Source organism: the organism of the source record quoted next, unplaced genomic scaffold (assembly GCF_019419815.1).
Source record: "Pyrus x bretschneideri cultivar Hongxiangsu unplaced genomic scaffold, Pyrus_bretschneideri_v1 Contig75, whole genome shotgun sequence".
NCBI classification, from domain to species: domain Eukaryota; kingdom Viridiplantae; phylum Streptophyta; class Magnoliopsida; order Rosales; family Rosaceae; genus Pyrus; species Pyrus x bretschneideri.
Genome location: NW_025999815.1, coordinates 463,838 through 535,926, shown reverse-complemented (window position 1 = coordinate 535,926; position 72,089 = coordinate 463,838). Strand labels below are relative to the sequence as shown.

General features: G+C 38.3%; 2 protein-coding genes, 2 long non-coding RNA genes and 1 pseudogene across 5 annotated transcripts; 3 read left to right on the top strand and 2 right to left on the bottom strand.

The window, feature by feature from the left end:
* The first annotated feature begins 10,100 nt into the window (after positions 1 to 10,100).
* Positions 10,101 to 17,396, top strand: LOC103938985 (GTPase Der-like). The gene is made up of 12 exons (XM_009349039.3): positions 10,101 to 10,557; positions 10,875 to 10,939; positions 11,453 to 11,536; positions 11,704 to 11,997; positions 12,790 to 12,929; positions 13,588 to 13,675; positions 13,967 to 14,149; positions 14,945 to 15,106; positions 15,271 to 15,464; positions 16,257 to 16,407; positions 16,776 to 16,941; positions 17,024 to 17,396. Exons 1-12 carry the CDS (start codon positions 10,119 to 10,121, stop codon positions 17,089 to 17,091), a joined length of 2,034 nt encoding a protein of 677 aa, XP_009347314.2. The 5' UTR covers positions 10,101 to 10,118; the 3' UTR covers positions 17,092 to 17,396.
* Positions 17,397 to 17,540: 144 nt separating this feature from the next.
* Positions 17,541 to 18,725, bottom strand: LOC103938990. Its single transcript, XR_007254788.1, has 3 exons — positions 18,693 to 18,725; positions 18,105 to 18,188; positions 17,541 to 17,846 (listed from the first exon to the last, which is right to left on the bottom strand). It is a non-coding gene; the product is annotated as an uncharacterized LOC103938990 (long non-coding RNA).
* A 376-nt stretch (positions 18,726 to 19,101) lies between these two features.
* Positions 19,102 to 20,650, top strand: LOC125472849. The gene is made up of 3 exons (XR_007254780.1): positions 19,102 to 19,332; positions 19,840 to 19,928; positions 20,573 to 20,650. It is a non-coding gene; the product is annotated as an uncharacterized LOC125472849 (long non-coding RNA).
* Positions 20,651 to 41,660: 21,010 nt separating this feature from the next.
* Positions 41,661 to 51,766, bottom strand: LOC125472848 (annotated as a pseudogene).
* Positions 51,767 to 62,663: 10,897 nt separating this feature from the next.
* Positions 62,664 to 68,391, top strand: LOC103938984 (polyadenylate-binding protein RBP47B'-like). 2 transcript variants are annotated; one of them, XM_048574849.1, is made up of 8 exons: positions 62,664 to 63,089; positions 65,565 to 66,048; positions 66,232 to 66,308; positions 66,399 to 66,529; positions 66,835 to 66,931; positions 67,089 to 67,247; positions 67,458 to 67,561; positions 67,995 to 68,391. In XM_048574849.1, the coding sequence occupies exons 1-8, from the start codon at positions 62,904 to 62,906 to the stop codon at positions 68,083 to 68,085; spliced, it is 1,329 nt and encodes a 442-aa protein (XP_048430806.1). In that variant the 5' UTR covers positions 62,664 to 62,903; the 3' UTR covers positions 68,086 to 68,391. The 2 variants fall into 2 exon arrangements, with proteins under 2 accessions (XP_048430806.1, XP_009347313.2); XM_009349038.3 differs by having other exon boundaries at positions 62,665 to 63,089; positions 66,229 to 66,308.
* The last annotated feature ends 3,698 nt before the right edge of the window (positions 68,392 to 72,089 follow it).

Here is a 72,089-nt window from a genome sequence, read left to right as displayed (position 1 = left end):
TAGACAACAACCCCCGGGGTTCTACACCAAGCCATTCGGCCCCAATCCAAACCAAGCACAACCTGCCCAAAACAATCAAGGTACGTCGTTGGACAATGAAACACTTCTTAAGTTACTTACCAATTTGTCTCAGGGGCAAGAGAATCAAACCAAAGCCATGCAAAACCAAGACAAAAGGGTGGATCACTTGGAGAAACAAATTGGGCAGATTGCGGAGTTTGTAGGACAATTCCGAGACCAAGGCAAGCTCCCTAGCTCAACCATTGTCAATCCAAAGTGTGATGGTGTTTGGATTATGCACGGGTTGGATGGATTGTGCTGTTTTGCACGGCAAAGGATGTTGTTTTCTCCTCCTCTTGCAGCAACACGTCCTCTTCTTGACTTGTTTTGGACGGGCTTGGGGTGGTTCCGACCTCCTTACCACTTCTCAACATGATTGCCTTGGCAGATTCGAATCCTCCTTTTGGATTGACAATGGTTGAGCTAGGGAGCTTGCCTTGGTCTCGGAATTGTCCTACAAACTCCGCAATCTGCCCAATTTGTTTCTCCAAGTGATCCACCCTTTTGTCTTGGTTTTGCATGGCTTTGGTTTGATTCTCTTGCCCCTGAGACAAATTGGTAAGTAACTTAAGAAGTGTTTCATTGTCCAACGACGTACCTTGATTGTTTTGGGCAGGTTGTGCTTGGTTTGGATTGGGGCCGAATGGCTTAGTGTAGAACCCCGGGGGTTGTTGTCTAAAGCCTCCTTGTTGTTGAGGTTGTTGAGGATCTCTCCATTTGAAGTTTGGATGGTCTTTCCAACCCGGATTGTATGTGTTGGAATATGGATCATTCCTTGGTTGATTGTGGCTTGGAAATCCAATGGCATTTGCACTCTCCCATCCCCCATTCTCAATCAATTGAGGGCACCTTTCCGAAAGGTGTCCTTGGATAGAACATACACCACATACAATCGGTCCTTGTATCTTCATTCCTTCGGCCATCTGAGACACAATAGAAGTAAGATTAGCTAACTGAGATTGAATATCGGATTGAGAACTTACCTCATTCAAGTGTTGCCGTGGGGGGTCCCTTTGCCCAAGTCCTTCATATTGTTGTGCATTTAGAGCACGGTTTGCAATTAGGGTCTTGGCTGCCATAGGAGTTTTGTCCACCAATGCACCTCCCGCCGAAGCATCGAGCATTTGCCTTTCAATGGGAAGAAGGCCCTCATAGAAGTATTGAAGGAGAAGCTCCTCCTTCATTTGATGTTGAGGACATGATGCAACAAGGGCTTTAAAACGCTCGTAGTATGCCGGAAAAGATTCTCCTTGACTTTGTTGGATTCCGCTAATTTTCTTCCTCAAGAGAATGACTCTTGAAGTAGGGAAGAACTTCTCCAAGAACGCTCTCTTCATGCTCTCCCAAGAAGTAACGGTCCCGGGTGCCAATTCATAAAGCCAATCCTTAGCCTTTTCCACAAGAGAGAATGGAAAAGCTTTCATCTTCAAAATATTCCCATCAACGTTAATGGGTGTCATGCTTGAGCATACAACTTCAAACTCCTTCAAATGCTTGTTTGGATCTTCCATGGACAGCCCATGGTACTTGGGAATATGATGCAGCAATCTTGACTTCAATTCGAACTCATCGGTCTTGCCTTGGGCCGCCCTAGGATATTGAATGCATAATGGCATGGCATTATCTAATCCCGAGGCAGAAAGCTCCTTAATTGTTCGATTCTCTATCGCCATGACCTGTTCTTCTTCCTCCACTTCTTCTTCTTCAGATTCGGCCTCAGAACTAGAACTAGGTGGATTAGGTTCTGGTTGCTTCCTCTTTCTTCTCAAAGTTCGTTCAAAATCGTCGTCAAACTCCAAGATATTCTCACGAACGGGATGAGAACTACGAGTCATACACTTGTACCTAGAACAATGAAGCAAAATAATTTAGCAACTCTCTTAGAAGCACGGCAAACACACCCAAAACAAGGAATACGTCACGGTACACAAACAAAAGCAAACAGATTATGCACGGCAAACACAAAAAAAAATAAAAAGAAAGAACAAATACACACACTCGACTCTTGACCTTAAGACACACTTTGACCCGACACAAACACAAGGGATTAGCAAGTTTGCTAATCCCCGGCAACGGCGCCAAAATTTGATGCGTGATTTATACGCACACAAATTAAACCCTCTTTTTATCAATTGTAGTAAGTATGTAAGTAGGGATCGTTCTGGACCGGGGATTAGGAGGGATCGTTCTGGACCGGGGATCGTCCTTCACCAAAATTTGATGCATGATTTGCAGTGAAGCTCTTGAGTGCATCAGACCTATGAGAGGTTGAGGTAGTTGCATTGTTGCCTCTATGTGGTGCACGGTTCAGTCTTTGTGAGCCCTTGTTTTCCTTCATGAACTCTGGCTTTAATTTTGGATGTAAAATCCAGCATGTCTCCTTAACGTGACCAGTATAGTTGCAGTGTTGGCACTTTAAGTGTGGATTCTTCACTTTGTATTTTCTTTCGTTGGCTAGATAAGCCCTTGCTTCAGTTACACTGGTCTTTGTGCCAGTGTTCATGACTTTCCTTCGTACTTCTTCACGTTGGATTGTTGCACATACGCTGGTGAAGGAAGGTAGTTCGGGGTTCATGAGTATGTGGCTTCGTAGGTCTTCGTATCTTGAATCAAGACTTGACAAGAGTTGGAATATCTTGTCTTCTTCTGCCCTTTTCAGTAGTAAAGACGCCTCAGTTGTGTGAGGCCGATACATTTCCAGCTCATTCCACATGCTCTTCATGCTGCCTAGAAGTTGAACAAAGGGCTTTCCTTCTTGTTGTATGTTGGAAATGTTCTTCTTCAATTGAAACACACGTGCAGCATTGTTCTGGCTGCCATACATCTCCTTGACTGTCTCCCATAGTTTGAATGATGATTCAGAATAACTGAATATTTCAGCTAGTTTACGTTCCATGGAATTTAGGAGCCATGACATAACTAGTTGATCCTTGCAAAGCCAGATTTCATAAGTTGGTGAAGAAACATCAGGAACTTCGATGCTTCCATTTATGAACCCTAGCTTGGACCTTCCACCTAGGGCAAGACTCACTGCTCTCGACCAAGGTAAGTAATTAAACTCATTTAACAAGACCGAGCTTAATCTTTGATTTGGATTGACATCCACCTCAGACACGGTTGAGGAGGAAGGTATCTGGGAATTTTCATCTCCAAACGAATAAGAATTCTCTTCCGCCATGTCGGAGATGGAATACGATCAGCTGGAAGAAATGCAGAAGCAGGTTATTTTTCCTGCTCTGATACCATGTTGACGTTTTGATGTATATTTCATGAATAAAACAGTTACAAGATGCAGCATATATGGAAGAAGAAACAAGAAGAAGAGAGGAGGGAAGATGGCAGCTAATGCCAACATCATGATGACCTGCAATCCCTCTAAACTTAATCTATTATCCAGCTTTGGCTTTTACAGCAAGAAGAGCTGAAAGCAATGGATGAAAACAGTAGGTGAGAGGGAGGACCGAAGATAACAGCTAGGCAATGACACAAGCTGAGCTGTTTCTCCATCACCACTTGACACCACTTGTTATTCTTCTAATATTTAACCCTACTTTTAATAATGACATCCAATAGTAACATCCAAGCATATCACTGTCGTGATGTTGTTGATGAACATGTTGAAGTTGAATAGCCTGAAATATGCATTTGACAACTTCACAGTCGATTTCAACTTCAATGCACTAAAACTTGAGATAAAAACTCACACCTCACCGAAATTTGTAAAAAGAAATCGTAGAGAGTATTGTATTTTTTTATTTAATTGTTTTTGAAAATCATCCCTCAAGTTTTGATTGGATTTGGTAGACCCATCAAGCCTTCACACCATAAAAAAAAATCATCGTAAGAAGAAAAGAGAAATCATGCACTCCCAATTCATAAAAAAAAAAAAAAAAATACAATCCCCCATTTATCCAAAAACTAAATAAAATAAAAATACATGGATGCACAAATACACAAAGACCACAAACAATTCATTAGAAGCATGGATGAATTTACATCAATGAAGCACTGATAATTTTGCATTTATTCTCTCAGCCACAAACATTACAGAGATTACATGACAAAGTCAAAAGTGAATCCAAAGCTACAGCACTGACAAAAGAAGGAAGGGATGAAGTTTTTCTGTTTACCTTATCATTCATGAATTTGCAAACCTCGAGATCATCGTTGTTTGTTTGTTCATCCAATTTGAAGCCATGGCCTAAAATCAAGGTCCTACACAGCAACAACATGCATGAGTAATATATTGAGCTTTTCATTCCAATTCTTTGAACAAAGATGAAGGATGGCAAATGCTTACCTTTGCCATATCGGAGAAAGGGATGGAGATGGTCCAGCTTAAGTTTTGGGGTTTGTTGAAGGATGATTGAGGTATGATTGAGGTAGGATGATTGAGCATCTTGAGGTGGCTCTGGTTGGTTGAAGGATGATTGAGGTAGGATTTGGTATTTGGACGGAGAAGAAGACAATTTTCCGCCAATTTCAGAGTTTGACGGAGAAGAAGATATAAAGGAAATAGACCAAATAAACGGGTCAAGACTTGACGTTAGGGGTAAATTCAGAAGCTCAATAAATTTTTTTTGCTTGGGCCAATTTTATTGGGCTGGTTTGGTATTGGGTTTTGTTCTAATCATTAAATAAAGTTAGTACATAGTTTTTGGCTTCAAAGTTTTGAAGCCATTTTCATTAGTTTTCCTTAAGATGATAAAAGCAAATATCAAAGGTGAAAGAAAACAATAAAAATAATATTTTACCTATTTGGTTTTTTTATTCCATCAGGGAAATTTTTTCATAAGATAATTGAGTAGGTAATTTGTCACGTCAACTATTATTGTACAAGGTTGTCGATATTACACCATTGAAGATGTTTTATTGTTACTTTACCCGCTCTGGAACTATATTTGTAAAAGCGTCGGATTCCATCGGGTCATCCTTGATCTATATCTGAATTCATTTATAATCAATTTAATGGATTCAGTACCTATTCAGATCATTGAATCTAGCTTGTCAAAATACCATTAGAAATCTCACTTTTTATTATATTTTTCAATTTTAAATTAAAAGTTTCACATGTTAAATAATAAGAAAATAAACTTAAATTACCATTAAACAAAAGTATAAATAATATTTTATATTACATCGGATTAGATTATTATCTGAACGAATTAGCCTCAATCCATATTCGGATCTATTTACAATTGATTATCGAATTCAGATCCCTTTCGGAAAATTGTATTAGAAGTCACGATCCATATCCTATTAATTTGAATTAGATCTAGGTCAAAATATGATCCATTAACAAGTCTTTTTCCATGTAAAATCATTATACATTGTATATTAGATGATTAGTACAAGGAGTATCAGATTCCTCGTACAGTCGTACTACATGCAAATTGATCACAAGTCAGCAAGGTCGTTCTCATTCAAGGAGAGGTTTTTGTGTGAGGCACCAAATGTGGTGGATCATGAGTATGGTATGAGAGGGAGTGGGACACAAAATAGGGTCGAATGAACCTAGCAAAATCAGTGAGGGTAGGTTAGAGGGTGGTTTTTGTCTCTTGACCCGTAGGGATACATGATCCAGTCAGAATACTGAAGAATTTCTCCCATTCATATCAAATTCCTCAACAGCCTCAATGAGAGGGATGTTAGTGACGTGCGGGTTCGTGCGGGGTAAATGGTGTTGGCTGCTAGGGTTTTTGCTTTGTGCTTTTTTGTTTTGAGCTCCAAACCTTGTGTTAGGCTGTTTGTTTGTGCTGCCTTGGAGATCCATATTTTTGTTGTGTGTTTCACCTGTAATTAGGGCTCTGTTTATGTTTTTTTTTTTTTTGTGCTAGCAATAAATTTCAGAGTAATTCCCAATTTAACTATCCTTAAGTTTTGTCAAAATTGCACTTTATTACATTTTATTTTTTTCTTCTCACTTTCATACCTAGAGTTTAATTTTCTTGTCACTTTCATACTTCTGTTAGGTCATTTATAATGAATCGGGTCATAGAGCCATAGCGCGATAGGGTCACCGGGGCGTAGACCATGTTTTGGCCCAAAATGAGACAAAATCCAACTCCAATAGAGGGATGGGCCACAAAAAAAGGGACCACTAGGCCATTTCTCAGCCCTTTGGCCATCAGGTTGGGCAAAAGCCATAGGCCATGTTTTGGCCTGAAATGGTGGTCACCCACGTTTGATCTTAATCCAATGACGGTTGGTTATTCAACTTTTGTTGTTGTATTTTTACCTTCATTGTTAGACCACCAACTGTAGGAGAAGGGGATGTGATTTGTAAGTATGATGGAAGAGAACAAGAGGACGAAAACGAGGCAATGAGCCATTTGTATATAATTAGATTGCTCACAGGTATCCGTTCATAAATTATAATGGAGCAAAGTTACTTGAGTATGTTGAATGACAAAGAAGACCGAACATCTTCTACAAGACCTGAGGAATTGGAACACGAACCACACGACACAAATTTTCCGAGGTCCGTTCGACATGAGGAAGAGAGATTTCGATGGGTTACGTTACGAACGGATAAAACATGTACATAGACCCTGCAAACTATTCATTTTGTTACTAAAAGAAATGCTAATAGAAGGTGGGAACTTCAACCTAACAAGAAAGTTAGCCGAGAGAAAACAGTGGTGCTCACCTAAGGTCCTCTTTTTTTTACACCCTTCGATTAATCTGAAGGTGAATTAATCAATTCTATCACTCTAACAAACATTGGGGACGTGAATCAGCCATAGTTTAGTACTAAGTGATTCTAAAAAAAATGGTTATAAAAAAAAACTAAGAGTTTTTTTATATTTGGTAAACATTCAGCTTCAGCTTTTGTTTCACAATTTTGGATGAAAAAAATACAAAAAACACAAAGCTGCAAAACCCAACTTTGAAAATCCAGCTTTTTTCACATCTGTTTTACATAAAAGTTTATCGAACACTATAATACTGCTTTTTTTTTTTTTCAAAAGCACTTTTACAAAAAAGTTTACCAAACACTCTATTACTTTATTTCACAGCTGCTTATTCTCATAGCATAGCAGAAACAATTTTTTTTCAATGGGAGTTTTAATGAAAAGCCCACTGTACTATTCATTTTAACGAAAAACCATATTTTTATACTAAAAAATCAATCATGTACTATTCATTTTAACGATAAATCATTTTTTTACACTAAAAAATCAATCCTAGTACTATTCACTTTACGTTTTATTTTTTTCCTTATCGTTAAAACTCCAAAATCCAAGTTTTCAAACCCAACAAACCAGCCCTCAGCCTCTTTCAATTCTATCACCAGCATTCCCATATTGAATCCCAATCAAAAGTCCCAACATCGTCGCCGCCAAATCTTCGTCCTCAGACAGTACATACCAAAAAACCCAACTTTTAAACCCATTACCCTCCATTGATTTCTTTGTGATGCTGTAATCAACCATCTCGTTTGCCCTTGAAGACCCATCTCGGTTTGTTCCTTCCCAATCACTCTCATAAGGCATATGGGCTGCTCTGCGAGGTTGGGCTTGAGCACGTCGACAGTGTTTAAATCGACGGAGATGGTTTGTGTCTTCTTCTTGGGCACGGTGGCGGCAGTTGCAGAGAGTTGGGAACTCAACGAAGGGCGGCGTCGTCGGCTTGTTGTTTGAATTTGGCTTCTTGTTTCTCAGGGGCGAGCGCCCAGGTGCTGGGCTTGGCTGAAGGAGACACTCGCTGCCCCTGAGGTAGGAGATAGAGGGGATGAAGGGGATAGAGGCATTCACTCCCTTTTTTAAAAAAAATTTATTATTTTGTTACGATGTAACAAGGATAATATCATATTATTGATTATTTCATTAATTTAAGTGTTTAAATGAAATAGGACCTCACAAGGTGAGCATTCCTGAGGAGAGCAATTTGGCAAAATTTGGAGAAAGGAATACATGAATAGTGTGGAGAAACATAATAAGATAAAAGCAAATAGCGAAGGTGAAAGAAAATTCTAAAATAGAATTATACCTACTTAGTTGGTCTATTCCATCGGTGTGACTTTTTCACAAGAAAATGAAAAGGTAATTTGTCACGTTAATTATTATAGTATAATTTTTTTTTTTTTTATTTGCTTACATCTTTGAAGATGTTTTATTGGTACTTTATCAGCTTTGGAACTAGACCTCTAAACGAGTTTGGATTCGGACTGGATCATCCTTAATCTATCCAGATCCATTTATAATCAGATTAACAAGTTTGATACCTGTTCCCGATTATCGAATCTGATTTGTCGAAATATCATTAGTAGTCTCATTTTTAATTATATTTTTCTACTTTGAATTAAAAGTTTCACATGTTAAATAATAAGAAAACAAACTTAAATTATCATTAAACAAAAGTATAAATAATATGTTATACAAATTCGGGTCAAATAATTATTGGATCAAATTATCCTCAATCCATATTTAGATCCATTTACAATTGGACTATTGAATTCAGATCTTTTTCGGATAATCGGATTGGAAGTCACGATCCACATCCTATTAATTTTTTTGGATCAGATATGAGTCAAAATTTGATCCATTAACAGGTTTTTTTTTCATATCAAATCACTGTACAATGTATATTAGATTATCAGTGCAAGGAGTATCAGATTTGTCATATTGAGTGCAAATTGATCACAAATCAGCAAGGTCATCCCCATTCAAGAAGAGTTTTTTGTGTGAGACCACCATATATGATGGACCATAGGTGCGGTGTGAGAGGGAGACACAAAATAAGGTTGGGTGAACTTGGAAAATCAATTGTGGTGGGGGGGGGGGGGATCAGGATCCTCTCCTGATCTAAGAATGAGGATCCTCATGATCAAGAATTGTGGACCGTTAGATGTAAACGTGGTTTTATCTCTCTCTTGACACATAGACACGTGGTCCAGCCTGGATACGGAAGAATTTTTCCCATTCATATCAAATCCCTCAACAGCCTCAATAAGAGGAATGCTAGCGAAGTGTGGGTTTAGCAAGGTAGATGGTGCTCCGACGGCCGCAAAAACAGTTAGATGCTAGGGGCTTTTTGCTTTGTGTTTTATTGTTTTGGGCTCCAAAACTCGTGTTGGGCTCTTTGTTTGTACTACTTTGGAGGTCCTTAGTTTTGTTATGTGGTTCACTTGTAATTGGGCTTCTGTTTATATATATATATATATTTTGTGTTCGTATTTAATTTTAAGATAATTCTCATATTACTATCCTCAAATTTCGTCAAAATCGCACTTTTATTACGTTACATTTTTTTCATCTTACTTTCATACCTATAATTTGATTTTCTTGCCACTTTCATACTTTTGTTAGTCTTTTAGTTAACTCCTTCGTTAACTGATGACGTGTCATAGTTTTCACGTTACCCAATATGTTATGTGTAGTGATAAAATAAATAAATATTACAAATCAATTATTTACTTTCAAGTAGTCTAACCACCATTCTTCTCTCTTTTCTTTTTGAATTTTCTTGACACTTACTCACCTTCCAAGCACCTTTTCTTCTTTTAATTTTCTTCAATTCTCATCAACTTTTTTTGTTTTCCTTGAATATCTTCAATTCCTTAGTTTTCTACACTAATTACTTAATTTTCTTCCATTATCCGCACATCTACGGTTTCCTTTCCTCCTCCACCTACAATCTCACCTTCTCCATCTGCAAAATAAAAAAATAATGCAAATTGAATACAAAAATATCCATCAAAAGTCCCAAAGTCCTCCCAGTTGGTTTGTGGTATTGTTATTAATGAAGATAACGGTTTATAGAAACCTTTTTTTTATTAGTTTTCTTTTATTAAATTTGTGGTCTTATGTGGCATGAATTAGTGAGTTAAGATTTTACCACATCATCAGTTAATAGAAAATATAACGGTTAGACTAACGAAAATGTCAAAGTGACAAAAAATTAAATACAAATTTAGGTGTGAAAGTGAACGAAAAACAATAAGCGTAGTAAAGTCTGATTTATGGGAAATTTGAGGGCAGTAAAGTGTATATTACTCTTAGTTCAAATGATTTTGATTAACCATTTTTTAAAAGACGCATAAACCCCCGAACAAGATGGAACTGGATAAACCCCTCACCCGCCAAACCCCGCAAACTCACACACAAAAAATGGCAGCTCCACTGGAGCTCTTGTGCTACAGAGGAACCACCAGTTCTTCTCCCTCTCTCTCTAAAACTCTCTCCCGCCTCTCTTCCCCTTTCGCAATCCCCAAATCTCTCTCTCCGATTCTCCGCACTCATTGCCTTTCCCTCCACGCTTCTCTTCACTCCCTTCCTCGCTTCGTTTCCCGCCACTCCGCCAATGAATTCAATATATCCTCCGTAGCAGATGACCAACTACAAGAAGAAGACGACGGAGAAGAAGAGGGGGAGCTCGTGGATGAGTCCGACGGCGGCGGCGATTTATTGACGGTCGACGTCGATGACCTCGAAGAAGACGCTCGTTATGTAGTTGAAGAGTTCTCTTCCTCTTTGTCCACCCAACTCAGAATCGGTGTGTTCCTTCTTGTCAATGGGAAACCCAGTTCATAATTTGATTGTAATTGCAAAACCCAATTCGTAATTTGATCAAATTAATCTAAAAGCTGCTGAATTTTCCGAAAGGTAAAAAAATTCAGGGAAAAATGAGGCTGCATTAACTTTCTCTTTCTTTTCAATGGGTGTCAAAAAATTTATTGAAAAGATTTTCCTTCAGGTTTTTACTCCTTTAAATGCTTGCTAAAACAATTAACTTTGTGTTTGGTGGAATTTTCCCATTTTGTTTTGGGATTATTGATGGCTAAGTTTCTATTGTGTCTTGCATCAACGAAGATGACAATGATGACCAAGAAAAAGTTAGTCGAAAGCAAAGGAGGCTGACAAGTACCGTTAAAACTGTGAGTATCTTATCATGGCATATTATCTATTTATATGAAACTACTGAAAGTTCATGTTTGGTCCCAAGGTCTCCGGTGCATATCCAAGCTAATGTAAACGAGTTCAACGTCTTCTCATTACAGTGGTTATCGTTATCTTTTCCACTTAGGACCTTAGGCTATCTTAGGAATTGAAAATGGATACGCTGTAGTTAAAAGATTATAACTAGGACCGTGGATTGGTGGGTCTTCTCAAAATTACTGCAGCCATAGTTTTGATTAAATCGGTTTCCGCAACTAGGTGTCATGAACAGTTTTTTGGAGTGTGTCGACTTTGCATTTGCATATGCCCCCATTTTTGTGTATTTATGCTTCTGGAAAACTTTTATTATATTTTCTTTCCTTTTTATTTTCTAAGTGCACGTTGATTTCTATGATGCAATCAGACTATTATGTCCAATGATGTAAGTTGGGGATTCTTTGTGTTGGAATGAAGAAAATTCAGTCTCTAAACCATTCAAATTTCAATTGCAGATCCCTGACCATCTTCTACCAAGGGTTGCAATTGTTGGAAGGCCGAATGTTGGTAAATCAGCGTTATTTAATCGTCTTGTCTCGGTATGTAACAAGAATGTGGCCTTTTGTTTTCTATTTACCATCAATACTTCTAATACTGAGGAGTACAATTTCAAGCTTCCAGATGTAAAATGTATGAGTTTTTACTTCGTAAATTAACTTCCTTTTTGCTTTCCTTTTCCTGTTTCTATATATGTTATGTATTTCAGGGGAACAAGGCAATTGTAGTGGATGAGCCTGGGGTTACTAGGGATCGCCTGTATGGTAGATCCTTTTGGGGTGACCATGAGTTTATGGTGGTGGATACCGGTGGTGTTCTTACAGTTTCAAAGTCCCAGGCAAATGTCATGGAAGAATTAGCTATTTCAACGACCATTGGTATGGATGGAATCCCACTTGCCTCTAGGGAGGCAGCTGTTGCTAGGATGCCCTCAATGATAGAGAAACAAGCTACTGCAGCTGTTGAAGAATCATCTGTCATTATATTCCTCGTTGATGGCCAGGTACAGCTTTTGGTAAATGGATGCAGGACCACTGCAATGTGCCTTTGTTTTCCAGCTTTCGGCTTCATTGTGTTATAGAAGAGTATGAGGTTAAACTCTTTTATTCTTCTAACGATAGTCATATTCAAGCATTGGGATATGATGCTGGTATTCAGGAAACTTTCGAAGTCAACAACTATGATTTATATTGGAAATACTAAACAAAATTGATCATAGAAATTGTAAAATAGTATAAATATACACATACAGGTTTACAATAATAAGGTGGAGGAAGTGAATTTGCTTTTGGAAATCATTAAATTTACAGCTTGGTTTTAGGGATCTTTGTCAAAGACTTTCAAAAATATTCTTTTAAAGCAATTTTGATTGGTGGGACTTTTGATTTGAATGCAATGTGTTTTTGCTAGAGTTATGTCAATCTGATTGTGATAGATTTTCCCGTACATGCTACTTATACTGTTATTCAAATTTTTGATGAAAAAAAAAAAAAAAAAATTAAAGTTTGTGTTTCTTACAAAATAAATATTGAATATTCCCAGTAATACTTGAACTTGTCAAAAAAAGTCCATGAGGTTGAGTAATATGATTCCAAAAGTTATAAAAACTCTGTTTTCAATTGATAACCGATTTTTTACAAATGATTGAGTTTGTACAATTATGTATTTGAATTGAACTTTTGAAGGTTTTTAAACTAAAACATAGTTTGGCGAAGACTGTGAACTTGAATAGAGCCTGGGTTTATAACTTTACATAGTAATGATATTAGTATATAGTATTGACAGTGCTAAACAGGCAGGTCTAACTGCAGCAGATGAGGAAATTTCAGATTGGCTACGTAAAAACTTCTCAGATAAGTACATCATTCTTGCAGTTAACAAGTGTGAATCTCCACGTAAAGGGATCATGCAAGCATCAGAATTTTGGTCATTGGGGTGAGCTAAACTCTTGTCCATTTTGTTCACGTATGTTACCTTACTAAATTTTGAGAAAAGGGTTCTGGTAAATGTTTTTATTTTCTTGTAAAAACTGATAAATAGTAATTTATATCTGTTAGCCTAATGAATTTATACATTCAGGGTACCTTGGTTTTTTCAGATACATAATATTCCTAGTATTGGATAGTAAATATCTCTATTTCTCTCTTATAGTCTTGTTACACCTGTTGTGAGGATTATAGGTGTAGGGTTGTGCTAAGGTGATGCATGATAGCATTATCCTAGGGGTAAATACACTCTTTTTGTTATGTTGATACACTTTTCACCATTATAGTCTGGTAAATATTTCAATTTAGCTCTGCTTTATTACCAACTTGGACAAGACACTAAAGACTCAAGCAATAGGGTAAATAATCTGATAATCAAAATGAAATTTCAACATATGTCACAAATTTCAAGCTGTGCTAGTATGTTTATTTTTCTAATTAGGCTTGCGAATATTGAACTGTCTTGATAAGAAAAAACAAGAACTAGTGCTAGGTAAATTTTATTGTTCTGATAAAGAAAACTCAGATGCATTTCAAGTTTCTGGTGGATACAGAATGGTATACTAATATTAATTTCTGAAAGGTACGATTTTTGTTTGGTTGACCAGGTTTTCACCACTTCCTTTATCTGCTATATCTGGAACTGGAACCGGAGAGCTTCTTGATCTTTTGTGTTCAGGGCTGAAAAAGAATGAGGTTTGTAATCACAGAAATTTTATTGTTGGTATATCAGTATTCAAGTTTGACTGTCTTTTGTTGAATATTGAATTTCAATTGGCAATGGCAATTGGCTTTAGCTTAACTTTACCTTATATTACTCAATTTTCAAAGCTGCTTATTTTGAGCTTGTTAGTGAACTTTTCAGTTTCAATAGTAGAATTTTTTTGGTGCTTTTTGTCATTTACTAAGCCCAAAAAGTCATGTTCTTGCCATGTTTTATGAATATTTTCATTTCTTTATGATTTGGTTTATTATGCTTTTATATAGGACCCGGAGGAATTTGCTGAACAGGAAGACTATGTTCCTGCAATTGCAATTGTGGGCCGACCAAATGTTGGTAAGAGTAGCATTTTGAATGCATTGGTTGGAGAGGACAGGACAATTGTTAGCCCAGTCAGTGGAACGACCCGTGATGCTATTGATATGGAGTTTACTGGACCAGATGGACAGGTTTGATTGGTTCACGGTTATACATCCTACTATACCGCCTATTGTTGACAGTTATTACACAAATCTATTAAGTGTAACATGATTAGTCCAAAACTGAAATCAATGATGTCTAGCCTCGTTTGTGGATTTCTAAGTTTGAATGTAAATAACACTTTAGATTAGGTGTTTTTAATAACATTATTTATCCACTCATTCGTGGAATTCTGCGTAGGAATGTCTGAAAAACTTTGACTGCACGCTTGTCTGTTGAGACTGAACTATGATTTCTAGCCTCAGCTGTTCATTTACTTCAAGCTATTCTTACCTTCCCTTATTCATCTTTTACTGAATTCAAAGGTGGTCTAGAATTGAACTCTTTGCCGATACACTTAGATATGTCCAAATCCTATTCGCCTCCTTTTTTTCTTTTCTTCTTATTTTTCTTTCTATCCATCTTCTCCTTCTTTCTTTTGCTTCTGCATCTTGATCATAGGAGTTGCCTCAAGGCCAATTTTGACCCTGTTTAGGCAAGCTCGAGTATAGGTAGAGCACTGTTATCTACTACCAAGCCGAGCTCAAACAAGCAATAGCTTGGTTCGGGTCAACTTATATGCAGTCCTAAGTAGGATTCTAAAGCTATTTCTGGTTCACTTGCTTGAAATATTAGTGGAAAACTGTCTGATCAGTTATCTTTTATATTATTCCATTTTTCTTTCTTTTTGATTCCCTCTTGATGTGAAGATAACTTGTTGATATTCAAAATTACTTGGATACATATAATTGCAACATTTGTTTTTGGTTTGTTTTATCTTGCAGAAGTTCCGGCTAATTGATACTGCTGGAATCAGAAGAAGAGCAGTTGTCGCTTCATCAGGTAGCATGACGGAGGCTTTATCAGTAAATCGAGCATTTCGTGCCATTCGTCGTTCCGATGTTGTGGCACTTGTCATTGAGGCCCTGGCTTGTATCACAGAACAGGTACTTTGTCCATTCTTTTTGAGTTATCATTTAAAGATTCGAAGAACATGCCGACAGTTTTATGTCTTTATATGTAAGACATTTATGTTTCCCATACATTGATCACATTTACTTTTCACAAGTAGATTTCTCTTAACTATGTTTCCTTCTATATTGTCTTCTAGGATTGCAAGATTGCTGAAAGGATAGAAAGAGAAGGCAAAGGTTGCCTGATTGTTGTAAACAAATGGGATACCATACCGAATAAAAACCAGCAAACTGCAACATATTATGAGGAGGATGTTAGGGAGAAGCTTCGTATTCTTGGTTGGGCACCTATTGTATATTCAACTGCAATAGCTGGTCAGAGTGTCGATAAGTATGTTCTGTGTTTAACATCATCTCTTTTATAACTTAACTTGCATCATAGTTGCATTCTTTAGCTAACTTCATGTATGTCAAGAAACCCATATTCTCCATTGACACCATAATATATACATGCATATATATATATATATATATATATTTATTTATTTATTTATAAAATGCACACCTCTAACTGGAAGAAGTTTTAATTGTTTGTCGTTATATTGATTGAGACGTGGGTCTATTTTTAAGTAGCTTGATGTGCTGCATCTTCTAATAAATGTGTCTCGAGCTTTAGATTCTTGTTAAGATAGGTCAGCCTTGATGATGTATGCTGTACAGTTGTGTATATAAGCTATTCTTGCCCCTATAGAAAGAAGTTGCATGATGCAAAATGCAGATGGTTCTTATAAGGTTTCAGCGTATTTTAGGCTTAAACCATTTTGTAATATGGGTTTTAGTTTATGAGTTATATGCGTTTGACTTTTTATATAGGTACCGATGAAAACTATGCAGGTTATGGATGGAGTTTCCCAATAATCCTATGCATAATTTTCTACATTCACTATCAGAATAGTTCGAAGTGTTCTAGGAACTTCATAATGCACCCTTGACAACTACTTTGCTTTTTAGGAAGCCGAAGGTCCATTACAACTTAAAAAATGTGCCAGAGGATTCCAATTATATCGATATGATTATATATATGACAAAATGCATTACTTTGATGTGCAAGCAATTTGAAATGACAAGTCATGGTCTAAAACCTCTTGTACATTAAGGGAAATACTGTCTTGTTTGGTTTTAGGATTATCGATGCTGCTAGCACAGTTGAGAAAGAAAGATCAAGAAGGCTTAGTACTTCTGTAGTAAACCAAGTGGTCCAGGAAGCACTAGCTTTTAAATCACCACCGAGGACACGAGGTGGCAAAAGGGGCCGCATTTATTACTGCACTCAGGTACTTGTTTTATGCAAGACTCATTTTTCTCCCTTTTTGGTGATTATGTCTCTTTAATTCCTTTTGATTATAAATCTTTGCAAGTGACATCCTTGTCTATGCGAAATTTGGATGCTAGCGTCCACAAAATTACGAGAAATTCTTGTAATAAACATAAATTATTATCTGTTAATGCCTGAAAGCATACAGCCGTAACTACTATAAGATTTTAGATGATTCAGTGCTACATACCCACTCGACGGACTATTTTCCATGCATGCCTATCTGTAGGGTAGTATCTGTTCTTTTGAACTTGCATGTAAACTGCGCATCCAGTATTTTCTTATGAACATGGCAAATCATTGGTATTTACTTTGGATAATTTACAGGCAGCTATAAGGCCACCAACATTTGTCTTCTTTGTCAATGATGCAAAACTTTTCCCTGAGACATACCGGCGTTATATGGAGAAGCAACTGCGTTCAGATGCTGGGTTTTTGGGCACTCCAATTCGGCTTCTATGGTCTAACAGGAGGAAAACAGAAAAAGAGGAAGGTCAGTTTACTCTAGCCTGTTATAATGCTCACACATACATTTTTCATGCATGCATGCCTACATAAATTTCACACGTTTGCAGGCAGAGCTGCAACGAGAGCACAAGCAAATCTTGTGCCACGTGAGAGAAAATTGGAGTTGGCTACATAAGGCATATGGAATATATACAGTATCATCACATAACCGGCAAGGCATTTGTTTTCGGAAAGCTTTGTGCACGGGTGAAACTAGTTAATATCAGATGCTGAAGGTAAACTTGCAATGTGGTTCATTTAAAACTTTCTCCAATTCGTGCTTGAGACTTGGGGAGTAGGAAGAATTTTCGATGCAATGAGCCTGTCTTACGGAGAAGGACTGTAATTTCATGTATGTAACCAAATTTTGATGGCTTAGAACTTGTTAGGCCTTTGAATTGTAATTTGAAATCAATGTAAATAACAAATCTTGTCTCCTCCTGATCCCGCCTGCTAAAGTATCTAACATTTAAACATCAATGTAATTTATGGCTTCCAAGGGTTGCTATAACCCGATCCAAATAACTGCTTTCCTTCACTTTAACAAGTGCTGATGCATCTTGGAAGTTGGAATAGTAACAAGAGCCTCTGCTTGTTTCTTGTCTATATGAGCAAGGGAGCTTTTCGCTTGCTCGTCAAGCTTTCAAGCGCTCTCGAGTCTCAACAACTGCTGCCTAATCTCTGAACCCACGGGTCTTAAGGTGAAAGGAAATAGAGCATTTCTACTTCCAGGCTGTAAAATTATGACCATCAGATTCCGTCTCAAGCCTAATACAAGCATGCGATAAGCTGGAGTATTGTTGCTTCTCCGGTCCTGTCCTGTCCTGTTAATTCAATGGAAAGGCGAAACTTAACGAACGGTTGTCCTTGAGTGCAAACGCCACATCGTCGCTGAAACGCAGCCATTTCAAAATCATATCAGCAGCTCACACAACAGAATGCTCGTTGAAACGGTTATTGGATGTTAAGTAATGCATTTACATGAAAATTCAACTTGCAACTTTGGGTTAAGGAGCCAGCTAATACACACAATTCATCCGAAAGCTGCTGCTATTTTAGGAGAGGGATGATAATATAACTACAAAGATCACGGACAACCAGAGTCTAATCGGTTGTCGCAATGCAATGACTGGATAGACAAGTACTGACCTTGGGAAATTGGGCTGCAACTTCTGCAACCTGTGCTTTGCTCCTGATTCACGTAGAATAATTCTGCATTCGCTGAGCTTACAACTGCCAAACAATACTAATGAGATATATCACATAATCCATGTGTAAAAACTTCAGTTGGTATCTACTCCAGAAAGTATCCTCTAATCGTTCCATCTCAATGCTACTCTTTCAAATGACGCAGATGCAAATTATATGCTTTGCAAATATCAGTCGAAAATAAAGGGCCTCATCGTGAAAGTAAAGTCTTTTAAACATGCAATACGATGTCTGTCATAAAATACGTCCAAAATACACATAGAAATGAAAACACTTGTCATAACTGCCACCAAACGGATTATATTTTGACCATTCTTTCAAATGAAATGCATACGACTACAAATAAGCTTGGGACTGGACTAAAAGGTTCCTTGAACTCTCAATGCTTTCGGAGTCAAAAGCCAAAACTGGTGCAGTTGGACACACACTCCCACTTGACAAGACAATAAGGAATGGAGGAGATCAATAGACAATTATGTCCCTACTTACGCATGTATGTAGAGAAATTAACATCATAACAAGTCTTACCCTAATTTTAGTAGTGTGTCATGTCCAGGAAATTTATATATACTAAAACCCAAACCGGGTGGTACTGTTCTATAACAGTGCTTTGACGTAATTGCCTTTCGCTGCTGCTGAGTCTAAGGCTTTTTTCCGTGTTTAGAACAGTGAATTTACAACTTTGCCCTCATTTGGTCCTATCTGCTGATTATGCTTGGCTTCGACTTTGTTTCGTTTTGTTTTTAATGGGTTGTGTTTGTTTTTGCTATAGTTGCAGCACAGTTTTGTCAAGCCCACGTGTTGGTCATCGCGTGTTACTTTGATGTTGTTGTTAGCTTTTTGTACAGTAAAATTACACCAGTGCTCTTTGTTGGTTGTCTTTGACAGAAATGGACTGCATTTCACTTTTTTTTTTTTTTTTTTTTTTTTTTGTGGTTGTGTTTGTTTTTGCTACAGCTGCAACATAGTTTTGTCAGGCCCACGTGTTGGTCATCGCATGGTACTTTGTTTGGGTTTTGTTTTGTTCCGTTTTGTTTCCTCTCATTTTCAACTTTGCTTCACTATCGCTTTCACCCGTTTTGTTTCCTCAAATTTTCATGTTGTTGCTTTCAGTCGGTGTTTTGTGCGATTCTGCTGCCTGTGGTTGCTCGGAAAATACGAAATCAATGTAAGGTTTTTATTTACACCCTGCGAAGACATCTGTGTTTAAGGTGACGACTTTTGAAATTATGTGCTTTTAATTCGAAGGATAGTGTGCTTGCTTATTGTTAATTATTTTTGTTTCATTTTGAATTTGTTAGTTTATCTTTTGTGCATCTGAGTATATGATTCGATGTTTTAGACTGGATTTTTGTGGTTTTGAGTTTGTGGGTTTTTTTTGGGTGCGTGAGAAGATGTTATCCAATGGTTTGATTCAACATTTTTCCTCGATCCGTTGCAACTTTGCTGTCCCTGTGCCCCTTTGTCAAACTTTGTTTTCTGTTTTTTTATTTTTTCTGTGTTGCTTTTGTAAAATTGAAGTGGGAGTTTGATGGATGTTGATGAATCCCGCAGTTTATCGGCAAAGGGAACAACACCTTTTGTAATGTCTGTAGTCATTTACCCACATATTCATAAAGTGGTGTTATTTTTATGGAGGATGGTTGTTAATCTTTTTGTATTGTTAATTTCGCAGCGTGTGGGTTGCTCGGAGACCACTGGGTTATGCTTTTGTTCACTTGGATCACGGTAGAGATGCAGAGGATGCAATTGGTGAATTAGATGGTATGTTTAGTATTTGGCTATTGATTTTTAATATGGGGTTTTCTTAGTTTATATCATTCGAATCCAGCATAAGGGAGAAAGATAAGTTCATCGGTAGCATTGTTTGTGAAGTAGCATAATTAGATGGTATCTATTTTCAGATGCATATTTCAAAATCTTCCTTATACAACCTGTGATTTTTCACAAATTATACATGTTCAACTAGGTCTAGGTTTCTTCTTTATATAATGTGGTTGTCACCTTCGTTGGAATTTCTTCACTTTTTGACATGTGAGATATCTCAATCAAAATAATGCTCATCATATAACGTATAATTTAGTAGAACAATATTGATACCGTTGCTTGAGTTGTGAGCATTCTGTTTTCCTCTTCTAGAATTGTGACTTGCGGTCTTGCTTTTTATGATTCACTGTTTTATTTTTTATGTCAATCCTTTACTTATACATTGATGGGTAACTCTTTGGTTCTGTTTTTTGTTGAGCTTTTTAATTAGCCCAGGCTAGCTGTCCATTCCTAATGGATGGGTTTGGTTTCTGGATTAAAAATGTAGTTTCTAAATCTAAGAAAATTAGTCTTTTTTCTCCTTTTCAGCTCATTAAACATGATTTGCTAAGTGTTTATGTTTTTAATTTGTCTGTTTGCAGTGTGGGAAAATTCTTATTATCTCCTTGACTCTACAGTTTACTGCCTGCACACGTGTTTGACGTTTTGTTCCGCTTTTGGTAAGTGATGTTTGTTCTTTGTAATATGTGGTTTCTTTTTGAGTCTTCCCCTTTGAATCATTGCTTTGCTGCTTTATCAAACGTTCCCCATTTGATAATAATGTTAATTCAGGTTTAACATCTTATATTATTTTTGAACTTAAATAAGTTCACAATATTAGATTGTTAGTGGGGGTTCAATTCAAGATCACAATGCAATGTGCTTTGATCTACAATTGTGTTCAAACATTTTGGATTTCTTTCTTTATCTATAGATTTGCATTAATATTGTTTGTTGCCAAGTTAGTTCTCTTCCGTGCACATCGATATATAAAGCTTGAGATTTAGGTTTTCAATCATGTGATCCTCAAATGCTTTATTAATTAGTTGGTTAAATGTTTGGTGATCATTTGGGGCTATAGATGACACACCCCGATCGAGACCAGGGCGTGCTGGCCGTCACGTGAAAGTGAAGTAGCCATGTGCACAGTGCGGAAGCTAATAAAATAGTAATGTAAATGGTACGAATAATAGAAACTAGCATACAAAATGTAATCGAAACAAGTGCTAGCGTAAGTGAGACACAAGTTCAGAGCATAAGCCTAAAGCAGTCCAAATGAAAATGATGCGACAACAGTACACCTGAAGGTGGCCCTACGCTGGTGAATGTCTGTCAGAAATGCCTGGAAGCCCTCTGGGAAACCACTGAACCTGCTACTCAACTAGAACCTGGAGGGGCGTAAAACAAAAGCGTGAGTGGGCAAAAACAAAGCTTTTCGAAAACCATTTAAAAAATACGTTCTAACCCCTCGCCGTAAAACCTATATACTTCCCAGAAAATAGATATACGTATATATACCAATCATGCTCAAGAATATGCCATGCTAAAACCTCAAAATGAAATGCAAGTGCTCAGGTGTAAATCATATCGATAACATGTAATCTGGCAGCCAGAGTCACCTAACGTGACCTGTACGGCTGCATCTAGAGCTCAAATCTCAATCTCACTAGCTGGACCTGCACACGAGTCGAAACTACCTAAAGTGGTCTGTACGACAGGCCTGGGTGTAATACATATATACGCTCTAGTGCTACGATCACGTGAAGGTTGGGCGAATAATCGCGGGTCACCTACGAGTCAGAACCACCTAAAGTGGTCTGTACGACAAGACTGTGCACCTAACTTGGATCCAAGCTGAGCGTGTGGTGCGGGAGGTGAACATCACGTGAAGGACTGTGCCTTACTCTGGGCGGGAGCACTAACACCAGGGGTGCAGGTTATGAGCTCTCTAAGCATCTCAAATCACTACTGAATGTAAACATGAATAACACTTACCTGGTACTTACCTATGCGTCCACAGCACCAATACATACACATATAAATGCGACTAACCAATCATAATCAACGACAATATAAAATGCATGGCATAAAAACTAATAAATATTTCAATCAATTTCTGGGAAAATATATGTATATAGGTATATACGGAAAACCAAAAGCCCACTCACTGGTATGTGGAAGGGTCGTAGCCCCCCTGCCTCAAGTGACCACGCTCGTCCTCGGGATAGGTATCACCTATATACGAAACAACTACAAAAACGTCAATTTTAAAGCACATAACCAAACCTTTAGAAATAACTTCTCATACAATGCTCAAATGGGGCATATGAATATACCAACGTGACCTACTCAACCTCAAGAACAACCCCATATTTTAAAAATAATTTTTCACCGTCGCACGCGCCTCCACGCGCCGGCCAAGGCACGGCCACACGCGTCGGCCACGCGCAGGCACGTGCCTGGCACGCTGACGACGTCAGTTGACGCCGTTAGGAATATTCCGTCAGTTTTAACAGATTCCGTTAACGGCGTCAGGAATATTCCGTCAGACTTGATGGAATATTCCGTCGTCTTCTCCGGCGAGCCTCCGGCGCCGTCGCCGGCGCTGGAAAATCGGGAAAATTTCAAACTTCAATATCTTCTTCGTTTTTCAACCAAATTTCACAAAATTGGTACCAAAATGAAGCTTAGAACTAGAGGAACACAATCATACCACTTTCAAGTGCTAAAAACCACGAAATCTCACCTGCAAAATCACCCCAATTCCGGCCAACCTCAAAACTCATGATCCCGACGTCCAAAACCTTCAAACGAACCACCCCGAGCCTCCTAGGGACCTCACCAAGCTTCCTACAAGCTTGAAATTCCCTAAAACATGAGAAATCACGTGTGCATGAACAGTACCCAAAATCGGGCATCGTGGATTCGACGTGAAAACGAAGGTGTTCTTACCTGAAATGGGTATGGTTAGACTCCTACAAGCCTCACGAGCTTGAATATGTGCTTGGATTCCACGATCTGTGAATGTTTAATGGGATTTGGGTGTGGTCCGTACGTTTCAAAGGAAATGGGAAGGGAAAGGGGACACGGGACAATGTGCAGGAAACAAGAGGAAAGGTTATGGTGTGTGGGAAAATGTGTGTGGCCTACAACATGCCAACCAAACTCAAGAACAACCAATAAACGTAAAGGAAACACACTAGGGGCAAAACCGTCTTTTCACGCGTACGTTTTAATATTTCTGGGACGGGCTGTCACAATAGAATATTAAATTTGTTGTCAATGCTTTGAAATTTAGCCAAGTACCATGGATACCTGATTGTTTCAAATTTGTGTTTATTTCCGCTTCACATTAATGTAAAGTTATATTTATGGAAGGAAAAAAAAAAAAACAGTTTACACCCATGCCACCTGACAAATATAATTGTTTATTTATTTATTTCTTAACTTATTAAAACTAACTTAGTAAGTGTTTTTCTTTTTGGTTTATGCATTTGCAGTGTGGGAAAGTAATTGATTATATCTGCTTAACCCTGCTTTTCCCTTTTGGGACAAGTGCTTCAGATTTTGTTGTACTTTTGGTAATTGATTATTTGGTTTCCTCTTTAGTTAGCTTTTTCCAACTATTGTTTTACTGCTTTCATAATGTGTTAAGTGTTTCATAATAGTTATTTTTTGTCATATGTTAATTTCTGATCATTTGTTTTACTATCCTAATATGAAATGTATTTTTTTTTTTTGTCAAATTTAGTTCTTTAAAGGGGGCGTTTGTTGCGCTGGACTATCTCGGACTGGATTAGCTTCAAGGACTAAGCTAGACTGGCTTAGACTAGACTAAACTGGACTAACTTAGTGAAGCGTTTGGTGCAGTATTGGACTAAGAAGCTGGATAATAACAAATTATAATATTATATTATTTAATATATAAATTATTAATATTTTATTATGATCTTATCTTTTTCTTCATTTTTTCCTACCATTTCCTCGTTAAATTGGATGAAGTTAGCACCGCCAAAAAATTCATCACCATCCCTGGACCGAGATCTTAGCTTTGAATGCTCGAATCTGTCATGGATTTGAAGAAGCCCAAACAGGCCGAGACTTCCAGGCCATTTTCCAGCCACATTCGACCACATTTTGGCCTCGATTCAAGTAAAATCGTAATCTTGTCACTCCCAGCTTCAATTTGGTATATTTTGTATGAAAGTTGGTTGTGAAATGGATCTGAAAGAGAGTCGGAAAGTTAATGATTGATCTAGGTGACCGGAGATGACGAGGAGTCTGTCGAGAGTGGTCGTTGAGCATGACGAGGACGAGAAAGAGAAGATAGTCTTAGCTAGTCCCATGGTTATTGGGGGGTCTCGCTAAGACCTCTTAGTGAAGGGTTTTGTCCATGCTAGTCCCCTTTAGTCTCATTAATGTTAGTCCCAGCATGGAACAAACACAGTATTGGACTAATAGCTAGTCCAGTCCAGTCCAGTCCAACTTAGTGAGGGCAAACAAACGCCCCCTTGGTTGGCTTATTTGTTTTCTGAGTCCTTTTTATTTTTGGAATTTCGAGTTTATGTAGTGGTTATCGGTTTTGTAATAGTTATGTTAAAATTATTTTAACCATTTATTTAATTAGGAATGAAAGAAATCAATCCTTTCTTTCACGATTCAAGTTACTCCCAAAAAATCAACGAAACAATCTCGAGCAACAAATCCATATCACAATGGCTTATCGGTCCATTACTAGACCTCACATCTCGCAAGAAATTCAATATGCATTACAATCATGTGTCATAACCATTTCCAATACCCAAGTTAAATCACATTTCACTTCATCATACCAATCACTATGCTTCCAACATTATATTCTGATCCATAGCTTGTAACATGATAGGAGCATATTCATGCGACTTAAATGGCTTGTTCTCGTGCATTTACGTTATGTTTCTCTAGTTATTTTAGTCCTTTATGCTTCTTTTGTGTGTTTTCAGGTTCTAAGGGCTTAGGGAGCAAGAAAGTGCATTTTGAGGCTATTTGGGGCACTTTTGGGCATGGATTGGATACCTTAATCATGGTGCAAAGAGGATGGACGAAATTGAAGCCTTGTATGCTCTTTGGGGACATCAAACAAAGGGCCTAGCCCAATCAAACAAATCCTTTGAGCCATGGAAAACCTCTAACCCAATCAAACACATTATGCCATACAAACCAACCTATTTTAGGCCCATTCTATGTACTTAAACCCTAGCCCTTTAAACTAGTTCATTTATCACTTATCAAACCATTCACTTATCACTCACCACATATCATTCACTTATCACTTAACATATCATTCATTTATTTCACTTCCATACTCCTCTTAATTCCACATGCATTCTCACACATGCACATCATTCACTCACATTTCCACCATTCATTCTTTATTCCTTTCCAAACATCTCACATGCATTTCCACCTTCCTACTTCATCATTTCACCACATTCTCCCTCTTTAACTCACATGCATTCATCATCATTCACAACACAAAACAACTTCATTGTCGTGGGTTCCCATTTCCTTTCCAAACATCTCACATGCATTTCTTCATTATTTCCTAACCCTACATGCATTATTTATTGCATCTTCACATGCATTCACACACACTTTACACATTCAAACCGTGAGCTCCCATTCCTATATGCCATTTTCAGATTTCCACCCACTAACCTAGTCATCAACACATGCACTTCCACCTTTCATCCACAATGATTCATGATTCATTCACTTTGCATCCTTTAATTAAATCACATACTTTCCCATTGTATAATACATCCACATGCATCTTTAACCAACAAACATTACAACCACATGCACCCTTTTCTCCACATTCCAAACATTGCCGTGTATCCCCTTCATCAATTCCAGCATCTTCACATGTCTTCTAGCTTTCCCTTTCATTTCCACCACTCATTCTTCATCATTTCAGCCACCTACATGCATTAATTATTAAACTCTTCATCATTGCATTGAGAAAATGAGCAAGAAAGCTTCTCAATGCCGTGTATCCCCTTCACCATTTCAGCACATTCCAACACCTTCACATGCAATTCCAGTTTTCACATGTTTTCCTAACTGATTTTCCATCATTAATTAGCCACTTGCATCTTAAACAAAACAGCCATATGTTCCCTCCACTACTCCTATAAATACCCTTGCATTCATTCATTCAAGATCATCTCATTTTTCATACATAACACATCACAAACACTTCCATCTTCTCCCTAGCCGTGAGTCTCTCCATTTTCTGCACCATTCCCTTCCCTTTCTCCTCCATTTCTTCCATTTCCATAATCCCCCAATCCATTCAACACACCAACAACATCCCTTAGTCCTTGTGCTACAACGAAGACGAAGAGAAGAAGGCCTAAACGTTCATACAATTCATGTTTGAGTTGTTGGAATGTTTACGCGTTTCTTTGATTTCAATGTTTAAATTCAATTCTCTTTGTTTTGTAATATGAGGAATGGAAGAGAAGAGTGCCTAAACGTTCATACAATTCAAGTTTGAGTTGTTGGAATGTTTAGGTGTTTCTTTGATAATGCATTGCCTCTTTGTATCCAATACCCCACGGCTGCAGAGGGGAAGACTGAGGAATTTGAACTCAAATCCAGTTTGTTACACCATATTCCGAAGTTCCATGGCTTGTCTATGGAAGACCCCAACAAACACTTGAAGGAGTTCGAGGTGGTTTGTTCGAGCATGACCCCAGTCAATGTGGATGGGAGTATATTGAAGATGAAGGCCTTTCCATTTTCACTTATGGACAAGGCCAAAGATTGGCTCTACGAACTAGCCCCGGGAACTGTGACTTCGTGGGAGAGTATGAAGCGTGCTTTCTTGGAGAAATTCTTCCCTACTTCGAGAGTGATTCTCCTACGGAAGAAAATTAGTGGTATTCAACAGAATCATGGCGAGACATTCCCGGCTTATTATGAGCGCTTCAAGGGCCTTGTAGCTTCATGTCCTCAACATCAAATGAAGGAGGAACTTCTCCTTCAATATTTCTATGAGGGCCTCCTTCCTATCGAACGTCAAATGCTTGATGCATCAGCGGGAGGAGCATTGGTGGACAAAACACCAAGGGATGCCAAGATTCTCATAGCCAACCGAGCGCTCAACGCTCAACAATATGAAGGAGTGGGTCAAAGGGAAGCCCCACGACAACAAAGTGTAAATGAGGTGAGTGCTATTTCTGAAATTCAATCACAACTTGCTAATCTTACTTCTCTTGTTTCTCAGGTTGTGATTGGTCCAAAAGCACAAGAACACCAAGTTTGTGGCGTGTGCTCAATTCAAGGGCATCCATCCGACAAGTGCCCTCAACTAATCGAGAATGGTGGGTGGGAATCTGCCAATGCAATTGGTTTCCAAGGACAAAATCAAAACAACCCATACTCGAACACTTACAATGCCGGATGGAGGGACCATCCAAACTTCAAATGGAGGGAGCCACAACAAGCTGCCCAACAAGGAGGATTTAGGCCAAACCCCCCTGGTTTTTATTCCAAGCCGTATGCACCCCAACAACCCCAACAACCTTCGGCATCATCTCATTCAGGTACGTCCTTGGAAAGTGATCAAGCTATGCAATTACTAACCTCTATTTCGCAGGGGTTGCAAAATCAAAACAACCGGATAGCAAATAACGAGAAGGAGATGACGGATATGAAGAAACAAATAGGGCAGATTTCTGAGTTCCTTGGACAGATTAGAGAGCAAGGAAAGCTTCCTAGCTCAACCACAGTCAATCCAAAGGGAGGATTCGAATCCGCCAAGGCCATCACCCTAAGGGGTGGAAAAGAAGTTGGGACCGAGCCAAACAATCCCAAATCTGCCCAGAAAGTAGATGAAGAGACGACACAACCTGAGGCAGATCACCCTAACTCGGCCAAATCAGGTAATTTAAGTTCAAATTCATGTACTTCACGTCCTAATCTGCCCAATGTACCTTTTCCTCGCAGGTTCATGCAAGAAAAAAAGGAAGAAAGCGAGAAGGACATTCTTGAAACGTTCCGGAAGGTGCAAGTGAACATACCGCTTCTCGATGCAATCAAACAGGTTCCAAAGTATGCTAAATTCCTCAAGGACCTATGCAATACAAAGAGAAGAAGGGCAAACAAAGAGGTAGTGAAGGTAAGCGAGAATGTGTCCGCTGTTTTGCAACGTAAACTGCCTACCAAGTGCAAAGACCCCGGTAGTTTCACGATTCCTTGTGTGATTGGACATAATCGTTTTGAACATGCCATGCTTGATTTAGGTGCATCCATAAATGTCATGCCTTATTCTATTTATGCATCTATGAATTTGGGTGAATTAAAACAAGATGGTGTAATTATACAATTGGCCGATCATTCTAACGCGTATCCAAAAGGAGTTTTGGAAGATGTGCTTGTGCAGGTGAACCATTTAATTTTTCCGGCTGATTTCTACGTCCTAGACATGGAGGATTCAGCCCATTCTACATCTTTGCCGATTCTCCTTGGTAGGCCATTCATGAAGACGGCCCGAACGAAGATTGATGTATACAAAGGCACCTTGACAATGGAATTCGATGGGGAAGTGATTGATTTTAATATTTCTGAAACTATGAGATATCCCGTTGATGACCATTCTTGTTTTTCCATTGATGTTATCGATTCTTTGGCGCAGGTATACCTTGAAGAATTGAACGAGGACGCCTTGGAAACAACCATCACTAAGGCCATAGAGCGCAAAAATGAAGGATTTGGGCCAATGCAAGGCCACGGCAAGGAGGAGGAATTCTTTGCAATGGGTTCTAGTGAAGAAATAATTGAGGTTGTGGCAGCCCTTGAGTCATTGACACAACAATATGGTAAGGTTCCACTCTCACTTTCAAATTCAGTTTCCACTAAGATGCTACCTTTTGTTGTTCAGGCACCATCGCTTGAACTTAAGCCGTTGCCCATCATCATTTCATCAAGTCTCACGGCAATGGAGGAGGAGAAGCTTGTGAGGGTGCTGCAAGAACACAAAACGGCCATAAGGTGGACTTTGGCCGACATTAAAGGAATAAGCCCTACCACATGCATGCACCGTATACTTCTTGAGGAGGGGACTAAGCCATCCCGAGAGGCTCAACGCCGTCTCAACCCTCCGATGATGGAAGTGGTGAAGAAGGAAATAATCAAGCTTTTGGATTGCGGAGTGATCTACCCTATCTCCGATAGCCGTTGGGTCTCTCCAGTTCAAGTCGTTCCCAAGAAGTCCGGAGTAACTGTTATCAAGAATGATGAGAATGAGCTCGTGCCTACACGCATTCAGACTGGATGGCGAGTATGTATCGATTACCGGAAGCTAAATGCCATGACTAGGAAATATCACTTTCCTTTGCCATTCATCGACCAGATGCTCGAAAGGTTAGCCGGTCATGCTTTTTACTGTTTTCTTGATGGATACTCTGGATATAACCAAATTGTGATAGCCCCGAATGATCAAGAGAAGACCACATTCACATGTCCCTTTGGAACATTTGCTTATCGTCGCATGCCATTTGGCTTATGCAACGCACCGGCCACTTTCCAAAGGTGTATGGTAAGTATATTTTCCGATTTTGTTGAAAAGATCATTGAGGTTTTCATGGATGATTTCAGTGTATTTGGGAGTTCATTTGATAATTGCTTGGATAATCTGACCTTAATTTTGAAACGATGTGTTAAAACTAACCTTGTCTTGAATTGGGAGAAATGTCACTTTATGGTGAAACAAGGTATAGTTTTAGGACATATTGTTTCAGAAAAAGGAATTGAAGTAGATAAATCGAAAATAGACCTTGTACGTCACTTACCCTCTCCTAATTCGGTTAGAGAGGTACGTTCGTTTCTTGGCCATGCAGGGTTCTATAGGCGTTTTATCAAGGACTTCTCCAAGATGTCCAACCCTCTTTGCCGATTGCTTCAAAAAGATGTGCCATTCAAGTTTGATGAAGAGTGTAATTCGACATTTAACCAACTCAAGGAGAAGCTAGTCTCGGCCCCCATTATTGTACCTCCAGATTGGAGCCTTCCGTTCGAGCTCATGTGCGATGCATCCGACTATGCATTAGGAGCTGTTCTAGGACAAAGAAGAGACAAGCGGCCGCATGTCATATACTATGCCTCTCGGACTCTCAATGATGCCCAATTGAACTACTCCACGACGGAAAAAGAACTTCTAGCTGTGGTTTTTGCTTTAGATAAATTCCGTTCATATTTAATTGGTACTAAAGTAATCGTTTATTCTGATCATGCAGCTTTGAGGTACTTGCTCACGAAAAAGGAAGCAAAGCCGAGGCTTATCCGTTGGATTCTTCTTCTTCAAGAATTTGATATTGAAATCCGGGATAAGAAAGGAAGCGAGAATGTAGTGGCTGACCATTTAAGCCGAATGATCCACGAGGAGCATGAACATGCCGTACCTATCCCTGAAACTTTTCCCGATGAGCAGCTGCTTTCCATTGAGGTAAGTGAACCATGGTATGCAGATTTAGTGAATTACTTGGTGGCTAAACAAATTCCAAATGAACTAAACAAGCACCAACGTGATAAGCTTAAAAATGATGCACGTTTCTATGTTTGGGATGACCCTTATTTGTGGAAGTATTGCTCAGATCAAATTGTACGTAGATGTGTGCATGATTCTGAATTTCACTCAATTCTAAGCTTTTGTCACACATATGCATGTGGTGGTCATTTTGGCACACAACGCACTGCCCTCAAGGTTTTAGAGTGTGGTTTTTATTGGCCGACTATATTTAGGGATGCTAGAACCTTTTGTATGTCTTGTGATCGTTGCCAACGAATGGGTAACATAGGTACCAAGGACCAAATGCCGCAAACCCCTGTCTTTAATGTTGAAATTTTTGATGTTTGGGGCATTGATTTCATGGGCCCTTTCCCTCCATCTTATGGTTTCACTTATATCTTGCTAGCCGTTGATTATGTTTCTAAATGGGTGGAAGCAAAAGCCACCCGTACTAACGATTCTAAGGTGGTTGCAGATTTCGTGAAAACTAACATTTTTGCTAGGTTTGGAATGCCGAGAGTAATCATAAGTGATGGAGGGTCTCACTTTTGCAATCGGACCATTGAGGCGTTGCTAAGAAAGTACCATGTCAACCATAAGGTCTCCACACCTTACCATCCTCAAACAAATAGCCAAGCCGAGGTGTCTAACCGAGAAATCAAACAAATTTTGGAGAAGACCGTTGGACCAACAAGGAGGGATTGGAGCTTACGTTTAGATGATGCACTGTGGGCATATCGTACGGCGTACAAAACACCCATTGGGATGTCACCTTTTCGGCTCGTCTATGGTAAGCCATGTCATTTGCCCGTAGAGTTAGAGCACAAGGCACATTGGGCCGTGAAGACTTTCAACATGGACATAGATGCTGCGGGAGTTCATAGGAAGCTCCAATTGAATGAACTTGAGGAGATTCGGAATGAAGCCTATGAGAATGCCCGGATGTACAAAGCCAAGACCAAAGCATTCCATGATAAAATTATTCGAACCAAGACCTTCACAGTTGGGCAGAAAGTGTTACTTTTCAACTCTCGCCTACGTTTGTTTCCTGGTAAGTTGCGTTCTAAATGGATTGGCCCGTTTGTTGTTACTAACGTTTTACCTTATGGTGCAGTCCACATAAAAAGCTTAAGGAATGACGTAGAATTCAAGGTGAACGGGCATCGGTTGAAGCCATATTACGAGCATGGTGTGGGGCAAGTGGTGGAAGACATTCCTTTCCATTCCGTGGGCTCAAATGAAGATTAAAAGAGGCTACTCGTCCGGCTGAAAGACGTAAAAGAAAGCGCTTCGTGGGAGGCAACCCATGCATCCGAATAGAGAAGAACTTGGAAACCCCTTTAAGAGACTTATTTTTATTCCTTTCTTTTTCTTTACGGCCTTTACTTTGCTTTCTTTCTCGTATTTGTTTATTTGCTAGCTCTGTTGTGACTTTCTGCTTAAAACATTGAGGACAAAGTTTGATTTAAGTGTGGGGGGGTAAACAATTTGTATTTGCATGAATTTCGTGGGATTTATTCACCTATCACTTAGAATGTTGTTTCTTGCTGTTTTAAGCGTTTTTAGAGTGTTTTAGTGTGTTTTATAGTGTCTTGGTATAAAACTCCGAAAATTTGATAAAAAAAAAAAAAAAAAAATTAAAATTCTTTTCTTTGTTGCTATTTCGTTTCTGCCTTGTTAGGTTGTTTAGTTGTTATTGTTTGTTTGTTTATTAATTGTGTGAGTCTATGATTGTAACATTGAGAAAATGTTTGATTTATTTATAGGCACTGCTAAACAAAGAAAGATGGTGCTTCATAAAGGTTGTTTGCTTGAAGCCCCACTACGTGGCTTTACTCTTGGAGCGGAAGGCGTAGGAGCAGAAGGCATCGGAGCGGAAGGCGTAGGAACAGAAGGCATCGGAGCGGGAGGCATCGAAGATAAAGCATTCCAAGCCTCAATACTTGGCCAAGCGCTGGATGAGCCAGGAAAAAGGTGCCTCTGGAGGAAAGACGAAAACCTTTGACGGTCACTGTGAATCCGACCTTCAGACTCTTGCAGCTCATCAAGCTTCCTCTTCATGCCCGTCAAATAGTTGTTTGCAAGCACGTGCAAACTTCTATTCTCATACTTCAGCTGCTGGATCTCCTGCTTGAGACTTTCCACCTCTGCCATCAATGATTCCACCTGACGGGAGCGGGCAAGCAGGCGTTGGCCCATGTTGGACACAGAACTCGCACACTGAACACTAAGTGCGAGGGACTCTTGAACGGCCAACTCATCGGACCGTCCTGACAGCAGCCTACTATCTTTTGGTGTGAGGAGGTTCCTAGCTACTATTGTAGCTGTTGTGGCGTCCTGCATCACAGAGTCTTCACCTGAAAGAGGACCGTTAGAAGAAAAAAAAGAAGGGCGCCATACATTACCTTGACGGGGCGCAACCGGATCGCTGCTGAGACTCAAATCTAAGCTAAGGTTCGATGAGTTTGCCATTTTTTTCAAAAGTGTTCAAAGAGAATGGGTGGATGGAGTTAAATTTCGAAGGGCCGGGGACGATTTTCAAGAATGGGAAATCTTCAGAGTGTGTTTGTGGCGGTGATCGATACCTCAATAAGAAGCCAAGGCGACGCGTCCACCGATTCAAAAAGCCGAAATTTCCGGCGTAATTTAGGCGACGCTTTCTCAGCTTTTCAGAAGACGTGTTCAACTTTGTCAAAAGAGTTCTTCTTTTCTGACAACACGTGGAGGCCATCATCGCAACTACACATCTTTAGTCAACAAGCGCAAAGTTCGGCGACGCTTTCTCAGCTTTTCAGAAGACGCGTGCAGCTTTGTCAAAAGGAGCCGCATCTGCACTACCACGTGTCGTTCAGAAAGCGAAGGGGCGTCGTTCAGAAATCGAAGGGGCGCCTGCTCAGAAATCGAAGAGGCGTGTTCAGAGATCGAAGAGGCGCTATTATTTCAAAAAGCCGGATTTGCGGGATCAAAACGTTTGTCGACAAAGGTAAAAAGTACCACCACTTGATATTATCTCTATATATGTCGACCTTCGTCTTTTATGGCAGGGCAAACCTGAAGAAAATGCCCAACTCTCTCTCACCTCTGAGGGCGCACTCCCAGCAAAGCCTCTCGAAATACTCAATTCTTTCTTCTTCCCCAAAGATGATACCAGATGCCTGGAGTACAGATAACCCAGGAGGAAACAGCACAACAAATACATGTGCTGATTCATTCACCGCTTCTTCAAAAGCAAAGGTATCTCATATCATCAAGGTCAAAAGCAAAAGTATCTCATATCATGCTCTTTCCCTGTCTTTTTCTTTGTCCTTGTTCTTACTCGCATGGCAAAGTAAAAGAAGTAATCAGCCGGCACTTGGAGTCAGTCTTCCGATCTAGAGCCAACTGCCTGGAATCTATTCCTGATTGCTTACCTAGCGTTGCTCTCGAGTAGTCATCTTCAACGGTTGATACACTTCCGGAGAAGGGACCACTTCTGCAAAGGGGAGCGAGTAAGGCAAGTGAAAATGATACATTGAAGCATGTGGAGACAAACATAGGCTGAGTTATCCTCCAACCCTTTTCAATACGAATTGGAAAGCTTGAACAAAGAAACAGACCAAAGGAGTAAGCTCAGACCTTCGGGGGAGACCAAAAGAACCATCCTACTGCCCAGTTCAAGAAGTAGCACAAAGGAAAATCAACGATGGGCAGAAACCAGTTAAAGAGTAAGCCTGTGGAATCACAAAGATCAAAAGCCTCAATGCAATTACCAAGGAGAAGATGGAATTTACACTCTATAACCAGATTTGCGTCTCTAAACTCTTCTCTTTGTTAATTACATTCTGCCATGTTTAGTATGTTTAAGTGCTTTTTGTGTATTTACTTATGCTTTGTGTGAATCTATGCTTAAAACATTAAGGACAATGTTTGTTTTAAGTGTGGGGGGGTAACTAAGTATGTTGATGCAAATTCGTTGAATTTTATCACCCATAACTTCAAGTGTTGTTCCTTGCTGTTTTAAATGTTTTTAAGGTGTTTTTAAACTGTTTTAGCGTGTTTTGTTTTATAACTCCAAAAATCACATAAAAAATTTGAAAAACATTTTTTTTTTTTTTTTTTTTTTTTTTTTTTGAAAAGCCTAAAAAGAGTGTTTTGAGTTGTTTTTGTGTCTTAGGGAACCTTCCAACGTTATGATGAGGATTTGGTTTGTAATTGCATGACTGTTAAAAAGAGTTATAAACATGGATGAAAGTTTGATTTACTCTTGGTATATGCTTGGTTATGGTTATAATGTATGACTTCACATGCAATCATAAAAGAAAATTTAGTTTTTGTAACATGCCTGAAGGAAGGAACTCAAACAAATGCTACAACCCTGAGAGACTTGAGCCTATAACGTTCTTTGGAGAGTATAATCTGTGATTTCTTGTTTTCTAAAATCGTTGCATGATCTCATTATTCTTTGCTTGGTTACTACTTAGAAGGCGTTTCATCATATAGTTCCAAATGCTAGAACTCATGCCCATTTCATTCAAAGCATGTTATTGATTTGCATAACATATATCAAGATGAAGTTGTGTAGTTGCCACCATAGCCAAATAGCCTCGCTTCCCATATTTTGTATATGTTGTAAGTTTTACCCCCGTTGAGCCATGTTAACCCATGTTCTTTGTTAACCCACTTTATCTTCACCTAACCTAGAATATGACTTTCCTATACCCTTGTTCTTAAAGTATAGTAAGCATGACTTAAATGAATTCCTTTTGAGTTACATTATGCAAGAAAATGAGTGTGGGGGAGTAAAAGTTTGTTCTTACGTTTATATGTATGTTCCGAAAAAAAAAAAAAAAAAAAAAAAAAAAAAGAGTGAAAATAAGTAAGAATGAACTCACGAGCGTTGATGGTTGAAGAAAGGGTCCAAAAAGTTGAATATGGCCCTAAGTTTTGTATGACTTTCCCTTGGGTGTTCAAAGTTGATTTTTGCGTTCTAAAGGGAATTCTAAGTGCCTAATTCAAATACTTTGCTCACTATTGCTTTAAGAATGTTTGTTTATCCTTCACCTTTCATTGTTAGCCAATACCCTAGCCCCGTTACAACCCTTTGACTTCTATCTTGAGTGTTATGTGTTTCAATTTGTGGAGTTTGAACTTGGTATGAGCATATGGTGTCACTGGTTCTCGCGTCTAAGTAGTAGCATTCCATTCATGAGATCATATCTAAACTTGATTATTAACTCCAGAAATTGCGTTCTTTGTGATACATATATGTGAGTGTCGCTTTCATGTTTACATCAATCTTCTCACATATGACTAGATTAGGGTGTGTAGTTAGAAAATCTGAGTAAAAATTGAGTGCATATCTTGAAAGGAATTGAGCAAATTCTCTAAGGCATGTTACTACATTCAAAACATGGTTTTAAATGCTTAATTGCGAACTAGTATGTGGTAACTATGATTAAGAATGTACTTAAGGGTAAAGATGGCTAAATTCTGTGGGAATAATGATTTTTAACTTGTCATGTGCATTGGAAATCCCTGAAACGATTGTTGGAAGGTGTAGGTTGTGTTTTACGTGTTTAGTGTCGTTTTGTTTATTTGTTTTTATTCTGTTTTGCTCGAGGACTAGCAAAAGATAAGTGTGGGGGAGTTTGATAGGAGCATATTCATGCGACTTAAATGGCTTGTTCTCGTGCATTTACGTTATGTTTCTCTAGTTATTTTAGTCCTTTATGCTTCTTTTGTGTGTTTTCAGGTTCTAAGGGCTTAGGGAGTAAGAAAGTGCATTTTGAGGCTATTTGGGGCACTTTTGGGCATGGATTGGATACCTTAATCATGGTGCAAAGAGGATGGACGAAATTGAAGCCTTGTATGCTCTTTGGGGACATCAAACAAAGGGCCTACCCCAATCAAACAAATCCTTTGAGCCATGGAAAACCTCTAACCCAATCAAACACATTATGCCATACAAACCAACCTATTTTAGGCCCATTCTATATACTTAAACCCTAGCCCTTTAAACTAGTTCATTTATCACTTATCAAACCATTCACTTATCACTCACCACATATCATTCACTTATCACTTAACATATCATTCATTTATTTCACTTCCATACTCCTCTTAATTCCACATGCATTCTCACACATGCACATCATTCACTCACATTTCCACCATTCATTCTTTATTCCTTTCCAAACATCTCACATGCATTTCCACCTTCCTACTTCATCATTTCACCACATTCTCCCTCTTTAACTCACATGCATTCATCATCATTCACAACACAAAACAACTTCATTGTCGTGGGTTCCCATTTCCTTTCCAAACATCTCACATGCATTTCTTCATTATTTCCTAACCCTACATGCATTATTTATCGCATCTTCACATGCATTCACACACACTTTACACATTCAAACCGTGAGCTCCCATTCCTATATGCCATTTTCAGATTTCCACCCACTAACCTAGTCATCAACATATGCACTTCCACCTTTCATCCACAATGATTCATGATTCATTCACTTTGCATCCTTTAATTAAATCACATACTTTCCCATTGTATAATACATCCACATGCATCTTTAACCAACAAACATTACAACCACATGCACCCTTTTCTCCACATTCCAAACATTGCCGTGTATCCCCTTCATCAATTCCAGCATCTTCACATGTCTTCTAGCTTTCCCTTTCATTTCCACCACTCATTCTTCATCATTTCAGCCACCTACATGCATTAATTATTAAACTCTTCATCATTGCATTGAGAAAATGAGCAAGAAAGCTTCTCAATGCCGTGTATCCCCTTCACCATTTCAGCACATTCCAACACCTTCACATGCAATTCCAGTTTTCACATGTTTTCCTAACTGATTTTCCATCAGTAATTAGCCACTTGCATCTTAAACAAAACAGCCATATGTTCCCTCCACTACTCCTATAAATACCCTTGCATTCATTCATTCAAGATCATCTCATTTTTCATACACAACACATCACAAACACTTCCATCTTCTCCCTAGCCGTGAGTCTCTCCATTTTCTGCACCATTCCCTTCCCTTTCTCCTCCATTTCTTCCATTTCCATAATCCCCCAATCCATTCAACACACCAACAACATCCCTTAGTCCTTGTGCTACAACGAAGACGAAGAGAAGAAGGCCTAAACGTTCATACAATTCACGTTTGAGTTGTTGGAATGTTTACGCGTTTCTTTGATTTCAATGTTTAAATTCAATTCTCTTTGTTTTGTAATATGAGGAATGGAAGAGAAGAGTGCCTAAACGTTCATACAATTCAAGTTTGAGTTGTTGGAATGTTTAGGTGTTTCTTTGATTTCAAAGTTATGAGGAACTAAACCCTTTTTGGCTAGGGGTGATTTCAATACCATGATTATTTATGTGATATGAATTGATGAATTCCGGTTATGAACTCTTGATTCGTGAATGCAATTGGCTTAACTATTTGATGATTAACTTATTTGTGTTTGTTGATTGAGGGTCGACACTTAATTAGCATGCATGAATATGTGGCTAAAGTTTAAGAAGGTTTCACATAATCGTTACTAACTTATACTTGAAAGTAGTGAAGGTCGCTTGTCACGATCGCGTTAAGTTTAATTCTTAGCATGAGTAACATGATGTCATAGTTGCAAATGCTTTGTCAATGCTTATGGTTTTCATTATTCTTAATGATCTTTGATTGTATCTCTATTATGATGACATGTAGGGAACTTTTGAGAATGTTTTGGGTTGTCGAATGATGCCATCCAATCCAATAATATAAGGAAAATCTGAGGGTTAACTAGTGATGTCACGGTTAATTTGGGGCATTGTCGTTCATAATTCAATGAAGGAATAACTGGAAATTGATTCATATGCATAAATATCATGTGTAGAGAAAGAACCCTTAGCTAGCTTCCCATCCATTCATTTCCGTCAAATCCATATTTACAATTTGTTTTGTTTCCAAGTATTCATTTTAGTTTAAATTCGTCCAAATCCAATTCCCCCCTATTTCGTTGAAGTCTTAGTCTTAATCTTTCTTATTTTTAGTTTTGCTTTCTTCGAGCATTAAATAGTGTTTTATATTGTGTTTTTATGTTTTTAAGTCAATTTAGAAGGTTTTAGCAAGCCCTCCTAATCCCCGGTCTAGAACGATCCCTCACTTATCCATTCTACTACAATTGTCAAACGAGGGTTTAATTTGAGTGTCAAGAAAGCCATCGCACCATAACATATCAAGGAATTACGAAGCACAATATTAATATTTAATTACGTTAATCAATCAGTGAGATAACATATCATTTCACGAATTTAATTAAAGAACTCTACATAATTCCCAATTTGGGTTAAGAATAATAACATGGTAATTCTAATTTATTTTCACAATATCTATTGTGGGTAATTCCCAACTACTCGAATTTAGGATTCTAAGATCACCTTACGGAATGAACAAGAGCAAGGATTCCGGACCACTCAACGGAACCAAAATATTAAGCGGTTTCTCATAATCTACCCAAACCTGTCACATGTAGAGTCAATGCCAAATATTATGGAATTGGTGCACTGGCAAATCAAGCACCCAGACAAGCTGAGAGGCTCGGGTGAGGGACAATAAAATAAGCATGTGATACAATAATAAAACTAGCCATCAATCATAATTTATAAACCTTGAATATAAATCTTTCATAAGAAATCAATACCCTACTTTTGAAAACTCTGAGGGAGTCACCCAGATATTCAAAAGTTCATTTCAAACAACCATAACAACTCACACCCATATTCACATACATACAATGAAAGTAGAATTAGGGCGACATTGTTCATCCAAAGCCTACACCTTTGCAACCATCTCAAACTAAACTCAATGAACTAATGTGGATACAATCCCGGACCATCACTCAACGGGATCGCGGAGTAAGAGGGATTCTGGACCATCACTCAACGGAACCCAAACAAAGATACGATTCCTGACCATCACTCAATGGAATCGCAGAGTGGAGTAGGAAGGATTTCGGACCATCACTCAACGGAATCCAAACCAGGATACGATTCCGGACCATCACTCAACGGAATCGCAGAGTACATTGCATAACCACCAATCAATGAAACAACACATGAACCAAGTTACTCAAGTTATGAAGGCTCAACGAAACAAGAAATGAAATAATGAAACGAGCATTGACACATGTTTCAAAGCAACAAACCCCATGACAATGGGTTAACGATCCACCACTAGCTCTCACCTCATCAAATCAAGCCAATCATACAAAACAAACCATATTTCCAATATGCACGTCAAATCCCACTTCATATAACAACATCATTGGCTAAATATGAAAATTAACAATTTATAGGAAAAATGATTATAAAACCATTTCATATTCACATATATTAAAGTCACTCACATTTCATCATAACATCCCATCTATGTACATCAAACACCTTTCGAATATGCACGTCAATTCACATACCACGATCATCATCAGTACACAAGCCAAATCATGTTTGATAAACATAGGTCTATGGCTAAATATATACAAATATATATATAATCACATTTCAATAGAATCACATTATAAGACCAAGTCAAATTCACCGATGATACCAATATAAGAAATCAAGGTAATAACCATATCACATATGTTCAAGTCACTCTCTAACCAATGTAGGCCCATTAGACTTCACTTAAGTCTCCCATAGTACTAATTTTATTATTTAGAACATTCCGAGACATGTTGACTATAAATCAATTCTCAGTCAACGATGGGGTCCATAACAATCCGCAAATCAGATTTACAATCCATAACTTCCCAAAGTCCACATTATGCTTCGAGGATAACATACTAAAGTTTCATTTTGATCCAATGGTCGAATTGTCGACAATCACACAAACAAGTGGCAGTCCAAATTGATCACCACACCAAACAATTGAATCTTTGGAAACCAAGCTAGACATAGGTTCACATGGTCACTAGAAGGTATTTGAAACCTAGATAACACTCGTGAACGATCCCACGCACCGCCACACGCGGTGGAAGTCAAGATGGAGGGTTTACAAACCCCGAATTTCAACATTAACTAGATGAGCTCAAATTTACGTGGTAGTTAGAGCTCAACAAGGGAAACACTTTTCAGAACTAGGCCGACGCTAAATTCTAACCGGAAACCGTCCAATTTCACCAGAGAAAACCGGATTTCTAGGGTTCTAAACACCCAACTCTAAAATGAATACAAAAGCACAAACTAAGCATACCCACTTGAAGATTATGAAGAGTAGATGAAGTTTCATACCTCACTCGAAGAAAATCGTTGCCGGAATCGCCGGAAAAATGATAAAACCGCCGGAAAAGTCGTGGACTTTGCGACCTCGAACTGCAAAGATGGAAAAGAAATGGGAATATCTAACATCACAGAGATGTAGAGCTCGTCAAGAGCTTTCCATGGACACCAAAATCATCCAAAACGGAGCTCGGATGAAAAAGATACAAGTGGGTCAAGTTTGGTGGGTTTATGGGTCCAATTCTCTCCTAAAACGGGTTAGTGCAGTTTCCATCCCCCATTTTCTGAAAACCCCTCCAACTTTTCTGGAGGTTTCCCTTCCATTTATAGCATTTTGGTAATATTACCAAAATGCCACCAACTTTAAACAACTCTAACTTCTTTGTTCGGACTCGAAAATAAGATCTATTTATACCTACGCGCTCATGGAATCGAACTCTACCTAACCAATTCAAGAGTTAACCGAAAAGGTCGAGAAAATTGGAAATGACTAAAGTAACCCTCACTTCGTTTTTCTCAAATTTGGAGAAATAAAGAACTAGTCCCAATCAAATCTTCGAAATACGTCAAGAATAAAATAAAATCCTAATTTTAGGGACGGGATATCACACTTATTCTAATTTTTTTATTTTGGAAATGTTTTGAATTGAAAATTAATTAAGAGTTTAATAAAGGTCTAAGTATTAAAACCCTAAATCAATTAATATCATTTTAAAAAATTATGCAACTTTCAGGTAAATTAATTCATTATTCAAATACATTAATGCTAGAAACTTCGATCAAAATCTGAAAATTAATAAGGTCTCAGTTAATGAATCTTAGTAACTAAGGACCGGTTACTAATTTTTCATATATGTATATATATCCTTGAGGATCATTTCTGAACGAGTCGCTGCTGTGCTGGGTCTTTTGGGGGTACTGTTAGAGGTGTATAACGCTCCGACTCGGATGACTGGATGAGAACTTGCATGATAATTCCAATAAGAACCAACAATGATGCTGAAAATGCAATGCCTTGCCATGAGGTTAGGAAGGCAGACCACTGCACAAATTTGTAAATTCCATAGGCGAGGAGGATCGACCAGAATACGACGACCTATATAGTTGTAACAAAAAAATATGGAAGTAGAGTGAGAAAGAGGAAGTAATCGTGACTTAGGCTAGTTAGTCAAGGCAGTGTATCACATCCACCCCCTTGCACACTGAGTTTGAAACCTCCTCCTCCATGATTGAAAGAGAGTAATAAAGGGAAAAATGGTAATTTAGTCAGTTGAAGAATCTTACAATTAAGGACTTGATAGATCTGCCAATGTTTTGAAGTTGCTGGTCATTGAATGAGCCTTTGGCAAAGTTCTTCTCTAATAAGGCATCCTGATAGTTGGAAAGTTGAAAAAGAAGAAAAAAAGCATCAAATATATAGTCACGAGGAAGGGTATTGTGGCTCAAGTGGTTACGATCTGCACTTGAGGTTCATTGTTCAGTTCCCCTTGTAAGACTAAACTTATCGAAAACATAAGTTAAAAGATTAAGCTCATGAACCACAAATTTATACAAGCATTAAAATCACAATACAATAAACACAATAACAAACTAACCCGTGAAAGCAGTAGAAGAAGAAGCCCAATCAGACTTCTAAACAGTGCACCTTCTCCTCTCTTGCAAAACCAAAAGTACTCAAACTAACAATAGGTCTTAGTTCAATATTGAGCGTATATTTTGTGAGAGCAGTGACCACTATTTATTATAGATTAATCCTAATAATTCTCCTATTAGAAACACCATAGGATACCAACTATGAATCCAAATCATATCTGAATTACAATCCTACAAGAATTGGGATAGTTTTAAGCTTTCTAGCAAGACTTTTCTATGTCAATTAAAACACTACAACCGGCTATAATATTCAGTTTCATACTCATATTCTAACACCCCTTTCACCAAATATTGCTTGTATGAGAAGATTTCAAGCATAAGAAAATTCCGGATAAGAAGAGAAAAGAAAAGAAAGGTTGTATCAATGACCATACTATACCTTGGTAAAAAAACACATCTTTACACTACTGTCCGATTCCATCAGCAGTTTCTGGCAACTCCCGCATTGAGTGTCTCCTGATTTGTAATTTTACCTGCAACAATCGGAACTCCTTATGGTTAGTAACATTATTTTGGAACCTTTTCCCACAACTGTTGGCCTTAGCTCTACATGCAAAATGGATACAGTTTTTTTAACATAAGCATAAACACCATAAGCAGGACCATGCAGAAGGATACATCGGCATGTTCAGGCCATTTGTCATGTCTGTACTGTTTAGTTTTTGTATATCCATGGGTACTTTTTATCTTCCTTTCTTTTCCTAGTTTTGTTGCATCCTTAAGTGTTTATTGTGGTTATATACTAATAACCATTTCACGTCATGTATGAATAAAGTTCATATAATTTCAATTCATTCGTCCAATTACATGTTGTGGTTACAGCTCACAAGTACGTCCTACATGACCCGATTCAACTAATGTGGTCGTATATTGAAGGAGTAGTTTGAAAAGAATCTTAAAACAGATAAAATGACATCGGAAGGTAGATTGATTACCGAAAGTGTGATGTTCTCCACACGAGATTAATGTTGTAGTAGCAACAAATGGTTAATAATAACAACTAATCACAAGTTCATAACAAGTAATTTTATTAGCATATGCAGAAAGAGTTATGTTGCCCTACCACAGAAGATTGCCGTCTTAATATTTTCAACAATGCAGGTGGTGGCTGATTGTTGGGGACGGCCACTGTACAATCATAAATTGCCGGAACAAATGAGCGCATGTTGCTTACTGATGAAACAAACCCCTGCAAGTACGAAAATTAAAATTCAGAAAAAGAAAAGATAATGAAGCTAAAAACATACATCTCAACAGTTCTGCATGGCAAGGCGTCATCTTTGCATTATTGCTCTTTGATTTATTTTAACGCTCCGTTAAAAGTATCTGGAAAATAGCAGTTCGGCCAAACTTCACTTTTAAATACATTATAATTACCTTCGTCCGTGGAAGCAAGACGTTCCTAGGAATTGGCAACCCCCTGGAAGCTGCAAACTCTTGAGCTACCATTAGCTTTGCCTGTGTAAATCGCGTTCCTTCTACAAAGAGAGCCAACCAAAATGGGACGGGGAAGTCCTCTAGTCTTCGGAAACCTGACTGTAATGAAGAAGCCGTGAGTTATACCATGACAAAGAAGAAGACTGTGTCAAATATATGCATATAAACAAATTTAAATATACCTTCAACGTGTTTTCATCTTTCGTCCATCGCCTTTCCAAGAAGACATATTCAGAAAACCACACTGACCAACCTATGACCTGTGTGCATGTACCATATTATCAACCCTTACCGAACTTTGCAAAATTACATTAATGAGTAAAAGAAAGGGAATTGCAACAAGTTGATAGCAATTGGATTGAGGAGAGTGACAAGAATTCAACTAAATAACCGAATTCGTTATTCTAAAAAATAAAAAATAAAAAGTTTATAAATCATAGTTTGCAATGAAAATAACTTAATCTGGCCTAATTGATACTTCAGCACGTATTCTGGTTTTCTTAAATCCCAATTACAAAAAAGCATAACTAAATACATACAACATAAATCCATCACTAACTTCATAGGAACGGAAAGATACATGCTGAGTAAAAACTCACTGGGATGAACATTCTCTCTTTCTTCATGATGGCTAGTGTGCTACCAAGGCAACCTGCGCGCTGTTTGCAACATATTAATACAGATAAATGAACTAGAAATAAAAAGACGCAAGAGGTTAATAAATTTCTAACTCTGCCAACTTAATTTACTTGAAATCCATTTTCATGATAAGGGTGAGGTCTGAGTGTAAAACTTACTAACTCAGTGTTTCACTATAATTGCATATCCCCACAATTATGGGATGCATGTATTTATAATACTTTCATGATAACAGTTTGGGTTTGAAAACCCTAGATACAAGGAGCGTTTGAAAAACAAAATACAAACAGAAAACCAAAGAGAAGATTACATCCACATGTTTAGATTACCACAAAAAACCAATCAAACAAACAAGTCCTAGAAATTGGGAACAGCTGAGAGGATAAGAGTTTGATCCAAGTCAAACTCCTCAAGTTGCGATGATTTCCTTAGCATACTGATCTCGTCTAATAGCCCCTGGCAAGCTGACAGGTTGTGGAACAACGGGAAGCTTGGAGACAAGGAACTTAAACCGAGACGAAGACAGACCTTTGGTAAACAAGTCAGCAAGTTGATCTTGCGAACAAAGATAATTAACCAATAATTGCCCACGAACCACCTGCTCCCGGACATAGTGATAATCGATTTCTAAGTGTTTAGTTCGTGCATGGAAAACTGGATTAGACGCGAGAGCTATGGAAGATATATTGTCACACCAGATTTGAGGACGAACCAAATAAAAATGCAAATCTTTGAATAATGATCTTAACCAGGAGGGCTCAGCCGCTGTGTATGCCAACTGCCTGTACTCAGCTTCAGCACTAGACCTAGAAACAATCTTTTGCTTCTTTGAACTCCAGGATATAAGGTTGGAACCAAGATATATACAAAAACCACCAGTTGAATGACGAGTAACCAGATTCCCTGCATAATCCGCATCAGAGAAAGCACTGAGTTGAGTAGGTCCAGGTTTATATAGAAGACCATGAGTATGTGTGGCCTTCAAGTATCGTAAAATCCGTTTGACGGCCATCCAGTGAGTTATTTTGGGAGCATGCATAAACTGGCATACTTGGTTGACAGCATAGGACAGATTTAGGCGTGTAATTGTCAGGTATTGTAGTGCTCCAACCACACTACGATACACCTCTGGTTTGGCATACAGTTCTCCCCCATGCGTACTGAGCTTTTGACCAGATGAGACGAGAGTAGATATAGGCTTAGCTTAAGTAAATTTGGTGCGAGATAGCAAGTCCAATGCATATTTAGATTGACAGAGATGCATAGCAGTCCCATAATAGTTAACTTCAACCCCCAAAAAATAATGAAGGGTTCCTAAGTCTTTCATGGAGAACAACGTACCCAAGCGCTAAATCAATCGGGATATTTGGTGAGAACTATTTCCTATGATGAGTATATCATCCATATAGATTAGGAGAAGCAAATACACACCGTTTTTTCTGAACACAAATAAACTGTAGTCGCATGTGGATTCCTGGAATCCTAATTCAAGCAAAAAATCTGAGAACCTCTGAAACCAGGCCCTGGGTGCTTGCTTCAAACCATAAAGACTACGTTGAAGTTTACACACATGATTTGGGAATTGCTGATCAACAAAGCCCGATTGCTGGCGCATGTAAACTTATTCCTTCAGAAACCCATGCAGAAACGCATTTTGCACGTCAAGCTGCCTGACCTGCCACTTGTTAGACACAGCAAGACTTAAAACAAGCCTTATCGTACTGTGCTTGACAACAGGACTAAAGGTCTCACTGTAATCCACTCCAGCCTGTTGATGAAACCCATTGGCGACAAGCCTAGCTTTATGTCGTTCAATCGTACCATCTGCACGTCTCTTCAACTTGAACACCCACTTGTTAGGAAGCAAATTCATGTTGGAATGATGGGGAACCAAACTCCAAGTTCCACAACGCTGCAATGCATTAAATTCTTGACTCATCGCATTTCTCCACTCCGGATACTTAACAGCTTGACTGAAACACGTTGGTTCAACAGGTAACGTGTCAACAGTTAAATGCATGGCATATTTGGGATTGGGTTTATGAATCCCTGACTTGGAACGAGTAGTAATTTGATAGTGTGGAACATCAGAAGTAGCAGGGAGCACAGGTGCAAAATGTTCAGCGACTTGCTCATTTGATGGTGCAATAGACTGGATAGTAGGGGATGGCACAGGTATTGTAGGGCAAGGTTGAGATAAAATTGGGTTAGGATGGGTGTCAGTTGTAGAGGCTCATGTGGCAAGAGTGGTTGGATTAGGGTTAACTTCTTGGGAAATAGATGAGACAGCAAGATTAGGGTTAAGTGGTGGATGCAAACTAAGGCTGCTAGGGGTGTCAAACGTCAATAAAAGATCTGGGGTCAGAAGGTTACCTAAAGGTGTGACGTTTTCTGAAGAAGATGTGAGTCCCTAAAAAGGGAAGCAGTCCTCATCGAATAGGACATGGTGAGACACATAAATGTGTCTTGTAGACAGATTCAAGCACTTGTAGCCCTGATGATTCAGTGAATAACCCAAGAAAACATAAGCTGTGGATTTTTGTTGAAGTTTATTTTGTGTATAAGGCACTAACCAAGGAAAACATCGACAACCAAACACCTTTAAAACATCATACTTTGGGTTTTTTTGAAAAAGTTTCTCATAAGGGGATGCGTAAGACAAAAGTTTAGTGGGCAAACGATTGATCAAGTAAACTGCAGTGGAACAGGCATCAAACCAAAAAATTTTGGGCATGTGAGATTGTGAAAGCATGACTAGACTTGTTTCAATAATGTGTCGATGTTTTCGCTCGGCAATTCCATTCTGTTCAGGGTGTTTAGGACAAGAAAATCGTTGTGAAATGCCATTATCATTGAGAAATTTTTGAAAGGCATGGCTTTTATACTCTCCACCTTCATCACACTGAAGGGTTTTAATGGGCAAATCAAACATTTTTTCAACTTTGGCCTTAAATGTAACAAAGATTTCGAACACTTCACTCTTGTTTTTCATAGGAAAGATCCAAGAATAGCGAGAGTAGTCATCCACAAACAAAACGTAATAATGAAAACCTTCATTAGAATTAATGGGAGAACACCACACATCAAAGTGTAGAAGTTGCAAAGGAGATTGAGACATTGACTCAGACAATTTGAAAGGTAACTTTGTACTCTTGTCTAAGGGACACGACTGACAAAAGCTTACATTTGAAGTACCGTGAATTGGTAACAAGTTATTGGAAATTAAAAACTTAATTATAGAATTGGCAGGGTGACCTAGTCTTGCATGCCATGTATTCACTGAACACCAAAGGCCTACAAATGCTGAAATTGGATGCTTGAGTTGTCCAGTGCCACATGGAAATGGATATAATCCATTCTCACATCTCTCTCGGAAAAGCGTCTTCCAAGTCTTGAGGTCCTTAACAAGGAAAAAATAGGGAAAGATTAGGAGATAGCAATTGTTGTCCAAAATGAACTTATGCGCAGAAAGGATATTTTGGGAGGCAGAAGGACAATGAAATATATTATGCATGTCAAACGAGCAAGTTGGAGAATGTAATTTATTTGAACCAGAATGAGAGATAGAAATCCCAGAGCCATTACCTACACCCCCAATAGTTTCATTACCATTATACTCTTTAGGGTTAACAAGGTTCTAAATCTCAGGAGTTATGTGAGCATTTACGCCGGTGTCCAACAGCCAGGTACCATTCTGTTGTTTGTTGAGAGTGACAGGGGCAGACGACATGGCTACAAGGCGTTGAGTGGGAATTTATCCTTCAAATGCAGCATTCATCCTATTATAACAATCAAGGGCCGAATGACCTGGTTTGCCACAGATTTGGCAAATAATTCTCTCACCATTAGAGCCAACCTGCTCTCCACTGCATGGCATGGTGCGAGAGTTGTTGTTGTTCCGAGGACCATTTCCTCGTTGGTTGAACACGTTACCTCGATAGGATGAAGAAGCACCTTTCCCAGCCCCTCGAGTGAGGCCACCACCGCGACCACGATAAGCAAAAAAAACATTGACCTGCGCAGATTCCACCAAAAGAGCAGTGTGCGCAGCCATTCTACGCTCAGTAGTTAACAACAACGCCTCAAGAGTAGGGTAAGTGATTGGAGAATCATAGGCTTGAGCAGCACTGACAGTCATCTCGAAGGCAGGTCCTAGGTTGTTCAACACAATCTGGACCAGTTCATCATCACCACTGGTTGCCCTGCTAGGGCAAGGTTGTCAGCAATCGTGTTCATGCGATCAAGGTAATCCGCCATAGTAAGATCACCTTTCTTTGTCTGCAATAATTCATTTCTCAGAAACAAAATCCTGTTTTGTGAAGTAGAAGCATACCGTTGCTCGAGTGCTTCCCAGGTGGCTCGAGTAGTCCTCTTGCTCACCACGATAGGCAGGACAGAAGCCGTCAACGAGCCATTGATCCAACTAAGGATCATTTGATCCTGTTGGACCTATGCAGTGTACGCAGGGTTCACAGTTGTTATACCTGCAGATGCTTGGGAGGAGACACCATCGTTCCATCAACATATCCCATCAGATCTCTGCTCTTAAGAATTGGGAGAATTTGGGCCAACCACAATGGGTAGTTGGTCTTGTCAAGTTTGATGTTAACAACAGTGGTGAAGGGGTGGAATGGATGAGGGGAAGTGGGGTTGGAAGCGGAGGAGGAGGGGACAAAATTGGTCTCAGACATTGAAGCGTGGGAAGAAAAGGAGGATCGGTGTCCTTAGACAAAAAAAATGGCTCAATACCATGTAAAACTTACTAACTCAGTGTTTCACTATAATTACATATCCCCACAATTATGGGATGCATGTATTTATAATACTTTCATGATAACAGTTTGGGTTTGAAAACCCTAGATACAAGGAGCGTTTGAAAAACAAAATACAAACAGAAAACCAAAGAGAAGATTACATCCACATGTTTAGATTACCACAGAAAACCAATCAAACAAACACGTCCTAGAAACTAGGAACAGCTGAGAGGATAAAAGTTTGATCCAAGTCAAACTCCTCAAGTTGCAGTGATTTCCTTAGCATACTGATCTCGTCTAACACTGAGGTGTGTTGAATAAGGGAAAAAGAACAAAAAAACACACAAGAGACACAGGAGACAGCGTGAGTAGATGGTTTTGTGGAAAAGTATTTTGAGGTTAACAGATGAAGTACATCAAGGGGAAGCGAGAAGATCGCAGACCCTATGATGGTATCTTGCTTTTTATGAAGCCAGAAAATTATATGCTTTAAAAATACTATCAACAGTTGAATCAGATTATTACTAATCCATTGTGAAGTTTCGCCCACCCTTTTTTCTTTTAGAGTAGATAATATTGTTTGTAAAAAATAATAAATCAATACTGTCAACAGTTAGTATGCTTGTTTAACATCATAAAAGTGACCGCTAGAGATACATTTGGAAAGATAAGCACCTGAGCTACAAGCCATCCGACAAGCCAATCAATGTCACTTTTGTGATTGGAAATGAGAAGTGCGTGTTCTTTACCTGGAAATTCCTCAAACAAGGCAACAGTCAGTCGACGTGAGAGATTTGTAAATGTAAATGCCATCAAAATATTAATAATTGTCACCTCACCCAATAATTGAAAAGTTTCTGAATCTACATACAACTCAACCTGTAGCAGAAGTTCCAACTGTAGTTAGACCTTGATTAAAATCTAAAACCCAAGTACACCCATTAAACACGGGAATGCTTAATGCTCGCAGGGTCAATAGGGTCAACCCCACAAATTATAAGCATACTAAAAAAATTTCCAAAGATGTGTATGTATTGATTTCGACAAGGTTTCAATTGACTAAAAGATACATCCGTTATATGGTTAAGAAAATGAGACATAAAGGGCATGAACATAAACAACTAGAAGAGAGAAGCACACCTTGATGCCTGCCCACCAATCAATGAGCCATATGAGTTCCAACCACAGCAATTCTGCTACTACTTGGTTGATCTTTCTATACATACTCTTTGATACAGGACGAACAAGGATGGAAAACACTATCTGAAAGCGCATATTGAATAATCAATGGAAAACACCGTTAATTAGTTTAGTGAGGTAAAAACCATGTTATAAGCCACTGGATAAATGGGACGATCTATAAGCATGTAAGTCAATGACGAGTTTTTTTTTTCTTTTTCTGTTTTTTTTTTTTCCTTTTTTTTTTTTTTAACTAACTATAGTTGTAGTGGGTTAAATTGTTATTACATATTAGTTGCAAAAGGGAGGGGATCAGTGACAATCGAACCCGCACCAAAATGCATAGACTTGATTGCTTTTTATCACTATGGTAAAGTGTCATATGCAGTCAATGATATGTTTGTAACTAACCACTGGATTTTTACCCAGCAACTTAGAACAGTACGCTTCTGTAAAATTACATAAAACTACATATTTGAACATTCTTGTATGCGTCTATGTGTGCGTGTACGTTTGGCATGGAAGTGGAGGACCTTAATTATGCAGCAAGGATGCCATCTGTTGAGCCAAAAGCCATTCTTTTCTGATGGTGATGAATAGATAGAAGGTCTAAAGCATTATGGAAAATTTTCTAATTTAGATATAAATAAGTGTTCTGATAATTCATCTTTGCAACTTTTTTCCAGTTAAAACATATTTAACAACTCGTGTATTTGTGCCAAATGTTCCAAGCTTGTACCATTGTTTTTGAAACTTACTATTGCGATCAAATTACTCGAAGAGATGAGGCATTAATTGTAGCAAATTGATTAATGAGTGCAAATTATAGTCGGTTCTTGAGATCCCAGTACTAACATCAGTATTACCATTCACCCATTTATCAAAATTATGTGACGGGTTGAAACCTCGAATTTCTTTGTTACGTGATGAAATAAAGCCATCGAATAACCACAAATTCTTATTTCACATCATGCGTTGTGGCATATGTTAGGTTTCAAAAATCTCAACGTTCTCCTTAACATGCAATTGGGTCATTCAATATCCATGCAACAATAAGAAATGATGGAAAATTTTATTTTCCTTGTGAAGCAAGTTTTAGTTATTTAATTAATGTCATCAGATACGTACCTGCAAAAGATTAACAATGAGGCCCGAGAGTACCAAGAGAACGCCGATGGGAACAATCGTAACTATAGCTGGGATGGCCATGGATTGTGAGGCGCTGCGGCGGCGGCAGCAGCAGCTGCTAATGCTGTTTGGCTTTGAGTTTGGAGACGAGACACAGATACAACGGGAGGCAGAGAGGAGACCGTTTTGGGGTCACAACGAAACGAGAACACAGCGTGAGAGTCTGAGAAGCGAATAGGATGCCGCTTCAAACGCTCCATGTCGTGCTATTACAGAGGGAACTCATCATTACATGACGCGCATGCGTTTTGACATTTTCTAATGGTCACTATTCTTTTTCCAAACGAAAAGAAAAATATAATCACGTTTCTAATAGGAGATTGACTAACATAGAACGGATTTACCGTCACACAGTGTTCCGGTCTAATAAAGCATTGATATATGTAAATTCCTCAACATGTGGCTTTGTAGGATTAGATCAGGACATCACATGACAATGAATTCGTTTCATGTAGATTGTTCTCTCTCTAAAATAAATTATATAATCACAAAAAAGGGATCTAATCACTTATTTATTTTTTCAATCGTGGTCAAATTGGATTTTTTTTTTTTTTTATCATTCAAAATTTAATCTAACATTAGGTTATAATGAAAATTAAATATTTTTCAAAGACGCTAATCTAGTTTTCTATACATTATATTTTAAACATATTTGGTATTAACTACATGATAATACTTGCATTTTTTTTTGCGGGGATGAGTTTACGAATAATGTATCTTGACTATACAAATTTCGTAGTCAAAACTCACTACTACAATTAGCACGTTTTGCGACAAAGCAAAGTTTTTGTCGCAAAAGGACAATTTTCGTCCATTAATAATTTAAGCAACAAAGGCTTTTTCACAAAAATGTTGTCATGCAAAGCTCATGAAAAAGCATTTGCACGTCGAACAATAGCTTCGTCGCATAAACTATAAGGGAACGAAAACATGTCATTGCATAGATTTTATGGTGACAAAGGCCTTCGTCGAGTAAACATTATCAAACAAAAGTCAAGTAATTATAATGTTATTTAATTATGAATTTTTTTTTTTTTGTTTAGAAATCTGCACGACGAAGTAATTTGTTGCTTTTAATATTATGCAATGAAGTACATTGTCACGCAAGGTTTAGAATAAAATGTTTTTAGTTTATTTTTTTTAGGCTTATTAGTCGAAATGCTCCTTGAAACTACCATTAAATCTTAGTTTACCTCTTGAAACTGGTTTTGTCTAATTTGCCCCTTAAAATTGACATTTTCAACTCTTTAGTCTCACTTTACCCACTTCTGTTAATGGACTGTAAATGTAAAGGGTATTTTAGACATTTTAGTTTTTACACATTTATTTACCTCTAGCCTACACACTAAATGTAACATCCCGTCCCAAATTTCATTTTAACGTACATGGGAAATTACGATTTTACCCCTAATCTATTCGTTTACGTGTATATTTGTGTTGTGTGATGTGGTGGGACCACACACACTCATACACTCTCTTTTCTCCCGGGATTCCCTCCCTCTTTTCCTCACTTCCTGTCACTCTGTCTCTCAGTCTCTCTCTCTCTCTCCCCGAGTTTCCTCTTCTTCTTCTTCCTCTACACACGGCCACACACACAAACCAACTCAAACCTTCACCAAACAAGAAACCAAGACCACCATCGTGTTCGTGGAGCTGAGAGGAGTTCAAGGGTGCCATTTTCAGGTAAGGATATCGTTGTTTTCACGTCGTTTCAACAATGGCCGAATTATTGCACTGTTCATGCAAACCTAATCTAGCTTGTTTTAGGAGATTCTAAGCTTGTAGATGTGTTTGTGAGGTCCCAAGGAGCCTCGGAGTGGTTCGTTGGGTGAATTTGGACGTTGGGAAGGCTAGGTTCGAAGTTGGCCGAACTTGGATCGTTGTTGCAGGTGAGATTCTTTAATTTTTAGGCCTTAAAACTAGTCTAACGTTGTTCTACTAGTCCTAAGCTTCATTTTGGTATAAAGAACGTGAAATTTGGTTGAAAAACGAAGGAGAAAACAAGGTTTGAAAATTTCCCAGTTTTCCGGCCACCGGCGCCGGCGACGGCGCCGGCGAAGGCTCGCCGGAGAAGACAGGGGAATATTCCGTTAAGTCTAACGGAATATTCCTAACGGCAGTGGACGGAATCTAGTTAGATTTGACGGAATATTCCGTTAGTTGACGGAATATTCCTGACGGCGTCAACTGACGCCGTCAGTGTGCAGTGCACGTGGGCCGCGCGTGGGGGCGCGTAGGTCCGTGCGTGGTCAGGCGCGTGGGGGCGCGTGCGTGGTCCAAAAATTATTTTAAAAATATGGGTGTGATCCTGAGGTTGTGTAGATCACATTGGTATATTCAATTGTCCATTTTGAGCAATGTATGAGAAGTTATTACGAGAAGTTGCTTAGGTGCTTTTAAATTAATGTTTTCGTAACTTTGTCGCGTATAGGTGATTCGTTTTCCGAAGACGAGCGTACACATTCGAGGCAGGGGGGCTACGACCCTTCTAATTATCAGTGAGTGGGCTTTTGTTTTCCGTATATACCTATATACAGTTATATTCCCAGAAATTAAATAGAAAATGTTATTTGTTTTATGCCATGCATTATATGAATGTTGTTTACGCATCATTGCATGTATTATTGGTGATATACATACATATATACATGTGTATTTGGTGCGGTGGATGCACAGGTAAGTGCCAGGTAAGCGGTATTCAGGTGGTTATGCATTCCTGTTTATTATGCAATAGTAGTTTGAGATGTTTAGAAAGCTCATATCTGCACCCCCGGTGTTAGTGCTCCCGCCCAGAGAGGGGCAGAGTCCTTCACGTGTATGTTCACCAGCACCACACGCTCGCCTTGGATCCAAGTTAGGTGCAAGCCTTGTCGTGCAGACCACATTAGGTGGCTCCGACTCGTAGGTGACCCGCGATTATTCGCACAGTCTTCACGTGATCGTAGCACTAGAGCGTATATATTACACCCAGTCCTGTCGTACAGACCACGTTAGGTGGCTCCGACTTGTGTGCAGATTCAGATGTTGAGTTGAGATTAGAGCTCTATATGCAGCGGTACATGTCACGTTAGGTGACTCCCGGCTGCCAGATTATATGTTATTGATGTGATTTACGCTTGGGCATTTATATTTGATTATGAGATTCTGAATGGCATATCATGGAGCATGATTGACATATCTATACATACGTATATATGTTCATTTTCTGGGAAGTATACAGGTTTTACGGCGAGGGGTTAGAATGTATTTTGCTAAAGAGTTTTCAAAGAACTTTGTTTTTGCCCACTCACGCTTTTGTTTTTGCGCCCCTCCAGGTTCTAGTGGTCTAGCAAGTTCGGTGGTTTATTCCAGAGGGCGTCCCGGCATTTCTGACAGACATTCACCATTGTAGGGTCACCTTCGGGTGTAAATATGTCGTATCTTTTCCTTTTGGACTGTTGTAGCTTTGCTCTGAATTGTGTCTCACATACACTAGTACTCTGTATGCTATTAGGTTTTTATTTATTCGTACTTTTATATTACTATCTTAATAGCTTCCGCACGCACACATGGCTACGTCACCTTCGTGTGACGGCCAGCATGCCCTGATCTCGGTCGGGGTGTGTCACTAAACAAGTCTCAATTTTATTTTTGACAACTCTACTTCAAATGCATAAATTTTGGGCATTTTTAATAATTTATTCAATCAATAGAAAATTTTCGAGCAACAAAATCATTGTATCAACCAAAATAATGGTTACATTTGTTCGTAAAGTCATTTCACTTGCAAGACATCCATGTATTAGCTCGAAACTTTGCAATTGATAAATATTCATACAATAAAATCATTATACCATGAAGCTATCCTACCAAAATACTTTCCAAACCAAAAAAATATTTAAAGCAAATGTGCATAGTTTGAATAAGCTCATGCCTAGTGGAATCAGTGCTCAAGTGAAATTTTTTGTTTCAAACTGTGAACATTTGCTGTAAATGATTTTTTAGGTTTGAGAAGTATTTTGGATAGGATAGCTTAATGGTATAATGATTTTGTTGTAACGAATATTTTTCAATTGCAAAGTTTCGACTTTACGAACAAATGTAACCCTTATTTTGGTTGATACAATGATTTTGTTGCTCGAAAATTTTCTATTGATTGAATAATTTATTTTTAAAAAAATAGCCCAAAATTTATGCATTTGAATTAGAGTTGTCAAAAATAAAATTGAGACTTATTTAATGTGTAGGCTAGAGGTAAATAAATGTGTAAAAACTAAAATATCTAAAATACCCTTAAATTTAAGGATCCATTAACGGAAGTAGGTAAAGTCAGACAAAAAAAATTGAAAACGTCAGTTTCAGGGGATAAAATGAGGCTCAATAGCAATTTCAGGGGGCATTTCGTCTAATAAGCCTTTTTTTTTTTTTTTAAGAAAACAAATGAAAAAGACTTCAATATTTTGAATTTTAATAAAAAAACCATAGAATAACATTATTTAATGATTAGGACAAAACACAATATCAAACCAGCCCAATAAACTGGCCCAAATAAATAATTTATTGAGCTTCCAATTTTACCCTACCGTCAGTATTGGCCGTTTATGTTCTCCGTTTCCATCACGGGTGTTCTTCTCATCTGGAGATCGTCTGCTCTCTCCCTGCCTGCACTCCTCCTCTTCCTCCATGTCCGCCACGACGTCATCTCAGTACCTCATAAACCCACCGTCTCTGCAACCACAAAAGCCATCCACGTCTTCCAAAGCGCTCGCATCCACCATCTCCGGCAACCTCAAGATCAAATTCAATTTCCCGATATCCACAAGCTTTCACCTATCGATGATGGCGTTGTATTTCAGATCCCGCAGGATGCTATATTGCTATATGGACGGGTGGACGGATCCATGGTTGAACTAGAACCACATTTCGAGAAGACCTCGTCAGGTTTGAGAGCACAACTTGTTTTAGTGATTATTATTATTTCTCTTATATATGTCAGTCCACCATCAATATCTAAAGTTCATCAATCTTTCCTATGGCCACCAAAATTAACTGAAAATTCAGAAAACCTTATCAGCTTTACCTTTGGTTGTGAACTGTTATCTCAAAATTGCCGAGAGCTATTTGTGTGCGGCACGGCTCTACATTTTGTTTTTTTGTTTTTTTTTTTTCTCTCTATTTGCGGCCTTTCGAGTTATCGAAATCGAAGTTTTGAGTTTACATGCATTAGGGTGACAAAGCTTCCACTTGATTTTATATATTCTGTCAAGCTTGAGTGAAACTTTAACCAAATAAATATTATTCTTTAAGCTTTGGTTTGGATATTTCTTATTATTTTGAGTTTAGACCTTCAGCTAACTTTGGTTTGTCTTGCTAATGTCATTGCGTTTATTATTGTAAGTGAAAATTACGGGCAACAAGTATATTATTTTAAAGGTCTCAATGGTGCAATAGATAAAATTATCATGTGTTTATATAGTACAATTTGCCCATTATGTACTTATCAGGTGGGGTCACCGATTATAGGATAGTTTTCTCGACTCTTATAATATTTTGGATGTGAAATTTTTGTTTCTGGTTGTTTGAAGTTTTGGTTGAAGTTGCCAAGAAAGGAGGTTCATGTTATTATAAACTTTGATTTTTATGTGCATACATTTTATATTGATAGTACCAATATTTAGTTTCAGAAATAGTATATTACTTGAGTTCAGTTTCATAAATAGTATAATACCCCTATTTAGTTTTCAGAAATAGTGTAGTACCCGCAGTCAGTTTCATAAATAGTTAGATTCATAAATAGTGTGGTACATGTTTTCAGTTTCATAAATAGTGCGATACTTGTGTTCAATTTTAGAAATAGTATAATACTCGTGTTCAGTTTCAAAAATTGTGTAATATTCGTGTTCAGTTTCAGAAAGACTGTACTACCCGTGTTCAATTTAGAAATAGTTAGTTTCAGAAATAGTGTAGTACTCGTGTTCGGTTTCATAATTAATAGTGTAGTACTGTTTTAGTTTCAGAAATAGTGTAATACTCATTTTCATTTTCAGAAATAGTTAGTGTTCCGTTTAAGAAATAATGACTGGTAATAACTTTTTAAAACCCACAACAATCTTAAACTGGCTCTTTGTAAATAACTTCAATGAAATTTATATTAATCTTACTTTGATTCTATTATTTCAATAAGCATTTCAACACGATTTTGATATGGTATTTTATGGTGGATGCACATATATTTATAGGCCTGATTATAGTGCTAATAAATTAATAATTAAAATAATAATAACGGACGGAATGAGGATCCTCGCCCGATTAAACTTTCAATGGCAGCATCATATATTTCTTTACCATTTAGCACAAAGATGAGGTTAAGGGAGTCAGACTCCACAATTACATGCTCCCTTCTCAACGTAAGCCCATAAGGCGTCCCTCACCACCATAGATTCGATGGCTAAACTGGAGGCTGCCCTCACTCCACCACGACCTCCTCCCAATTGGAACCAACTACTGCTGTTTTTAATCACCCAACCCGTACCACCAATCGCCGTCTCTTCTCTCTATGCACCAGCATAATTAACCTTCCACCAACCAAATGCCAGTTTCCTCCACACAACTATCTCCCTTTTGTATTCTTTTCCAGGGTGACCGACTCCTCTACACCCTTCTTGCATCCTGACGCAAAATCTACTCCTTCCATAGGAGGTCTAGACTGTTGAAAGCTTCAAATGGGATAAGTTTATTGTTTATTAAATTGAATTTGAAAAGTAATATTTTTAGTTTGTGGGAAATGTGAAGAGGAAAAATGGAAGTGGAATGACATGGGGTTTTATTGGGAGAATGGTTTCCTGCTGGAAAAAGAATTGAAAATTGATAGGAGCATATTTATGCTACTTAGTTATGTTGTTTCCTTGCATTTAGTTAGTTAATTACTACTTATTATAGTCTTTTAAGCTATTTTCGTATGTTTGTAGGTCCTAATGGCAAAAGGAGCAAGAAAGTGCATTTTGGAGTCATTTAGAGCAGTTTTGGGCATGGATTGGATAGCTTAACTATGGAGCAAAGTGGATGGATGAAATTGAAGTCAAGAGAGGCTAGGAAATGCTACAAATCTGGAGAAAGAAGTTCAAATACAAAGAAGATAAGGAAAGAGCAAGAAATAAGGAATATTATCCAACCTTATCTTATCCTATCCTAATCAACCTTATCCTATCTTATCTTATCCAAATCAGTTTGTGCCTTAATTCTAGCTATTTAGAAGGGATTAGATATACATTTAAACACATAACTCAGATTCTAGAAGCCTAATCCTTTATGTGCCGCATATATGCCATTCCTTGAAGGTTTAGGAGTTGTAATCCCTCTCCTACAAAGGTGCCGCACCCCTTAGCCTAAGTTCTTCTAGAAATCTGCCCTTTATCCCTTCTGGAAGTCTAATTTCTACCATAAAATACCTAGTTTCTAGAAGCCCTAATTTCTGGCGAAATTCCCGATCCCTTTCCCCTTTAGTTTCTGCCAAACCTTAACCTTTTTCCCATTGGATTGTGCAATCCTTTTCCTTCAGAAATTGTGCAAAACCTAGCCTATAAATTCAAGCTTTTGCCGCACCATTTATACCATCCATTCATTCATTCAAACTTTCAGCCATCAAACACCATAAATTCACACCACATCACCCTAGTGCCGCAAGCAAGGAAGGAAGGAGAAGAAGACTTGTGCAATCTGCCATCCAATGAGGGTTCGAAATCTGCCATTGGAGTGTGGAGTGTTTTTAGGTGTATTTTATCCTTAGTTTTAGTTCAATGTTTACATTAATTTGGTTTTCAATTATGATGAACATGTGGAATTAATTTCTTTTTAGTTGGAGGTGAATTCGAAACCATGATTATATGTTTTATATGAATTGATTATATCCAATTATTGCTTCTTAAGTCTTGAATGTGATTTGCTTATCTAAGTTATCAAAACTTGTTTATGTATGTTGGTTGAGGGTCGACACTTAATTTGCGTGCATGAATTTGATGCTAGAGTATAAGGGAGTTTCACGTAATAGTTATTCACTTATATTCACAAGTAGTAGAGGTTGCTAGTCACAATCGTGTTAAGTAAATCCTTGGCATGAATCTCATGCGTTTCATAGTGATGAATGCCTTGTCAATGCTTATGATTTTCATAGAACGTAATGACTTTTGATATATATCTCTATCATGCGTTTCATATAGGGAACTTGAGAAAGATGATTTGGTTGCAATGCGTATTTCATCTAATTCAATGAAATAAGGAAAATCTAATGGTTGATTGTGCGATGCAATTAACTTGGGGTGTTGTCATTCATAGTCTAAACGAATAATAACTTTAAATTGGTTTATATGCATATATCATGTGTGGAGAAGGACCCTCTAACTAGCCTTTCACCCATTTAATTCACCCAAATTCGTTTTTACAAAGTGTTTTATGCAAAATTTATGTTTTAAGTTTTAATTTCGTCAAAAACAATCCATTTTCATTGAGTCTTGTTATTTGAGTTAAAATCTGTTTTCTTTTAGTCTTTTGAGTCAAGTTAAGTTTTATTTTAGTCAAAATCACTTGTTAGGTCTAAAATTGAGTCTTTTTTATTGTTTGTTGTTGTTTTGAGTGTTTTAAGTTAGTTTTGAATCTATAGAGTCTAGTTTAATGTTTTTGAATCTTATTTGTGTTGATTAGCATCCATAGTTAATCCCCGGTCTAGAAAGATCTCTACTTGCATATATACTACAATTGTCACAAATAGGGTTTCATATGTGTGTCAAGTTAATTTTCACATCAAATTTAAATTAAATTAATTTTGGTTTTAGTTGACTTTATGGACTTCATGGCAATTTCGTAAATAATGCGAAGTTGTATTATCAGAAGTTGGTTAACTTCTGTCAGGAGCAAAGCTGGAAGAAAGATTTAATGCTGCATGTTGGGCTTTTGTTTCAGCCCGTGGGATTTAATTGATTTTGGCCTGTTTTATGTAACTTTTGTCCTTTTTCATTAAATTCCGAGCGTTTTTTATTAAATAAAAGTTGGAAAAGGTTTTTGGTTGAGAAAAGGGTGACTCAAACTTTTTTCATTAAAACTCCATTTTTTTAAAATGGTGGTTTATGGTGGTGCAGAGAGACAGAGATTATGAAAATGTCACAAAATTTGGATCAGATTGAAGCATTTAGGTCTCAACCCTTCCTCCTATGGCACTCCCTCACAAATCCTCAATGTAAAACCCTAGCTTCCCTAAAATGGAGGAGTAATTTGGGAAAAACAGTACAAACCCACAACGGCGGCGTCAACGCCATTGGATCTGAACAAATTGTGTCTAGGTCGTCGATCAAGAGGTCCAGATCGAACACCTAGACCCGCCTACGACGCCATATCCTCCCATTCTCACTTTTCTATTCTTTGTCATTGCTCCTCTTAATGTTAGAGCCGGAACCGCTCCTAACGGTGTTGTCCTTCCGTCTTCGGTTTCGTTTGTGATGGGGTTTTGGGGTTTAGAGGATTTGATAGGGGTTGGGAAATGGAGTAGGAGTAGGAGGGTGAGGGTAGAGAAGATTAATCTGGAGGTGGGTTTTGGTATGGACACGGTTTTGGGGGATTTTACAAAGGGAAGTGGTGTTCTTGTGGATCTTGAGTGAGTGAGATGAGATTTATAAGGGGGAAGAGGAGGATGTGCTGGCAAAGAGGGAGGGAGAAGACAAAAGATTTTTTTTAATTGTTTAATATTCACGTTGATCCATATTGACACGTATCATTCAATCATTATCCACATGGACGTCTTGTTATAGGTTAACGGCTGTTTTAACAGATAACTTAACGAATGTATGACTTTAGGTACTAAATTGAGATGAAAAAAACTTGACATATGAAATGTTGAAAATCAAAAAACTTTAAGGTTGTAAACTAAGATTAACCTTATTTTATTATGTGGGTCTGACTAATTTTGAAAATTTATTCCATTTATTTATTTTTTTTAAAATAAGTCCTACAAATATGATTAAAAAAAAAAACATATGGGTTGCAAGAAAAAAAAATCGACATTGCCACGTCAGTCATCAAACATTTGAAATTTATCTTTTGATATCTCCATTAGAAATGCTAAGTGACTTACTTAATAATTTATCTCACTCGTCACTGAGCATTATCACTATGGGTGGTTCGGTTTGGGATCCCAAACTGAAACCTCCAACTCGAGTCCCAAACCAAAATATTTCAAGTTGCGATTTTATATCTTGAAACCGAACCGAACACTTTGGATTCCCAAAATTCAAGATGCTCGAAAAAAATTTAGGATTTCAAGTCACTTCAGGATTGGGCCTTGACTTGCAACCTAAACCTTGAAACCCTCCCAAAGACCTGCAACCTTAAACCCAACTTGCAACCCTAAACCTAATTCAAAATCCACCGAACCCAAAACCCTATCAAATCCATAAATCAACATGCAATTTGATTGCAAACGAAAACAACAAAAACCCACCGAAAATAAAAAACCCTTACTTGGATTTTGGGACTCAATTCGTGTTGGATTCACATCATAGAAGGTGTGCTTGCTTCTCTGTGTGTGTCGGAGAAGGTGTGCTTACTTCTCTATGTGTGTCGGAGAAGGTGTGCTTGCTTGTGGCTGGCCGGATTCGCATCGAAGAAGGTGGACGGAGGAGCGGCGTCAGGATTCGAGAGACATGAGAGGGTTAGGTACTTAGGTTTAAGTTTGAATGGAAGATGGATTCGAGAGTGAGAGAGGTATGAGGGAATAGGTTTACAATGGACGATTGAGATTGAATCTTAACCATCAACAATCCAAGTAATTTGTAATTATAAAGTAAAAAAAAAAAAATATATATATATATATATATATAATATTCGGTTAGGTTTGAGATTACTGAGAGATTACATAGATGAGCTCGAATCCTAAACCGAAACTTTCGAGATCGGTTTGGCTCCGTGTACTTAAGGTTTCGAGATTTTCAGTTCGGGTATTTTTCGGTCTAATTTCTGGACGACATAGGGACCTAAAGTAAGAATGATGCTCATCCCTTTTAATAAGAGTTTAAATTTTAAAATTTGTATCTCAAATCAATTAAACCAAACTAATTCAACATAAATCAATGACCACCACCCACGGTTGAGCAAAGTGCAAAAACGGAGTGTGTTTTTAGTCGGGGTAACAGAACGCTGTCGTAACAGTTGTTATCCCTGAGTGCTGCTGGGTCCGTCTTTGTTCCCGTTGCCGGCAGAAAAGCATTGGTTCCAAGTTAGCATAGTTTCAGAAACTAAGAAAAATGATTAGCGCTCAGCCTCAGCCGCTGAGTAGTATGATGGCGGCGGCTCCTACGACGGCGTCTCAGGGGTACCAGCATTATAATCAGCCAACTTCAGTGGAGGAGGTCAGAACCCTCTGGATTGGCGATTTACAGTATTGGGTCGACGAAAACTACCTCAATACCTGCTTTGCTCACACCGGAGAGGTCTGTCTCTCTCTCTCTCTTCATTTGTATACTATCCGTTAGGGTTTTACGGGAAATTTTGAGTTTAGTAACCATAATCCACTTGGAATAAAAAACGTATTTCCCTCTTGATTTTGCGTTTTGCTTACTGCATTGTGTCGTTTTGGGTTGCCTGGAATTGCTTTCTTCTAGGGATGAATATATATGTGTTACAATGAGTCAATGACAGACTGAACTGATGTAGGACAAGTCTTTGATTGATATATTATTGTTTGCTTTGGTTATTGATGAAGCATGAATTTTGTGAATACATATTTTGGGCTAATTTATAGGTATATGGTGGGTAGGGCATTGAGCAGCCTACAAGAAATGGAAATTTATCGCCTTTAGAGCTGAATATTGTTGTTTTGTTAGCCCAAGTGATGAGGGTGGGTGGGAAATGGGTTTGGATTAGGCTTGGATGAAGGGTTTGATTCCCTTCCGTTGTAACTCAAACAAGGGGAAATGAAACTACTGTGTAACTGGACAATTTTTTAGTGAGGATGACGATATGTTGGATGTTGTGACTTTGTAATTGGAGTCCTGTGACCACTAGATGATTAATAGTCCATTTTTTTTTTTAAAGACCAATTGAATTTGCGAGTATGATTTCCACTGTTCTATTCAGTTTACTAGATTATATTTGTGGTTATTTCTAGAAGAGTTAAGAGAGCAAGGCCGCTCTTCTGATATTTAACTTGTTGGCCCGTTAGTGGTTTATTAACTCTTTGGGATATGAAATGGAAGGGCGTCTTCTGCCATTCCATAATCCCTGGTGAATGTGAAATTATATTCCTAATTCATGATACCAAGAGAAATTGCCATGTATGCTAGCTGACATCTTCTTTATTGTTTACTTTCTGGAACCTAGATCAATCTTTGCTCTGTGTTTGGACTTGATGATATAAGAAACTTTGATTTGAAATACTGTGTGAAATATGACTTGGACCAGCGAGTGGGAGAAATGCCAATATTCAAATTCATAGACTTCATTTATGTTCACTTGCACTAAACTTCAGTTGGGAAGATATTTCGAATGTTGATTCATCTTTCCAATCTGTGGTCCTTTACTTATATCAGTTATGTATGAATTTTATAATAAAAATGAGTAAAAATGAATAGGCAACTCATCTACACCCTTTATCGAGCCCTTTCAAGCAATTTGGAAGGCCAAGGTACCTCCCAAGGTATGGCTGTTCACTTGTGATATGGTTAAGAGGAATCAGCCTTACTAGTATCTCTTACCAAACTGGTGTGTGATGTGCAAAAGTGCTGCTGAGAGCTCTGATCACTTCTTGATTTTTTGTCCTATTGCTTTGATCCTTTGATCTTGTGGATGTTTGGGGAAGCTGGAAGCCCATTCGAGCTGCTTCTTGTACTGTGAGAGGTATAATCTCTCTAGTGTTAGGAGATGTGGGGTCACGGTACTCTTTTGTGTGGTGGGGATGGAGAGGAGTAGAAGGATGTTTGAGTGAGCAAGGGAGGAGAAGGCTGGATCTTCATGGGATGGACTTCGTTGTTGGGCTTCCCCTCGACCAGCGGTCCTGAGGGTTCATAATCTACAGATAGTTATTTTCAGTGCTGTACACTAGTTTTTTTATGCTCGTCTGCTCCTGTGCATCTCTATTGTGTAGCTAAGCTTTGCGATTTGACATAATTACTGATTACTGTTCTTGCTTCCTTTCACCTTCTCATGCATTTCTTGGAACATTCATTTAGGAGGAACTTGACATAGAGAATTTCAAAATTGTCAGGTCTACTCGTGGCTTAGTTAATATTTGATTGATCCCGGGATGTACTGAAAATTTTAGCCTATTCATGAAGTCTTTCCTTGCACCCTTTTCATTCTTTGTTCCAGTTAATCCCATTCCAGAGCCATATAAATTGATTTTGAAATACTGATGTACCAACTAAAGTACATATTGTTGTGTGGTTTGTAGTCACCAAATAGACGACATTGTACTTCTTTAATTTGCAAGTTGGTGTATCCTATGCGAAGTAATGTAGAGAATGCTGATCATATTTTTTGGCTTACTACCAAGTCTGGATTAGGTTACTGAAAGTACTTGAATGAAGTGGGTTTGGGCAAGAATATTTTTTTCCTGGTTGAGGTTTATTTGAGAGTTGGGACAAATAAGAGGGTGATACCCTTTGGCGGTGTTTCCTTTTGGATTCTGCTTAAATTTGTTTGGATGAAATAATAGTCTTTGATGATAAGGTGCTGGCAGTGGATATTGTTTTTGAAAGAATTAAGTTTTGCAGCTTCTACATCTCATCCATCTTTCGTTGTATTTCTTATTTATATGGTTTAATTTAAGTTTTTGTGTCCCTCACTCCCATCCACAGAAAAGAAAAAGCAAGCTTGATAGGTGGCTTAATTAAACTAATTATGCAATTCTATAGCAGTCTGCTGAAAGGAGATGCTATTACTTACTTTTATATGATTACTTTATGCAGGTGATTTCAATAAAGATAATACGTAATAAAATCACTGGCCAGCCGGAGGGTTATGGGTTTGTAGAATTTGTTTCTCATGCCGCAGCGGAAAGGGTTCTGCATGCTTACAATGGGACACAAATGCCTGGAACTGAACAAACTTTTAGGTTAAACTGGGCTTCCTTTGGTATTGGGGAAAGACGTCCTGATGCTGCGCCTGAGCACTCTATTTTCGTAGGCGATTTAGCCCCTGATGTTACAGATTATACCTTGCAAGAAACCTTTCGAACTAATTATCCATCAGTTAGAGGTGCCAAGGTTGTGACTGATCCTAACACTGGACGCTCAAAGGGATATGGGTTTGTCAAGTTTGCTGATGAGACTGAAAGGAACCGAGCTATGTCAGAAATGAATGGTCAGTATTGCTCAAGTAGACCAATGCGTATCAGTGCAGCAACACCAAAGAAAACCACCGGTTTTCAGCAACAATATGCTACTGCAAAAGGTAAGGGCATTTCATATATCGATATAGAAATAAATTCAAGTTGTGGACAGAAGGGCGTGCTCCTACTTGGTTTCATGTATTAAGTTTATGTAGTATTATTTCTATTGTCTCCACAATGCTCTCTTGAAAAAAGTCAAGTTAACCTGATCCTATGCACTTACTTGTGGATTTTTCTGGCAGCAGTATATCCTGTTCCAGCATACACGACACCAGCAGTTCCAGTGCTTCCAACAGCAGATTATGACGTAAACAACACTACAGTATGTCTGATGTGCTTAACTGTATTACTTTATTTCGTTTTTGTGTCTAATTTATTATTCTTATGATCTACACGGTTATGTTCAATGCAGATTTTTGTTGGTAACTTGGATCCTAATGTGATGGAGGATGAACTCAAGCAAACTTTTATGCAGTTTGGAGAGATTTTCTATGTCAAGATTCCTGTGGGCAAAGGATGTGGTTTTGTACAGTTTGGGACAAGGTTCGTTTAGCATTTTAGCCTTCATTTGATTGTTCCATTTTCTTTATTTTATTTTTATCAAAAAAATGGTTCGCCATCCATCTTGGTCCCTCCTACTGATTTCCAAATACATAGCTGATTAGAGTTAGAATGTTGGCTTATTTATGTTAGCCCCTGTCACGTGTCTCCTTTGCTTGAACAAGGGGCATTGCATGAAGGAAAGAGGCAAGAAAATGTTTGCAATGTTTTTCTCAGGCTTTCAACTTCCCTAAGGAAGAAAAAATGTTACTTTTTGTTGTTTATTGGTTTCACTTCTGTCCATACAGGGCATCTGCTGAAGAAGCTTTCCAAAGGATGCAGGGAAAGATGATTGGTCAACAAGTAGTCCGTATTTCTTGGGGCAGGAGCCCAACAGCGAAACAGGTGATTACTTTTTTGGATAAGAGTGTTGTTCTCTATATATTTCTTCTTTCCTTAATGTACGATGCATGAAAGAGAACTTGAGTTTGTTACATCTTCTCACGGATGCATAAAAAACAATTTATAGTCAAGTATAACCTGAAAAACCGTCATATCGTAGGATGTACCTGGTAGCTGGGGTCAGCAAGTAGATCCAAACCAATGGGCTGCATATTATGGTTATGGACAAGGCTACGATGCCTATGCTTACGGGGCTACTCCTGATCCATCATTATATGCATACGGTGCATATGCTGGCTATGGTCAATATCCTCAACAGGCAAGTCTATAAATTCAGTTTCGCATGTATCCTGATTGTTGCTATTGTTGGTTCAAAGAACTTTCAACTTGTAGTCTTCCATATTGTTCAGTTAGCTAGCTGGTACTAGAGTACTTCATCTACAATTTGACAAGGAATTGGCGTGGTAGTTTAACGATTGCAACTTCTATGCTTTTCTTTGAGTATATTTTTGGATTTTTCTGTTTTCAGGTTGAAGGAGTTCAAGATGTTGCAACAACTATGGGAGGTACTATCCTGTCTGTTGAACAGAGAGAAGAGTTGGATGATCCCTTGGCGACACCAGATGTTGATAAGTACATCTTCTCAACTTTTTTGTTAATGTAAAATCTTTTAACTGAATTATATTTAGTAAAATTAAAGTTGAACGAGTTAAGATATAAAATTATATGTTGTCGGTTTGTATCTTTTAACCATGCGATAAGGTCATCGTATCAATTATCAACCATTGCGGAATTATTCATGAACTGTTAAAAAATGGCCTCACATGACATACAAACATAGTTTTGGTTGAAGCATTGACATTTTTATTTTCTATTACGTTACCCGCATTAATGGTTCTTCCAAGGCAAGAAAGAACAGAACAAATACTCCCTACTTTCAAAGATCGTTGTTGTGAATTGTAATATTAGATTCTCTCGACACCATTGGTGTACAGAGGAAACCATCATACTATGTAATATACATAACTGTGTATTGACTTGTTTGCTTCTCTTGGTTGATTGCTAGGTTAAATGCAGCTTACCTCGCCCGCCACGAAAGGGCCATTTTGTGCCGGCCCTTGTGGTTGAGAACATCGTCGTTTACGCAGCAAGCTTAGTCATGGTTCGCATAGTGTTTATACAGATCGCCCTTATAAACACCGGAGTGAAACTGAGGCCGGGAAGAGTACAGCGGTACACTGCACTTTGATCTAGTATTCCGTAGGATCTAATCATAGGCTGTCGATATGAAATTGTGTTAAAGTTTGAGACCCGGTGGCTATGTCGATACGGGACCCCTTTTTGAGTTAAGTTTGGGACCCTTATTTTTCGCATTAAGATTTTTGAGTTATCAAACATCCATCCTCATGAGCTAGGATGATTGCTAAGTTTAAAACAGTATTAAGGCAGGTTTTTTGGTTGTTGTTGTTGTTGTTGTTTTTTTTTTATTTTTTTGGTTGCAGTTTGAGGAAAAAGGGATTAGTTTTGAGTGGTTACTTTTTTATACGAGTATGGCAAATTTGATCTCCAAAATAATAATACGGGGTGGGTTAAATGGGGTGGAGGGTGGTTTGAACTCGGATGCAAAGGGTTGACACAGCCGCTCTAGTCAACTTAACTACTTCCATGTGAAAATAATGAACCTTTTGTATCAATTATTAAAGAGTAAAATGTTGATTTTCCCCTCTGAACTTTCATTTAACTTCCATTTTTCCCTCTAACTTTTTTATTGGAAAATTAAGGACTTGAACTAATTTTTTTGGCCAATTTCCCCTGCTGTTAGTTTTTCATTTATTTCATCCAAATTTTTGTTAAATGGAAGCATGTGTACAACATCTGAGAGTAGTTTGGTCCCTTTGTTCTTTAAAATAATTGAAAACCCTAGATTTCTAGATTGTCAACCTATGACAATCTATGTGATTCTATAGGTTTTTTTTTGTGTCTGAAGTCTGACGAAGTGACACTTTTGTCCTCAAAGAAGAGTCACGTGGTATGCATGTGATAAAAGTTAACGTTAATTTGATTGAAATCTATGAAAAATTAACAGTGGGGGAAATTGGCCAAATAAATTAGTTTAAGTGCTTGATTTTCCAATTAAAATGTTTAGGGGGAAATCAAAAGCTAAGTGAAAATCAAAGGGGAAAATCAGCAGTTTACTCATTATCAAATAAAAGACCTTGCAAAATTTGAAAGAAAAACCATTGTCAACACTATTAAAAAAATATTTTTGGATATTTGATTGATGTTGTTGTTAATATTTGATTGCTATATGGCGACACTTAATTAATATATCATCGATAGTTGGCCAATATATTGTTGATATTTAATTATGATCCGTTAAATAATTCTGATTTTTGATAAACCGATATATCGTGGAGATCATGACCGGCTAAACAATTGAGATTTGATTTATGATCATTTTAGTCGATATATAGCATTTATATTTAATTCTGATCACGGATGAGCCACTCAGTATGACGGTCTAGTAATATTCATCTTCACTTGAAAATAAGAACTAAAAAAAACTCTATGACGGAGGAAATGGGCCAAGTAGAGGTAGTTTGGGCCATCTGTGAGCAGTCCTATTACCGTATCAGATTTCCCTCCACAACAATTTTCCCACCATTTTCCCCCTAAATCCACTTTCTCTGTCCGTCTGGAATGTTTTCTTCGCTAATTACTTGCCATCGTTTCTGCATGCTCGGAGTCGGAGCAACAATGGCAGAGACTCCGAAAAGGGTCCTGCAGTCCCCAAGAAATCCAAGCGTTCTAACTCCAAGCCACCGCCGTCTCTCACTCCCGCAACTCCTCTAACCCCGACTCCCCGTCGGTCAGCTAGCCGGTTTCGCAACTCCCCAGAAACTTTTTGAAGGTTCGTCGATGAAAGACGCGACAACTCAACACGAATTGCGAAATGATTTTGACAAAACGCGAACAAAGGGGGGAAATGTGGGAATTCCTAAAACCCCAAAATCTGCTGACAAGGGCAAGAAGTTGAATGCTAAAGAGGAGGGAGATTTGATTGAGATTAAAAATGCAATCTCTCCGGTGACTCCAGGGCAGTCGGAGACTAAGAAGAAAATGTTAAATCTGAGTTTTGTCAACAGAGATCTTTTGCAAGCTATGAGAAATCACATTCATATTAAACAAAGAACAAACAGGCTTTATATAACCCTTACACAGTAACTGAATGAAAACCATGCAGCCCACGTTGAACATAAACCAACGTGGTAGAAGACTAAGTCTGAAGGAAAAACTGATCCCTAGATTCTAGGGTTTATTTCACCATGCAGTTGAAACTCCTTCCATAATTAACCCTAAACTTACGTAGTGGATAAAACCACTACTTCTAACATCCTCCCTTAAACTGACTGTTAAGCAATCAGTTTACATCTGATTCCAAACACACTCCCATAGACTCCCGCAACTTCAGGAAGGCATCAGTCTTCAATGGCTTGGTTAGTATGTGTGCTATTTGCTCATGAGTGTTGCAATAAACCAGTTGCACAGTTTCATCCTTAGTCAGCTCACGAAGGAAGTGGAACCGTACATCTACGTGCTTGCTTCGACCATGTAGCACAGGATTCTTGGAGAGCTTTATTGCTGAACTATTATCACAGAAAATCGTTGTAGAGTTTTGCTGAACCTGACCTAAGTCCTTCATTATCCTTCTTAACCAGGTTGCCTGACAAGCAGATGAAGCTACTACAATGAATTCAGCTTCAGTTGTTGATAGTGTAACCACTGGTTACTTCTTGGAAGACCAACACACAGCTCCTGAACCTAACATGAACAAATATCCTGATGTACTCTTTTTATCGTCCAAGTCACCTGCATAATCACTGTTTGTATAGCCTCTGAGCTCATCATGTTCTCCCTTTCTGTAAAGAACTCCAAGGCCGATCGTGCCTTTTACATATCTTAAAACCTTTTTTGCTGCTACCCAGTGCATTTCTGTTGAACCTTCCATAAACCTGCTAATTAAACTTACCACAAACATAGTGTTAGGCCGAGTGGCTGTGAGATACATGAGACTCCCCACAATTTGTTTGTAGTAAGTGCTGTCGACCCTCTCACCAGTCAGGTCTTTCGTTAGCTTGGTACCTGGAACAATAGGATTATGCACTGGATTGCAATTCCCCATATTAAACCTCTCCAACACTTCCTGAGCATATTTCTTTTGACAGATGAATATTCCATCTGGTTTTTGCAATACTTCAATTCCAAGGAAGTATCTCATCTTACCAAGATCAGTCATTTTAAACTCATTCATCATCGACTGCTTAAACTTACTGAACATACTTTCATCATTGCCAGTATAAATGAGATCATCAACATAAAGACAAACAATGAGAATGTTACCTCTATCTCCTGCTTTGATGAACAAAATGTGTTCATGGGGACACTTCACAAACCCTTCCTTTAAGAAATAAGCTTCTATACGACTATACCAAGCACGAGGGGCTTGCTTAAGTCCATATAAAGCTTTCCTTAATTTGTAAACTTTATGTTCCTTACCTCTCTGCACATACCCAGGTGGTTGTTCCACGAATACTTCTTCGTTGATTTCCCCATGTAAGAAAGCATTTTTCACGTCCATTTGATGAATTGTCCATTCCCTTTGAGCAGCAAATGCAATCACAATTTGAATGGTATCTAACCTAGCCACAGGAGCAAAAACTTCAGCATAATCAACCCCATATTCTTGAGCATACCCCTTTGCCACCAACCGAGCTTTGTACTTATCCACCTCTCCATTCTCATTCATTTTAGTCTTGTAAACCCATTTAACTCCAATTATCTTCCCTCCTTGAGGTAGATCTGTCAATTCCCAAGTGTTGTTCTTCTGAATAGCTGCTACCTCAACATCCATAGCTTTCCTCCATTTGGCAATTTTCACAGCTTCATTGTAATGAACTGGATCATTACTCGCAAGAAGAGCCAAATGCACCGTGGCTTCCTCTTCTTTAGATAAACCTTCTCCTGTCACATAATTCCGCATCTATACTGGTGGATTTCTAGGTCTTCTTTCTTCTGTACTGGATGAATTTGCTTCTGAGACTTCATCTGATCCACTATTGTTGCTTGTATCATTGTCATTTCCATCAAATCCATCTTCATC

Coding starts and splice junctions, on each gene's coding strand:
- LOC103938985 (XM_009349039.3), top strand. CDS start 10,119: ATGGAACTGGATAAACCCCTCACCCGCCAAACCCCGCAAACTCACACA. Junction 14,150..14,944: donor TTACTGGACCAGATGGACAG/GTTTGATTGGTT, acceptor TTTATCTTGCAG/AAGTTCCGGCTAATTGATAC. Junction 15,465..16,256: donor GCTGGTCAGAGTGTCGATAA/GTATGTTCTGTG, acceptor GTTTGGTTTTAG/GATTATCGATGCTGCTAGCA.
- LOC103938984 (XM_009349038.3), top strand. CDS start 62,904: ATGATTAGCGCTCAGCCTCAGCCGCTGAGTAGTATGATGGCGGCGGCT. Junction 66,309..66,398: donor ATGACGTAAACAACACTACA/GTATGTCTGATG, acceptor TGTTCAATGCAG/ATTTTTGTTGGTAACTTGGA. Junction 67,562..67,994: donor GCGACACCAGATGTTGATAA/GTACATCTTCTC, acceptor GTTGATTGCTAG/GTTAAATGCAGCTTACCTCG.